Source organism: Podarcis filfolensis (assembly GCF_964270895.1).
Source record: "Podarcis filfolensis genome assembly, chromosome: 18".
NCBI classification, from domain to species: Eukaryota; Metazoa; Chordata; class Lepidosauria; order Squamata; family Lacertidae; genus Podarcis; species Podarcis filfolensis.
The window spans coordinates 12591238-12653408 of NC_139622.1; the positions used below are offsets into that span (position 1 = coordinate 12591238).

The following is a 62171-nucleotide window of genomic DNA, read 5'->3' on the forward strand; positions in this document are numbered from 1 at the left end:
ACCAGTGCTGGATTTACATATAAGCTTAACAGGCTCTAGCTTAGGGCCCCACTCTCTTGGGGCCCCCAAAAAAATTAAAGGGAAAAAACAACTGAATGTACATTTCCAAAATATTATCTATCATCTATCTGTCTGTCTGTCTGTCTATATCTATCATCTATCTATCTATCTATCTATCTATCTATCTATTTATGCCAGTGCCAGATTTACGTATAAGCTCAACAAGCTCTAGCTTAGGGGCCCACTCTCTTGGGGCCCCCAAAAAAATTAAAGGGAAAAAACAACCTGGATGTGCATTTCCAAAATCTAAGATAAAAAGCAAATAAAATAAAACCTACATGCAGCAACCATGTTTTATGTTGTGTCGGCTCCTCGGATGTAAGTCATGGGCCCCGCCTGCTCCCTAAAATATCTCTGCTTTGCTCCTTTCTATATATAGGGTGCCGACATTCTGCTATTTATAATTATTAGTAGTTTGCATCATATTGTTTTTAATATTCAGTTGGAAGCTGCCCAGAGGGGCTGGGGAAACTCAGCCAGATGGGCGGGGTATAAATAAGAAATTATTATTATTATTATTACTATTATTATTATATATTCACAACTCTTATTATTTCATGTTATAGCAAGTTTCCTGGAAAAGGGTGGCTCCGCGATGGATAGACTAGGGTTCCCAGAATTTTTTGGGGGGGAACGGCAATCCTGAGAACTGTAGTATCGTTCAGGGCGCTGGGAGCTGCACAGCCGTACAAGCGCCCCCATAGTGTTCAATTTGTCGCAACTAGAACCCACAGCCTTTAGCTTTCAAACAGAAAGACACTGGCAGACTAGAATGGGAAGGCCCTGCAATGCAGGGATTTCAAGAAACGGAGAGGCCATTTAAAACTTGCAAGTGCGGAGCGGGATCCGCACCAAAGAAAAGGGAAGCCGAGTCCAGCCTCTGCTCCATTTTATCTCTGCTTCGTCGAGGCCGAACTTGAAAGCCTCATTATCATGAAGGTGACGTATAGATGGTACATCACACCAGTTAAGTTAGCAAAAATGTATAAAGTCAGTAATCAATGTTGGAAATGTAAAGAAAAAGAAGGATTATTTTATCATATGTGGTGGGAATGTAAAAAGGTGAAATGCTTCTGGGAGATGATATATAATGAGCTGAAATACACTTTTATTAAAAAAAACCAGAAGCATTTCTTTTAGGTATTGTTGGAAATGATATAAACAGGAAAGATAAGGTAAGTTGTTTTTATATGCAGTAACAGCAGCAAGAACATGATTGGCCCAAAAATGGAAGCAAGAAGAACTACCAACATTAGAAGAATGGAGGATGAAATTGATGGACTACGCAGAATTAGACAAATTAACAGGAAGGATCCGAGACCGGCGGGACCAGAGGTTTACCGAAGACTGGACTAAATTTACTGAGTATCTGGAAAGTATTTGTGATGATCAGATTACATTTGTAGGACTACAAGAAGTTCTGTGAGGAGTAATTTAAGAAATATTGTAAAAATGGAAAGGAAGAAACGATTTGTTAGAAAAGGTAAAGGCAATATGAAGTTAAGAATTGCCGGAGAAATAATCAAGGCTATCAGAGATGCTGAAGGAAGTCGGAACAAGGACATATGTAGAATAATTTGTTTGCTTTCTCTCTTTCCCTCCACGCGTGGGAAGGGGTTCCTGCCAACTTTTCCCGCTCCATGCCCTCCTGGCGCCTGCCAAGTGAGGACGATGCCGGAAGGAACGGACTCTGATCCCCGGAAGATTGCGCCATTCGTCTCGCTGCGACATTTGCCCAAAGAGCAAAAGGACTGGACCTGGAACCACAGAGGGCGCTCCAGTGGTCATCCAGCCCAACCCCTTGGAAAGCTGTCAGCAAAACCAGTCCATTTACTGTCTTTATTTTCCCGGATTTGAACTGCAAAATGGTGATTTGTCTCGAGTCAAAATGAGAGTATACCCCTTAACATTTTAAAAGGAAAAAAGCACTGGATAAATGAAATTCATTTAATAGATCGTTATTATGCCGGGCAGATATTTGCACAAAAGGCGATAAATGGCTTCACAAAGTTTCACAAGACGAGGGGAGTTCTCTTGTTTTCGTTTCTGGCCAGCAGTTGCAGCAAAGAACCCCAGAATGGCCGAGTTGGAAGGGGCACCCAAAGGTCATCCATCCCAACCCGCCGCAAGGCAGCAATCTCGGCTCCAGCACCCGCTCTTCACCCCCCTTGTATCTATTCTTTCTCCTCCCGATCAACCTTTCTTTCCCCTTTTCCTCCCTCTTTCACGCCCTAGAGCTTTCCCTCCGCTCACGACCTCTTTTGGCCCCTCCGGCTGCCCGTCCACCGCCGCGCAAGGCCTGCTGGGGCTTGTAGTTCCCCGCCTCCGCCCGGCGGCGCGTGATTGGACGGCTTCAGGGGGCGGGGCTGGCGAACCCGGAAGCGTTGCCATGGCGGCGGGAGCGGAGGGCCTGCTGGGCGCGCTGGTGGCGCTGCTGGAGACGCACCGGGGCAGAGACCGCGCGGTGAGGGGGCGAGGGAAGGGGGAGCCTGTCCGTCAAGAGGGGCGGGGCGGGGCTAAACGGAGGCGGGAGGAGCCTGGTGTGGGCGTGGCCTGGAAAGCAGGCAGCCTGTCTGTCAAAAGCAGCGGGGCGGGGTTAAATGGAAGTGGGAGGAGCCTGACTTAATTAATAGTGGGCGTGGCCTGGACAGCAGGCTGGACTGCCTGTTAAGAGCAATGGGGTGGGGCTTAACCGAGGTGGGAGGAGTCTTGTATGGGCGTGGCTTAATCAATAGTGGGCGTGGCCTGGAAAGCAGGTTGCGTGTCTGTCAAGAGCAGTGGGGCTGGGCTAAATGGAGGTGGGAGGAGTCTGATTTGGGCGTGGCTTAATGGGAGGTGGGCGTGGCCTGGAAAGCAGGCTGGACTGCCTCTTAAGAGCAGTGGGAGGGGCTTAATGGGTAGTGGGCAGGGCTTGATAAAGGATGAGACTGTTAAGAGAGGCAGGGCGGGGCTTAACAGAGGCAGGGGCGGGGCTTAGTGGGTAGTGGGCGTGGCCTAGAAAGCAGGCTAGATTTTCAGAATCACCTAATAAGAAAAGCGACGCTCCTTCTCTTAGAAATAAATGAAGATCCCAGTCCTCATGGTTCAGATTTAATTTGTGTCAAGTCGGACCACCGATCTGGCTGCCTCAGTGTTGCATGCTCTGACTGGCAGCCGATCCCCCCCTGCTTCTTAACGGAGCATAGAGAAAACCTGAAATTGTCGTAATGTCAAAAAGCGGGCAGAGGCATTAAAAAAAACTACACCATTTCCTCGTCCGACTTTACATTTTGACCTTGTCCCTCACCTGCTAAAAATAAATGAATGCGATCGTTGTTAATAAATAAATGCAATTGTTCCTTTCTTATCTCGCAGCGGCCTTAAAAAAAGAAACACAAGCGACACATTTTGTTCTATTTAAAACCGAAGCAAACTGGATGGAGGAAGGGGAAACCCAAATATCTGGCGCTCCCGTGCCTCCCTCCTCCAGATTTGCAAAAGATGTTGGCTAAACATAAGTGAACCTTCCAGGAAAGTGTGGGGCCACGAAGGGATCTCTGCAAGCTGCCTGGATCGGTAGATTTATTCGGACCAGGGTTTCCCCGCAAATTTGGGTTTATTTTGTTTGGAATTGAGCGGCGGAAATGAGCAGCAAGAGATGAACCTATGCAAAGTTTGTGCCTTCCAGGGGTTGGGCTGGATGACCCCCGGTCCCTTTTGGCCCCGTAGTTCAGGGATGCCAGCATTTGAAAGGTCTGGACAGGCTCATCCAGACGGAAAGGTTTGTTGGCAGGTGGCAGAAGCGCCTTGCCTGGCACCATCCATTGGCAGGGAGTTCCAATGGGCCACAGAGAAAAAGGTTGATTCCTTACAAAGTGCAGAACGGGGGTCCAGATCGAAGCCGGTTTCTGGAAGGAAAACGATAAAATAATTGCGTCGGAGGCGATTTTGTGATAGATGGGAGGTTGATATACGAGGAAGAAGGAAAAATGGGTTTGGAGAAGTCAGTTTAGGAAACAAAGAGGTTCTGTGAATACTTGATTTGAGTTTAAATCCGTGGTGCTTTGGAAATCTAATAAAAAATGATTTTTATTCTATTTTTAAAAGAAGAAGCTGGGTTTGTCCATTCGTCGTGGGGGGGGGGGGACCTAAAAGTCACCCACTCCAAAAAACCCCACCCCAGTGCAGCAAGCAAAATGACATTGTCTCACTTACTTTTCCATAAGCGTAGCGTCCATTAACAGACAGCTGAATCCCAGATGAGTTTCGACCTTTTCCTTGGAGGTTTCGAACCAGAGCTTGTCCTGGATGCTCTAGCCGAGATTCCTGCATTGCAGGGGGTCAGACTGGATGACCCCGGGGGACCCCTTCTGACTCGAGGATCGTTTAAACACGTCTTTTATTCCCAATTGTGATGCTTTTTGAATAAGAAGCCCCCGGCGACAATCAAAGCAGCGTATCGTGTTCCAAAGCGCAGAGGTAACCGCGATCTCGTCTCCCTCCCTTCTGCCAGGTCCGCACCCTCGGTTATGGCTGCCAGCTCACAGGGGGGGCCTTGGCCGCCAGGAGCCACCCTGCGGAGTCCCCCCTCGGCCAGAGCCTCCTGGCGATATCGGCTCAGCTCAGCCACTGCCGGACGGTCCTCCGTCTCTTCGACGACCTCTCCATGCTCGCTTACAGCCGCCAGTACGGCCTGGGGCCGAAGGTGAGTCGCCCTGGGGCAGTGGGGAGGTGTTGGAGGGCCTGAATTTGAGGAAGGAGGCCCAGTCTGAAACCCAGGAGAGCTGCCAGCCAGTGCGGGCGACACTGAGCTAGCTGTGGTTTTCCTCCCCGGCAGCGGGTTGACCTCTGGGGGTCCCGACTCGGCACAAGCGCTGCGCTCGGAAGCAGAGGCACCACGAAATATCACTTTGTTTTTGTGAGAAAGGAGCACAACTCAGGGGTCAAAAAACAGATTCCCGCGTTGCCAGGGGTTGGGCTGGATGAGCCTTGGGGTCCCTCCCAGCTGTACGATTCTCCAGCTGGCCCGATTCTGCTGCTGCTGCTGCTGCTGCAGGGCTCTCCGTGTTAACAGGGGGTCGGAGGAATGGTTGGGGAAGGCTGTCGACCTACGAGGGCGATGCTGTCCCTCCCCTGTCGGCGGCAGTGTACTGGGGAGAGTCGCAGCTGTGGCACAGCTGGCCTGTTTATATATATATTATTAATAATTTTCAATTACAACCCAGTGGTAGCCTCGTTATGACGACGCCAAATTGCAGTGCAGCTGTCAATACCAATCTCACAAATGCAGTCAACGTTTTGGCTCCCGAAGGCCGGAAACCCAGAAACAACCGCTCTGGTTTCCGAACCATTTTCGAAAGCCGAACGTGCCATGCAGCTTCCGTTTTTGAGTTTCCCTATTGTATTGAAGCTTTCGGTTTTTTGTTGTCAAACGGTCTCCCGGAACAGGTTTGACAATTTAGAATGATTTTCTTTATACCTGCGTTCCAAAAATCTCATTAGTTTCCATTACGTTCCAATCAAGATGATAATCCCATATTCTACAACAGCTGCAATAACTTCTATCCGTGTCAATAACTTCTATTCGAACAGCTGGCCTGTTAATAATAATAATAATAATAATAATAATAATAATAATAATAATAATAGATTTTTATTATTTGTACCCCTGCCCATCTGACCGGGTTTCCCAAGCCGCTCCGCTCCACCCATCGCTTATTAGAGGGATATTTTCGGACAGCAAAAACACACCCGCCCTCTGGCCCCGCAGAGATCCTGCTCACGCCGGTTCCCCCTGCTTCCTAGAAGGAGCAAAGTGACTTTCCCCATGTGATTTCAGAGCAAACACTCCTCTCTATTTTTTGCTTGCGCAAACACAGGAGGAGCACGGGACCAAAGTATGCGTCACACAAACAAGGTGTTTGCAGCTGCAGAAGGCGTGGGGTGCCTGGCGCCCTTTGACCGCCCGTGGCACGAGGGGGGTGGCTGGAGGGCGAACCTTCGCCCCCACCCAGGAAGAGCGGCAAGAGGTGGCCGGCACCCAAGGGGGAGGAACCCCAGCAGCTGCCCCATCTAGGCGATGCCACCAAAGGGAACCGCAGCAATTCCTGGAAGTGGCGAAGACTCACAGGGGCGGCTGGGCGCTCTGCCCGCGCTCAGAGGCACCCAATGCCTCTGAACTGCTGGGAGTCGCAAGAGGGGAGAGGCTGAATCCTGACAAGACAGAAGCAGGGGGCAGGCAGGTGTGGGGGACTCCCTGGTCCTGAATGGGGCAACTGTGCCCCTGAAGGACCAGGTGCGCAGCCTGGGGGTCATTTTGGACTCACCGCTGTCCATGGAGGCGCAGCTCAGTTCTGTGTCCAGGGCAGCTCCATCTGGTACGCAGGATGAGACCCTCCCTGTCCACGGACTGTCCAGCCAGAGTGGTGCATGCTCTGGTTATCTCCTGCTTGGACTCGAAGCTGCCAGCCTGTGACAGAGGCCCCAATCCTGGGAATAGCTTTGGCTGAACTGGGCGAGGGGAGCCAAGGGGTCTCGAACCCAAAGGGAGCTAGGGGCTTCCCCTGCGGGCGAAGACAGGGTCTGATGCGGACCAAGAGGGGGGCCAATGGTCAAGAAGGCTGGTTTTGACCAGGCCAGAGAGGGAAGTGGGGGGCAGGTGGGGCTCGTCCACCTGGGAAGGGATCCCACTGGGGAGAAGGGAAACCTGGCGGAATACTTCGGGAAAAGAATAGGCTCAGGGGGGGACCCCACACAAATCCAGAGCGGAGTCCCTAAGGCAATTGGGTGGCACCTTCTGGCAACCCTTGCAGCCAAGAAAAGAAAACTAGAGTTGGTATCCCTGGGGTCATCTAGCCCAACCCCCTACGAGGCAGGAATCTCTGGGCCCCCATCAGCAAGGGGGTCTTGTCGTCTGGGCAGCCCAGGACCCCCAGACCAGGCTTGGGCCCCACGGAGGTCCATTCGCTTTGGCTTCACCCCCAGAGGCGCACTCGATTGTTTCCCCGAGACAGGCAGGTGCCCACAATGGGGACTAGAACCTTGCGTTGTGGTATCTCCAGGGAAGATGTCCAAAGTCTGCTGCCGGCCCGTGCGGGCAGCGCTGACCGAGGCGGCCCCTGGTCTTCCTCGCGAGGGACCCAACCTCTCCCCCTTTCCCAGGAGGAGGACCCCGCCGTCCGCTGGCTCTCGGTGGCCAGCAACGTGGCTGACCAGCTCTACTACCCCTGCGAACACTTGGCCTGGGCAGCGGACGCCAAGGTCATCCGGGGCGACTCGGGGAAGTGGTGGGTGCTCAGCACCATGCTGTGGGCGACCTCCCTGCTGCTGGGAATCGCACGGTAAGGAATGCCGGGACACCGAGCGCAACAGCTCCTTGCCTCCATCTGGCTGGTGGAGCCTTGCAAGTTGTGGGTTCGAGGGGGTTGGGCTAGATGACCCTCGGGTCCCTTCTGCAAAAGGCTCATTTTCGACCCTCCCAATTCCAGATCCCTGAGGATTTTGTGCCAGCTGAGAAGGCAGAGGCCGAAGCAGGCCAGGTAGGAGCTGTTTCTCATGGCAAATATTTCGGAACCGGCCCCCTATTCCTGCGGCAGGCGAGAGGCCCCCCTCCCTCCGTCCTGGTTATGGGATAGGTAAAGGTAAAGGGACCCCTGACCATTAGGTCCAGTCGTGGCCGACTCTGGGGTTGCGGCGCTCATCTCTCTTTACTGGCTGAGGGAGCCGGCATACAGCTTCCGGTTCATGTGGCCAGCAGGACTGAGCCGCTTCTGAACCAGAGCAGCACACGGAAACACCGTTTACCTTCCCGCCGGAGTGGTACCTATTTATCTACTTGCACTTTGAGGTGCTTTCGAACTGCTAGGTGGGCAGGAGCAGGGACCAAGCAACAGGAGCTCACCCCGTCGCAGGGATTCGAACTGCCGACCTTCTGATCGGCAAGCCCTAGGCTCTATGGTTTAACCCACAATGCCACCTGCGTTCTGGTTATGGGATACCCCCCCCAAAAAAACCCCGCGCGCTGTCTTCTGCTCAGTCCAGGCTAACCTTAAGCCCCTTAAGTCTAGCTCTACACTTCCATGCTTTGGAGGGGCTGGTCTGGATGGGCTTTGGGGGTCCCTTTCCAACTGATCCTCCTTCCCTCCATCTCCCCGCAGCAAGGACTCCCTTCGGAGGGCGAGGGTGCGAGCCCGGGCCGAAGCCCTGACCGTCGCCGGCAACCTGGCGGACCTCTGCAACGCCGTCCACTGGCTCCCCCCGGGGGTGCTGTGGGCAGGGAGGTTCCCCCCGTGGCTGGTGGGGCTGCTGGGGACGACGTCGTCCCTCATTGGAGTCTACCAGACCTACGCGGGGGCAGCCGCGTGAGAGAAAGCTGTGTGAGACCAGGCAACCCTCTCGAAATTCCTGCCAGTGCCACAAAACGGGGAGCCAGATTCCTTCGCGGCACTTTCTGCCCTCGGAAACCCAGAGCCAGCCCCCCCATGGCCATGGGGCAAGAAGAGCCCCTCGCAGGCACGGATCGGAAGCCCGTCCGATGCACACCGTGTAAACCGGTCGCGGGCAAGCTAATAAAACGCAGAGAGGAAGTATCCTGCAAACCGGGGTCAGAGGGGAGCCTCCTTTATTGCTTGCGACCCCTGCAAACGCCTCCCCCCTTGACCCACGGCTCCTGCACGGGTTGGGGGGCTGGCTTTGCAAGCCAGGCACGGGCTCCGACTCCGGAGGCAGCAAAGATGTCCTTTGGTCATGATTCCGTCCTCCCCTGCACCCTTAAGATCTCTTGTTCCTGCACTCTAAATCCCTAGAACCGGGACAGGATTAAGGGTTTGGGGGTCCCCCCTTCAGCCAGTGGGGAGCCCCAGAGGGTCTGCAGCCTCTTCCCGGGGGGGGGGGAATTCCTTGGCTGCGATTCCTTCCTGCTCAAGTCGCAGCAACCAGGCAAAAGGCAATATATATCTATATTTATTCATTTATTTATGCACGGGCCACCTCTTGCACTCAAGGGGGTCTCAAGGAGGCGTACACATAGTAAACAAATAAATATTCAAAACACAGAGCAATTTTTCCCCCCGGGGGGGCAGCGGCGTCAGAGGGAAATGTTTGCCTTTTGGGGACCTTTCTCCCCCTGACCCCAGTTGGCGAGTCGCCTGTCCTTGGCCGCATGTCAACTGTGCCTGCCCCCCCCCGTGAAAGGCAGCGGGGGGGCCCTTTAAATTGCCACTGGTCCCGTCCCCGAAGGGAGCTCCCCCGAGGGAGAAATCTAATAGGCAAGCAGAGCATGGACAGGGTGCAGAAAGAGGGCTTCCCTTTCAAGAAACGCAGAGGAAATGCGCAGTTATTACGAGAAATGGCCCCACCTCAATGGAAAGCGGTCAGGAGCCTCTTGCGACGGGGGGGGGGGGGCTCGCCCTTCCGATGCCCCCCAAGGACCGAGCGCGGAAGCCGCAACTTTTGGAAGAGAGCAGGTATTTGGGGAGAAGCAAAGAGCCCATCTCGCATTGCTGCGCGGCTGCAGTCCCCCCCCCTAAAAAATGTTAAGATAAGCGACCTTTCAGGAGGTGAGCGTTTGCGGGAAGCAGGGGTAGAGAGTGGCAGGGTCCGTTCCGAAAAGATCCCTCGGTGGCGGAGAGGTTCGAAGCCGGAGCAAATAAAAAAATCAATTGGGGAGGGGGAATTCCTGCAACGGAAGCGGATAAGCGTTTGGCGGCGAGGGGACCGTTGGGTCGGACGCAGAACACGCCAGTCTGCGAGAAGCCAGATTTGGGGGGAAACACAAGAGTCGTTTGCCACAAAGCCGGACGCCCCTGCGTGGCTCCCGGCAGATTAAGGAAGGCACTCCTTTGCCCAAGACAAAGGGGCATCGCTGCAAAGTTTCTCTGTGCCCGCCGAGGCCTGTCTTCGGAGGAAGTGGGGTCCACCCTTTGAGCTGGCACCTCTGTTGGCAAACTCTGGTTTCTCTCGCCCCGCTGGGAAGATGCTTAAAAAACGACAGCGGTGCCACGGCCCCGGAGAGCGAGGCGGGTGAAATGGGGGCATCCGTGTGCAGCCGAACGACTGTCCAGAGAAAGACGCCTTCTCCCCCCAAAAACGCAGCGTCCTTGCTGTTTTCTGGCCTCTGTCCTGGCAAGCGAAAGGGGCCCGGTCCCTCGGAGGCTGGGCAGCTGGCGAGCGTCAGAAGAAAATGACGTCCTCCTTGGCCAGATCGTCCGGGGTTGGCGGAAGGGCGTGGACGCTGTTGGGCTTGAAGAGGTTGGCGGCAGGGGGCAGCGGGTCCGGGTGGGCGCCCTCAGCAGGCGGCTCTGCGGGGAGAAGAGGGAGAGTGGGCCACGGGCGCATGGCGGGCTGGACGGGGCCCCCTCTCTCGCCCGCCACCCGACTTACCTGGCAGGAAGGCCACGTTCTGGCTGTGGGGAAAAACGGGGCTCATGGAGTTGCGGCTGCGGGAGGGGGGCTCGTCTTTGCCCGCCGACCGGGGAAGGAGCTGCCTCAGGTCGACCGACGCTGGAAGGAGAAATAATAATAATAATAATTTATTATTTATACCCCGCCCATCTGGCTGAGTTTCCCCAGCCACTCTGGGCGGCTCCCAATCAAGTATTAAAAACAATACAGCGTTAAATGTTAAAAACTTCCCTAAACAGAGCTGCCTTCAGATGTCTTTTGAAGATAGGATAGCTACTTATTTCCTTCACATCTGAAGGGAGGGTGTTCCACAGGGCAGGCGCCACCACCGAGAAGGCCCTCTGCCTGGTTCCCTGTAACCTCACTTCTCACAATGAGGGAACCGCCAGAAGGCCCTCAGAGCTGGACCTCAGCGTCCGGGCAGTATGATGGGGGTGGAGACGCTCCTTCAGGTATACAGGACAGAGGCCGTTTAGGGCTTTCAAGGTCAGCACCAACACTTTGAATTGTGCTCAGAAAAGCGCTGGAAGCCAATGCAGATCCCTCAGAACCGGTGTTATGTGGTCCCGGCGGCCGCTCCCAGTCCCCAGTCTGGCTGCCGCATTCTGGATTAATTGCAGTTTCCGGGTCACCTTCAAAGGTAGCCCCACGTAGAGCGCATTGCAGTAGTCCAAGCGGGAGATAACCAGAGCATGCCCCACTCTGGTGAGACAGTCTGCGGGCAGGGAGGGTCTCAGCCTGTGTACCAGGTGGAGCTGGTAGACAGCCGCCCTGGACACAGAATTAACCTGCGCCTCCATGGACAGCTGTGAGTCCAAAATGACCTACAGAAAGGAGACCCTCAGAGAAAATTACGGGGGGTCCTTGGAGCTTTCTTGGGTTCCTGCATTGCAGGGGGCTGGGGCAAGAGAGGACCCCCTGGGTCCCTGCCAATGGTGACTCCGTTAATAGAAGCCAGGTGAAACGCCTGCATTCTGGGACTGCAGGTTTTGTGGGGTGCCAGTTAGGTGCTATAACAAGGGTGTCTCTATGAGATCCATACAGCAGAAACCATACAGTGGGACCTTGGTTCTCAAATGCCTTGGTTCTCAAATGCAGAATACCCGGGAGTAAGTGTTCCAGTTTGCGAACTTTTTTTGGAAGCCGAATGTGCTCCGTTTTGCATGTTACGCTGAGGCCTGTCTGTTTTTGCTGTTTAATTTGTTTTTGCGGCTCTTTTTGTTTTGTTTTTGTGATTGTGTGAACTTAGTTCAGCTACTGATTGATTGTGTGACTGCAGTACAGTGGTACCTCTGGTTAAGAACTTAATTCGTTCCGGAGGTCTGTTCCTAACCTGAAACTGTTCTTAACCTGAAGCACCACTTTAGCTAATGGGGCCTCCCGCTGCCGCCACTGTGCGATTTCTGTTCTCATCCTGAAGCAAAGTTCTTAACCCGAGGTACTATTTCTGGGTTAGCGGAGTTTCTGTAACCTGAAGCGTCTGTAACCCGAGGTACCACCTTACATTGTTTATTGCTTTCATTTTATGGATCAGTAGTCTCATTAGATAGTAAAATTGATGTTAAATTCTTGTTTTAGGGGTTGATTTTAAAAGTCTGGAACGGATTAATCCGTTTTGCATGACTTCCTACGGGAAAGCAGCGCGCCTTGGTTTTGGAACGCTTTGCTTTTGGAACGGATGAAGTTTAAGAACCAAGGCACCACTGTATTATAACCCTCGTTTTGCATCTTCATTCACCCTGTGTGCTTACCATGATGCCTGTTCATCCTGGGGCGGCAACCTCCGCCCCCAGCGGCCCCTGTGCCCCCTTCTGCGGCCCCCGCGCCACTCACCCGAGCTCTCGGTCCGGTGGGAGGCCTTGGCGGAGCCCTTGCCCGCCTTCTCCTTGCTGCCCTTGGTGAAGGCGGCCAGCTTGGTGGGGATCTGCTGCTGGACGGCTGCCGGCTTCTGGATCTGGTTGGTGGCGCTGAGGAGGTGCAGGGGCACCTCGGTCTTGAGGGGCAGCACCGGGCGGACGCCCTCCAGGGCGGGCGAGGCGGCGCTGTCTCGGCGGGCCAGCTCCCCCCGCTCCAGGTAGTCCGTTGCGGAGACGACGCTCCCTCGCCCGCCCGGCTTGCCCTCCAGGCCTTCTCCGTTGAAGCTGGCCGAGTGGCTCAAGGGGCCCTGCAGAAACAACGAAAAGGATTAGGCTGGATCCTCCCATACGGCGGTACCTCGGCTTAAGTACTTAATTCGTTCCGGAGGTCCGTTCTTAACCTGAAACTGTTAACCTGAAGCACCACTTTAGCTAATGGGGCCTCCTGCTGCTGCCGCACTGCCGAAGCACGATTTCTGTTCTCATCCTGAAGCAAAGTTCTTAACCTGAAGCGCTATTTCTGGGTTAGCGGAGTCTGTAACCTGAAGCGTATGTAACCCAAGGTACCACTGTATTTCGCTTCTTGCCCCCTTGCCGATTAAATTAAAGGTCCCCGCCTCCCTCTCCTCTCCAGGGCTTTCTCCCCAAGCGATCAGAGACGACACGCAGCCAACCTCTCCCCTGCCCTTTTCATGCCTCTCCTGATTCTGGGAAGTTCAGTCCCCCTGGGGGTCGGCCGGCAATACATCCCACCGTTCAACTCCTTAGGAGCAAGAACATCTGCACAGACCTGGCGCTCTACGTGGGGCTCCCTTTGAAGGTGACCTGGAAACTGCAACTAATCCAGAAGGCTTGATTAGGGACAGGGAGGAGCCACCGAGACTACATAACCCCGGTCCTGAAAAACCTACATTGGCTCCCAGGATGTTTTTGAGCACAATTCAAAGGGTTGGTGCTGACCTTGAAAGCCCTAAATGGCCCAGTAGACCTGAAGGAGCGTCTCCACCCTGGACACCGGGGTCATCTCCCGAGGGCCTTCTGGGGGTTCCCTCCCTGCGAGGTTCCAGGGAACCAGGCAGAGGGCCTTCTTGGTGGTGGCGCCCGGCTTGTGTAACGCCCTCCCACCTGATGTTAAGGAGATAAACAACTATCTGACTTTTAGAAGACATATTGAAGGCAGCCCTGTTCAGGGAAGCTTTTAATGTGTGGTGTTTTTATCGTGTTCTTAATATTTTGTTGGGAGCTGCCCAGAGTGGCTGGGGAAACCCATCCAGATGGGTGGGGTATAAATAACAAATAATACAATTATTACAGTGGTACCCTGGGTTAAGAACTTAATTCGTTCCGCAGGTCCGTTCTTAACCTGAAACTGTTCTTAACCTGAAGCACCACTTTAGCTAATGGGGCCTCCTGCTACTGCCGGAGCATGATTTCTGTTCTCATCCTGAAGCAAAGTTCTTAACCCGAGGTACTATTTCTGGGTTAACCTGAAGTGTCTGTAACCCAAGGTAAGGGTAAAGGTAAAGGGACCCCTGACCATTAGGTCCAGTGGTGGCCGACTCTGGGGTTGCGGCGCTCATCTTGCTTTACTGGCCGAGGGAGCCGGCGTACAGCTTCCGGGTCCAGCATGACCAACCCGCTTCTGGCGAACCAGAGCAGCGCACGGAAATGCCGTTTCCCTTCCCGCCGGAGCGGTACCTATTGATCTACATGCACTTTGACGTGCTTTCGAACTGCTAGGTTGGCAGGAGCAGGGACCGAGCAACGGGAGCTCACCCCGTCATTGCGGGGATTCGAACCGCCGACCTTCCGATCGGCAAGCCCTAGGCTCTGTGGTTTAACCCACAGCGCCACCTGCGTCCCGTAACCCAAGGTACCACTGCATTATTATTCCTGCCCAATTCCTCTGCATCCATCCGGTCTGCTGTGCTTTGTGCCCCTGCCATGGTCGGCAGCAGTCTCATCCGCCCACCCGCCCAGGAGCTCACCTGCCCTGCCTCCGGAGGCGAGAAGGCGCTGGCGCTCTGCTTCTTCAGCCTGCGCTGCTGCTCCAGCCGCTCCCTCTCCCTCTCGACGGCCCGCTGGGCCTCGCGCAGGCGCTCCAGATCGTGCTGGTAGGCCTCTCGCTGGCGCTCCAGCTCCTGGCGCTCCTGGCCCAGCCGCTCCTTCAGCTGGCGGGCCTCCTCCTCCCGCAGGCGCAGCCGGGCCTCCGCCGCCTCCGCCTCCCTGCGCTGGCGCTCCCGCTCTCGCTCCCAGCGCCGCTGCTCCGCCTTCAGCTGGCCCTGCAGCTTCTGGACGTGGGCCAGCTCCTCCCGCTGCTTCTCAAAGTTGCGCTGGCGCTCCTGCTCCAGCAGAAGGTTGCCCCGCGTCGACTGCAGGCGGAACTGGCGCTCCCGGTCCACCAGGGCGCTCCGCTGGACCTCCAGGTAGCTGTCTTGCTGGGCCAGGACGGCCTGCCGGGGGGAGAAAGGGGGGAGTGAGAAGAAAGAAAGAAAGAAAGAAAGAAAGAAAGAAAGAAAGAAAGAAAGAAAGAAAGAGGGACTCGCCAAAGCAGAGTGCAAGGCTGGATGATGATGATAAGCTGGGGAAACCCAGCCTGATATAAAGGGATATAAATAATAATATTATAATTATTATTTCAGCTGTCTTGCTGGGCCATGACGGCTTGCCAGGGGGAGAAAGGGGTGAGTGAGGAAGGAAGGAAGGAAGGAAGGAAGGAAGGAAGGAAGGAAGGAAGCCTTGTTTCTCTCTGCTAAGTGTGCTCCCTGCCCTAAATCTGGGGGGTGCAGAGGGAGAAGTGGGGGGTCCCTTACCTGGAGGCTGAGAAGCAACTGGGAGAGGGTCTGTATCCTTTGGACGAGCTGAGAGAAGGAACAAAAGGCTGTCAAGAAGTGCTGGGCAAGCCCTGAATTTTAACATCGCAATAGATCACCAGCTAAAGATTGCAATATACAGTGGAACGGCTTGGCTCTCAAACGGCGCAAACCCGGATGTGGGTGTTCCAGTTTGTGAACGTTTTTTGGAAGCCAAATGTCCGACGCGGCTGTCAGCTATCGTTTCCGGGGCGCCTGCACCAATCAGAAACTGCGCCTTGGTTTCCGAACCGTTTCAGGAGTCGAATGGACTCCCGGGACGGATTAAGTTTGAGAAGCAAGGCACCACAGTACCGATAGATCACGATGTCTGAATCAAGGATGGAGCCACGGTTTTCCCTGTATTGATATTTTTGCTGGTGACTGCTCTTGCGATTGGCTGCCCCCTGCAAGGCTGAGCCAGCAGAGTTAACGGGCTGCAGGAATCGAGAGAAAACAAGGCTGGCTTCCTGGTTTTTCCGCCATTGTGATTTTTGCACAGCACACAAACACCGCGATATATTGCCAGGTCAAAAATTACGAAACCGGTATCACAATATGGACTTCCAACTGGTTTGGGGAGATCTATCTTTCAAGGAGAAAATCTCCTTGCTGGTTCAGGCCCACCAGAGCTTCCCTCTCCCGTTTGAACACCTGCCTGCCCTTCGCCCAGACCCCAAACCGCTCTGCACATGCCCTTGCGCTAGGAAGCGGCTAGGAAGCCCCAAGGGCAGGAGAGCAGCGCCCAGGATCCTGCCCGCATGCCTACCTCTGACTCTGTTTCCAGGGAGCTGCCAGGACGTTCTTGCTTTACACTGTCACCCTGCAGAAAGGCAGAAGGCGAGGGGGCATTTAATTTTTTTTAAAAAAACCCAGCTTGTTTTAGACTTCGTTCCCAAACTCCGACCTCTTCCGGCCTCTGGTCCTCCCTACTTGTGACTTGCCAAGGGTGCTGCCCCCCCACCCCCTTACCAATCGCGGCCCTTCCTCTCCTCCGGCCGTGGGGGGGTCCTCCGGGTTGGCAGGGGGGGCTCGGCGGTCCCGCAGGCGCTGCTCCCCGCCGTAGACCTTCCTCTTGAAACTGCCCACTGGGGAAGAGAAGGCAGGGAGTGGGGTGAGAGGGGGCGCCCCGCTTTGAATGGTGAGGCAAGGGTGCTGTGAAAGGAGCATGTCAGTCGGTAGGCGCACTGTTGGCAAAAACACAATCTGCCCAGGAGCGCCAGGCCTGATGAGCACAGCAACTCATCTCTGGCAGCTCTCGAAATCAGTGGCTGAGTCTGGAAATCCTTGCCAGCCCCCAGCTGCCTAAGTCCCCTTCCCTCTCTCCAGGGTTTTCCCCAAGCAACCGGAGACTATGCCTGCGGGCAGCCAACCTCTCCGCCGCCCTTTTCATACCTCTCTTGGTTCTGGGAGACCAGCAGAGAGGGAGCTTGTCGCAGGAGGGGGAGACCCCTGTGACTTCATCTCTGCCTCTTGGCTTTCCTCCTCTCCTACTTCCACTTCTGCCGCCGATTCTGGACTGCTCTCTGCCATAGAATCTCCCCGCTCACCAAACCCTGTTCCCTCTTCAGCTTCCCCCAACTCCTCTGCCCAGTCTTCTCCCTCTGACCACTCATCGTCGCCCCGTTCCCCAGGCTCTGAGCCTTCTTCCCTTGGGGGTTCCCCAGCTGGTGCCCCCCCACCATTCCTCTGCCTGTCCATGACAGCCGCCTAAGTCCCCTCCTCTTTTGCTTTTTCCAAGCAATCCACGACTGTGCCTATGTGCAGACAATCTCTTCTCCACCCTTTAAATGCCTCTCCTAGTTCTGGGAGCCAGTAGTGATGTGTGGAAGTGAGAGCTGGACCGTAAAGAAGGCTGATCGCTGAAGAACGGATGCTTTTGAATTCTGGTGCTGGAGGAGACTCTGGAGAGTCCCTTGGACTGCAAGAAGATCCAACCTCTCCATTCTGAAGGAAATCAGCCCTGAATGCTCCCTGGAAGGACAGATCCTGAAGCTGAGGCTCCAAGACTTTGGCCACCTCAGGAGAAGAGAAGACTCCCTGGAAAAGACCCTGATGTTGGGAAAGATGGAGGGCACAAGGAGAAGGGGACGACGGAGGACGAGATGGTGGGACAGTGTTCTCGAAGCTACAAACATGAGTTTGACCAAACAGGGGGAGGCAGTGGAAGACAGGAGGGCCTGGCGTGCTCTGGGGGTCACGAAGAGGCGGGCACCACTAAACGACTAAACAACAAAGTTCGGGGAGACGAGGGGAGAAGGGAGCTTGTCTCCAGGAGTGGGGAGACCTCTGTGACTTCATCTCTGCCTCTTGGCCCTCATCCACTCCTGCTTCCGTTTCTATTCTCGACTTCTCTCTGCCATGGAATCTCCCCGCTCATGAAGCCCTGTTGCCTCTTTTGCTTCCAACACCTCCTCCTTCCAGGTTTCTCCCTCCCACCCCCACTTCCTGGGCTCTGGGCCTCCCTCCCCTGGGGGTTCCCTAGCTAGTTCCTCCCACCATCCCTCTGCCTCCAACCAGCCCATGACAATTAAGCCTTTCTGTCTCCCCCTCGCCCCCCATTTTAGGGGGCCACTTACTTTTGGCCAGGCCGGCCGTGGCGCTGTCGTACCCCCCAAAGGTCTCGGCGCGCCTCAGCAGGCTCGATCCGCCGGTGGTGTCCTCGGAGCGGGCGGGGGCCGCGGACCCCCCTAGCTGGGTGAAGATCAGGCTCTGCAGGCCTTCCACTGCAAACGCAAAAACTGGTTTCGGCGGGGAGGCGGAGGAGAGGAGGCCAGCGCCCAGCCGAGCCTCTGCCCGCCGGGCGCTCCCCAGGCGCTTGGGAGTCGCAGTCCCGAGCACCTGGGGCATCTCACGAGTGCGGCACCCACCTTCCGCCACCGCCTTCTTGAGGATCACCTCCCCCTGAAGGCTCTCCGGGGAGTCCGCCCTGCCGATGAGCCGGGGCCGGGAGCCGGGCGCCGGGTCCTCGAAGCCGTTCATCTCCGCCATCTCTAGGTAGATCTGTTGCTTGTCGCTCAGGCTCTGCAAGATCTGCTCGTCCTTTTGGCTCAGGCGGTCTAGAGGCGGGAGGCAGAGTTCAGGGCAGCACAGCACCCGGGGGGGGGGGGGGCAGCCAAGCCAAGGACAACAGGAAAACAGAGAGCACAGGGCCACCTCCCCTTCCTGGGGAGACAGGAATTTCTCCCTTCTGGGCGACCTTCCTTGCAGCCCCTGAAGAGCTCGGACGTAGGAATCAGGCCAGGCCTCCCCCCGGCCGAAGGGTCATGCAGTTCAAGCCTTCCTACCTTGGAATTCCTTCAGCTTCACTGCCCTCGCCTCGGCCTGCCTCCGCTCCTCTTCAGGGTCAGCAAGAAGCTCCTCCTCCTCGTCGGGACAGCTGAGCGGACAAGACAGAAGCGCCCAAAAAAACCTCTTTAGGACGGCTTTGTTTCCTAAGGCCTGCATTGGCTCCCAGGACGTTTCCAAGCACAATTCAAAGGGTTGTGGCTGGCCTTGAAAGCCCTAAATGGCCTCCAAGGCCCGGTAGACCTGGAGGAGCGTCTCCACCCCGGACACCGGGGTCCCTCTCCCAAAGGTCTTCTGGCGGTATCCTCACTGCAAAAAGTGAGGCTACAGGGAACCAGGCAGAGGGCCTTCTCGGTGGTGGCACCCTCCCACCAGATGTCAAGGAAACAAACGACTATCTGACTTTTAGAAGACATCTGAGGGCAGCCGTGTTCAGGGAAGTTTTTAATGTTTTATTCTTTTTTTGTTCTTTGTTGGGAGTCGTCCAGAGTGGCTGGGGGAACCCAGTCAGATGTGCGGGGTACAAATAATAAGCTATTAATATTGCATTCCCAGCAGAAGTCAGGGCAAGGGAGCTCCCGCCCGCTCACCTCTCCACCGCCCGGCGGATCTGTGCCATCCAGAAATTCCTCTCCTCCTTGGAGGCGGTGTGAATCTCGTACATCTCCGGCCCCTTAAGGGAAGCGCTGATCAGAAACATGGCCTTCTCTTCGTTGGCCACTTCCCGGACAATCAGCTTCTGCAGAGAGATCACCGGCGGCTTTGCGTCCTGCGGAGCAGTAACAACAACAACGACAATTTTATTATTTATATCCTGCCCATCTGGCGAGGGCTACGACCACCGTCATGACACCACAGGGCAGCAAAGGCCTCTGGGAAAAACCCCGTAAGAATATTTCGCAGGCAACCTCTGCAAGCCTCAAAACGCCCTTTTACACAACTGCTGAAAATCCCTCTTTACAAATTTTCAATGCCTAATGTTTTGCAATTTTGTGTGTGTTGTAAGCCGCCCAGAGTGGCTGGGGAAACCCAGCCAGATGGGCGGTGTAGCAATAATAAAATTACTATTATTCTCATTATTATTATTTCTGAAGCGTTCTTAGAAGAGGGAGCTCAGGGAGCCTTGTATGGCACTTCGATTATTTCATGTCACTCTTCTAAGGAATACGCCAGACAGAAGAACACAAGAGAAGATGAAGAAATTAGAAACCAACGTTTCTACAGCACTGACAAAATAGGATTTGTATTTTGTACATACTGGACTTGGTGGTCAACCAAATGAGCTACACTTTAATATATTATGTCACCTTGTCGATTTTGACACTATGAGAAGCTGCATCTAAATCTTGAGAAGTCATTTCTGGTAAATAACTTTGTGATTGTTATCATACAGCCTATTACGTTCACGTGCTTTAGCAATTGGGATTTGCGTGATATAATAATGAATTTTATTTATACCCTGCCCTCCCCAGCCAAGGCTCAGGGCGGCTACCACCAAATATAAAAACAATTGATTGAAATACAGCTTAAAAAATAAGATTAAAATAAAACCTTAAAACATTAAAATGCAGCCTCATTTCAGGGGAAACTCAATCAAAAACCTCTTTGGGGATAAAACCGTCAAGTCTTCACCAAGGCCAACTATCCAGACTGGTCCTACACGGGCCAGAAAAAAGCGAGGGGAATCCCCAAATAGGAGTTCCAACACAGAAGGAGAAAGGAAAAAAGAAAGAGGGTGAGGGAATCAAATTGGCTCCAAGCCTAAGGCCAGGCGGAACAACTCTGTCTTACAGGCCCTGCGGAAAGAAATCAGATCCTGCAGGGCCCTGGTCTCATGAGACAGAGCGTTCCACCAGGTTGGAGCCAGTGTTGAAAAGGCCCTGGCTCTGGTTGAGGCTAATCTGACTTCCTTAGGGCCCGGGACCTCTAGGGTGTTGCAATTTATGGACCTTGAGGCTCTCCGTGGGGCAGACCGGGAGAGGCGGTCCTGTAGGTACGAGGGTCCTAGGCCGTGAAGGGCTTTAAAGGTCAGAAGCAGCACCTTGAACCTGACCCTGTACTCCACCGGGAGCCAGTGCGGCTTGAAAAGCACTGGGTGAATATGCTCCCATGGCAGAGACCCCGTGAGGAGCCTCGCTGCAGCATTCTGCACCCGCTGGAGTTTCTGGGACAGCTTCAAGGGCAGCCCCGCGTAGAGCGAATTACAGTAGTCAAGCCTGGAGATGACCGTCGCATGGATCACTGTGGCATTCTGGTGGGTTTGATTTTGTATGGCACCTGGCTATTGCTGGGGTGAGCCAGCGATCGGCGACCCCGTTTGCTGTGCCATGTGTGCCACCCACCCAGCCTTGCCAGGAAACGGCAGATAATAATAATAAATTTTATTTATACCCCGCCCTCCCCAGGCTCAGGGCGGCTAACACCAATAAAATCATATACTGCAAATAGCAGCGCTGCTCATCTGCCTCAACTGCCTCCTCCCTCCCTCCCAACATCGTAAGATAATGGGGTTATTGTGAGGTTTAGCTGGCAATATATATGGGGAAGCAGGTATCGCCCGGCCCTGATGCCCGGCGGTGGGCTAGGCCACCTACCACAGAGGCGAATGTGTACTTCTGGTCTTTCTCCTGCAGCAGCAACAGCACGTCGGTCAGCAGCACGGCCAGGATCTCTGCCAAAAGTCGACAGAAACGGGAGTGAGACCAAGACGCTTTAGCAGAGATGGGGGGAAATCTGTGGGTGGTTTGAAAAATCGCCGCTCCCGTACAAGTTCATTCAGCAGGGTCGGCTTAAAACCAAACCGTCAAAATGTGCTTTATGGGGAAACTAATTAATTATGGGGATGCAGGTGGCGCTGTGGGTTAAGCCACAGAGCCTAGGACTTGCCGATGAGAAGGTTGGCGGTTCAAACCCCGCCACAGGGTGAGCTCCCGTTGCTTGGTCCCTCCTCCTGCCAACCTACTAGTTCGAAAGCACGTCAAAGTGCAAGAAACGCCGTTTACCTTTCCGCCGGAGTGGTACCTATTTATCTGCTTGCACTTTGACGTGCTTTCAAACTGCTAGGTTGGCAGGAGCAGGGACCGAGCAACGGGAGCTCACCCCGTGGCGGGGATTTGAACTGCTGACCTTCTGATTGGCAAGTCCTAGGCTCTGTGGTTTAACCCACAGCGCCAGCCGCGTCCTGCTTGCCTGCAAATCCTGTCCTCTGTCCCAGCAAACTTTGGGGGGAAGCCGAAAGGACCCACCTTTGAGGCGCCCAGAGGCGGCCTTCCAGCACAGAACGCCGTCCACCAGGAGCCGCCTCTGGAGCATGTCCTCCTTGCGGAAGACCAAGCCGTTCTTGAACTTCCCCGACGACTTCACCTCCATCTTGGTCGCCATCTCGCGCAGGCGCTGCCCCTTCTCGTTCTCGTTGACCTTGGCGTCGACGGCCGTGATGACCTCCTTGATCAGCGCCAGCGCCCGCGTCAGGTCCTCGTACTCCTGGGTGCCGGCTGCGGGGAAGAAAGCGGGGGACGATGGAGGAAGGGATTCGCTCCTCGTTCTAAGGAAGGGGGGGCTCTGTCCATTCAGGGACTGCAAGAAGCTAAGGAGAGCTTAGCTGCAGGATCAGGCCATCGGGGGGGGCCCTTCTGGGCCGGCATCCTGTCCTCAAAGTGGGCAAACAGAGCCCCCCCCCACCGCAGGGAAGCCCCCAAGCTTCTAAGGATTTTCTATTTAAGTTACGTTATAGCCCAAAGGCTATTCATCAGGAATTAAGGATTTGTTTTAAGTTTTTCATGTGTGCTAAAACTCAGCCTAAGTTTTATTTTTTTATTGTTTAACCACATCAGTTAACAAACAAGGATGGATATGCTACAATGTCATTGTTTTAGTTAAATAAATTGTTTAAATTGTTATTAAGGAAACGACTGTTTTTCTCCTTCCAATAAAACACAGCAGAAAAAGTTGTCCAAGTATAAACAGTTAACTTATTAAACCTCACGATAATTTCATAATTATCTGCCTTATGTATTTCTACTAGCAGAACCAAATTGGTAATTCTTGATATAGCTATAAAAACTACTCTGGAAATTTATTATTCCAAAACCGAAACCTTCATCTGGTTGTAAATATTAAGAGTATACCCGCGATAATGAGTCTTTCTGTAAAAAAAAGTGATTTTAATCAAGCCTTACTGACTAGTGATTTAAATCAATTTAATTTAAATCAAATGCACCCTGGTGGAAACCTTGCAACTTTTTTTTTTTTTTTTAGCTTCCAGGACCCACGGGGAGGAATCAAAGCCATTGCTCCCCCCACTTTCCCCTTTAGCAACACCCACCACCTAAATGCAGGGGGGCCCCCAACAAGGCAGCCCCCCTGAGGCTGGAAAGGGTTCTCCCCACACCCGAATGGACCTCGAAGTTCAGTCAAGAGGGGGAAAGGGATAGAGCCATCAAGCCGGGAGGGACCTCTAGAGGTCCTCTATCCCACCCCGCAAGCCGCACCTTCCGTGTTCTGAATGATGCGCTCCACCAGGACAGGGTATTTCATGATGCGCTGCGTCACCAGCAGGTTGCACTCCTGGACCCCGAGCCGCCGCACGATGGAAGAGTTGCTGATTCTCTAGAGGGCAAGGGAGACGAGAGATCTGGGCGGGGAGGGCTTCACCTCACGGGAAAGGCTTTGCAGCCCCCAACCTGGCCAGTTCGGACCCCCAAATCTCGCTCTCCCGAGACAGACTGCCACTGAACGCAGAGGCTTGGTTATATACACACACAGAGTGGAACCTGGGTTCTCGCACTTAATCCATTCCAGGAGTCCATTCGACTCCCGGAACGGTTCGAAAACCAAGTCGCGGCTTCTGATTGGCAGCAGGCGCTTCCTGCAGCCAATCAGAAGCCGTGTTGGACGTTCGGCTTCCGAAAAATGTTCACAAACTGGAACCCTCACTTCCGGGTTTGCGGCGTTCAGGAGCCGATTTGTTCGGGAGCCAAGCCGTTTGGGAACCTAGGTACCCCTGTAATTTCCTTTTATTCTTTTATTTATACGCTCCTTTTTTTCTTCCAAGGTTCTCCTCCCCTCCCCTTTCCATCCTCACAACGACCCTGCAAGGAGCTTCAGGGGCAAGTGGGGATTCGAACCCAGGTCTCCCAAGGTCATAATCTGTTCTTCACCGTTATGCCCCGCTGGCTGAAGGTTCCCCCCCCCCCAGCTCTCCTTTCCTGGCCCCCTTACCTTTATCAGGTTCTGGAACTTTTTGCTCTGTTGCAGGAGCTCTTTGTAGTGGGTGACCGCCTCTCCGTGGCTGCTGCAGAAGACGCCGTACTTCTCCTTGACCAGCTCGCCCGTCTCCCCCGAGAACTGGAAACCGGGGAGGCAGGGGAAAAAGGGGGGGGCGATTGCATCTCAGGACCGCAATACCTCGACATATGAACCCACCCGGACCCTGAGATCATCTTCTGAGGCCCTCCTTCGTGTGCCTCCTCCTCAAGAGGGGCGGAGGGTGGCAACATGAGAGCGGGGCCTTCTCTGCAGTGGCTCCCCGTCTGTGGAATGCTCTCCCCAGGGAAGTTCACTATACATTTTTAGGCGCCAGGCAAAAACGTTCCTTTTTAACAAGGCCTTTGAAAGTGGACGTTGAAAGGGGACGCGGGTGGCGCTGTGGGTTAAACCACAGAGCCTAGGACTTGCCGATCGGAAGGTCGGCCGTTCGAATCCCCGTGACGGGGTGAGCTCCCGTTGCTCGGTCCCAGCTCCTGCCAACCTAGCAGTTTGAAAGCACGTCAAAGTGCAAGTAGATAAATAGGTATCACTCCAGCAGGAAGGTAAATGGCGTTTCCGTGCGCTGCTCTGGTCCGCCAGAAGTGGCTTAGTCCTGCTGGCCACATGACCCGGAAGCTGTACGCCGGCTCCCTCGGCCAGTAAAGCAAGATGAGCGCCGCAACCCCAGAGTCGGTCATGACTGGACCTAATGCTCAGGGGTCCCTTTACCTTTACCTTTGGTTGACATCCTACGCCCTTTTAAAATGTGTTTTTTAATTTGGGATGGGCTATTGGGTTCTTGCTCTGCGGGTGGGGGTGAGGGGAGAGAGGGCCCCCCCGGACCCACCTGCTGCACCAGGAGGGCCCCGATCCGCTGGACGACGTAGTTCCTCTCGCTGCCTTCCTCCAGCGCCTCCTGCCGCAGCTCCTTCAGCTGCGAGAGGAAGGCTCCGTGGAGCTCCAGCAGCTCGTCGGCGCAGGGGAAGAGGCGGAGGATGGTGGCCTGGCCAAACTGCAGCTCCTCCCGCATGGCTCGCGAGTAGACCTTCAGCATGATCTTCAGCGTCCGGACGTGGTGCATCTCGGTCTGCATCAGCTCTGGAGGGGGAAGCACATCACCCTCGTTTGATTCCCGACTCCCCCAAAATTGCACATTTATTTACACCCCCACCACGTGTGAATGTAATTCCCGGTTTCCTGGCACACCCTCCAACATAACTCCGAATATCCTTTGTTTATTTGATTTAATCTGACTGGTGTTAAGTACCATCTCCAAGCTAAGTTATAGTAATTTTCTTTTATTCTTATAGATGACAGTTTCAACGCACGATTCTCCCGTTTCCCCCTAGCTTTGACTATCTCCCCCGTTGTCTCCTTTTCCCACGCCTCTTTTAACTGATCTTTTTGATCCTCTTTTTTTTCTTCAAAATTTTTTATTCATTTTATAACACACACAAAAATACACACAGAAATACAAACAAATTCTTGTCTTATCCTTATTTTTTCTAAACATTGTCAGGTGCGCTTCCCCAAGATCAAATCTTCTGGATCCTCTTATTTCTACTAATATTCTATCAATTTCACCGGTTTCCCCCTTTTGTAACTGTATTAGGCGGCTCCATTTGAGTGAATGGGGACCTGCCCTCCCAGCTAGCTTAGGGGTCTGGAGTCGGGGGTCCTGCCTGCCAGCCAGCTGCCTCCTCGTGTCTCTGTTGTTCCCCTTGCAGAACTCCACACAGGCAGGCAGAAGGCAGAGACAAAGCTGGGACTCCTCCCTGCCTCTGGCGCCCCCTGCTGTCGGGCTCCCTGCTTTCCCCCCATCCGAGCACAAGGGGCCCCGGCCAGAGACGCCGCAGAGAAGGCCCCGCGGAGGCGATTCCGGGCTCCTCACCGTAGATGACGTCTTGCCTCTTGGCAACCTCCCTCTCTTGCTGCTTGGCGTAGGCCGGCTCCACCGCGAGGCTCCAGGATGGGGCCTCAAACTCCCGGGCGTCCGTCTCCAGCTCGTTCCGCAAGGAGGCGTACTGAGCATCTGCGGGGAGGAAGAGGATGCTGCAGACAAAGTGCTCGACGGGCGGTTTCTCCCTGCAGTCTGACGCAGAGCTTTGGCTACGAAAAAGGCCTTTTTACGGCCGAAAAGCGAAAGCCTGCTAATTCTGCCGCTCGCTTGTCTCTAACTGTGGCTCCTGCATTGCAGGATGGTATTTGGGGGCCTTTTTCTGACTACACAATTCTGATTCTCCACGCGCAAACACACACACGCTCTCTCTCTCGCACGCAACATCCCCTGTCCCAGTGCACTGTGAGTGTCACCGCAACCCCCACCCCTACGGCACAGGATTCGGCCCCCACTTACCTTCCACAAAGACCGATTCCGCCGTGGAGGGGGCCATGGAGACGACGTCCTCAGAGGCCGCTTTGGGCTTCAGGAAACCCGAATCCCCCTCGTCCATCTCTGCCCCCGTGAGCCTGAACAGGGGGAAACGCAGAGCTGGTGTCAGAGGAGCTCCCACCCCCCTTGTCGGACCGCCTAGCCGGGTGTCACACAGTATGGGGGGGGCCTCACACCTTTGGGAACGGGATGGCGGAGGTCACGAAAGAGGAAGAAGAAGCATTGTAGAGTCGGAGGGTCATCGAGTCCAACCCCCTAAATTTTTGAGCCTGGGGGCTCGGATGAAGAGTCACATGCTCCACTAACTTAAGAACGGGGGGAGAGCGGGGGGGGGGGGGCAAAGCAGCATCGAGGATCTAAAAACACTGAGTCTATGGAGAACATTCAGCGCTGCAAAAAGCAAACGACAACTCTGAAAGCAGGTAAAACCACACGTCTCCCTCTGTCGCTGGAGGCCTGAAGCAGGTCCAGAGCTCAATGACTTAAGGCGCGTTTGCTGGATCAGGCCAAGGTCTGCTCCAGCCTCCTGTTCTCACAGCAGCCAGCCAGAAGCCTCAGTGGGAAACTAGCAATCAGGATTCGAACCCAAGAGCCCTCATGTGGTTTCCAGCAAGCAGAGCTCCAAAGCATGGCTGCCTCAGACAGTGGAGGCAGAGGGAGAGCTGTCCTGGGCTAGGAGCCCTCGAAAGCCCCCTCCTCTTGCAAAGCCATCCAAGTTGGTGCCCCCCTCCTTGCCTCTTGTGGAAGGGAGTTCCGCAGATTAACTCCACGCCGAGCGAAGGAGGGCCGCCTTTATCTGTTGGAGGGGACAGGGGAAAAACTTTCCCTCTGCCCGGCTTGCCTTTTCTCTAAACTAAAAATTAAAAAAAGCTCTCTGGGGCTGCAAGGGGGTGGGACCCTGCAAGCCCGTCCTGGCCCAGCGGAAAGATTTACAAAAACAGGACGGAGAAAACCATCCGTTCGAAACCTGCGTGCTGAGATTTGCTAGCATGGCGAGAACAGATTTTGCTGTGTGCCAATGAGTTTTGAAGAGCTGGCATTTCGGTTATGTAATAAACCTCCTTTCTCTGTCTCCTCGCTCCCTCCAGTGGCAATACCTCTGCCCACCCTCCTTGCTGTCCCCGACGGCAAACTCGGGCTGATCCCTGCCCTCACCCACCCCTCTCCCTCATAAATTCTGGCAAATTCCAGCCCCCCGGAAATCTCACTCCCCACACTTGAGGGCTGGCCCTCAGCCTGCCGGCATCAGGAGACGTTTGCGAGCCGAAAGGGAGAGCCGTTCCTTCGCTAGGAAAGCGGAGCAGAGGGGGACCAAGACCCACACCAGCTCAATGGGAAGCAGCCCTGAACCGGACGAGGGGCGCTTGATTCCCCCTCTCTCTGGAACAGAGGAAAGGGTGCACAACTTGAGGTTCTTGCAAGGACTAGGACCTCCAAGCGCTTTCTATACGACTTGGAGTTCCTCTATCGCGCATGCATTTTCAAGGCGACTCTCATCTTGAGCCGGGGAAAAATCTTGAACTAGACTCGACAACCAGATACGGCTGATATCCTTCAACCGGGGCTCTGCGGTTTTAACCCCCCGTGCAACTGGACTCAGCCAACATGCCTGACGGATAGTTTTGCTTCCCACCTGATTTCTACCTGTTGTTCTAAATGTTCTCTATTTTACCCCGAGGATGCTCTACTCCAACCCCCTGCAATGCAGGAATCAGAGCGAAAGAATCATACAGTTGTTCGGTCGGAAGGGACCCCTGAGGGTCATCCAGCCCAACCCCGGCAGTGCAAGGATCTTTTTGCCCTACGTGGGACTCGAACCCACAGACCTGAGATTAAGAGCCGCGTGCTGAGCGAAGAAATAAAACCAAGGAAGGAAGGATTTCATATGGACAGCAGCCTCTTGCTATAAATACCAGACTGCAATCTCCTGATGCTGTACCCCCCCCACCCAAATGAGCCAGAAATATTGCAATTTAAAATCATGCTCGCATCTGCTACAAGTCTGGGGTTTGGGGGGGAGAGTCTCCCTGCTTTTGGGGGTCCTTTAGACCCATGTTTTTCTGCAAAAGGGAAGCTAACCAGGTTGGGATAGCAGGCTTGTTGGGTTTTGAATGCCTTATGTAGATTTCAATTTCGTTGGTCCGCGTGGGACAACGACAATAAAGATGATCGTATCGCAGGAGAGAAAGACAGGAGGGCTGTTCCAAAGGAGGGGACGCTCTTTCCCGCTGCCTCCCCCCCCCCCCCGGAGCCCCCAGGGCAGACTCACCCGGGCTTAGAGGCAGCCCTGACGGAAGCTGCGTCGGCCAGCGGCGTGGGCGAGCTCCCCCTCTGTGCGATCGTCATGCCGAGGGCGCCGCCATCCGGGCCCAGGAGGGATCCGTGCGGGTGGTCCCGGAAGGCGGAGGCTACGGAGGCAAAGGCAGAGTTGGGGCTCAGGAAGCGGGCGGCGAAGGGCGGCCCGGCTGCCCGCAGGAGCCCCCGCCCGTCCGAGTGGGGCCGGAGGACGGAGAGGATCCGGGATGTCAGCAGCTCGTTCTCCAGGAAGACGCTCTCGTTCCAGCGGTTGGAGAAGGAGCCGCAGAAGAGCAGCTCGGAGGGCGCCGCCGTGGCGCCGTTGCCACCCTTGGACGTGGCATTGCCCATGCCTGCGAAGTGGCACTGTGGCCCGGGGGGCAAGACACGCTTTTATGCTGCCCGGCCGGCCCTTCTAGAAGTGTCCAGAGAGGCAAGCGCGGCCGCTCAGCAGCAGGGGGCGTATTGGCGGAACCAGCAGGCAAGTCTGGAGGGGAGGAAATTGGGCCCCCACTGCGTGCTCTGGAAATTGCTAAGTCCCTCGTTTAGCGGCCGGAGCCCGCAATTATTTACACCTCTGCTCCCAAAGGCAGAACATGCTCCCATGTGTCAAAGAATAGAATTATCTTACAACCGCGAGGGAGGGGGGAATTGTGAGAGGCTCACGGCCGCCGCACCAAACTGAGGAGCTGGAAGACGAGCCGAGTCGGCAAACGGACAAGGCGCATTCACCCTCTCAGGCGTTTGATGCACAAAACGGCCCGGTGTAAAATAAATATAATTAGGGGGAGGCCGAGTTTCGTCGGCTGGAGACATTGGCAATTAAGGGGGGGGGGAGGAATCGAATTAAGAATTGCACGCTGCTGTGGCCAAGGAAAGGAGGAGAGAAGACACACAAACACACACACACACACCCCTACACGCAGCCAGGAGGGGAAGGGCCAGAGGTAGGCAGCGTTAGAAACTCACAATGTATAAGCTGGCTGCCAAACGGCCCCTTAAACCAAGGTGACAGTTGTCAAAACGGAACACCCAGGTGTCATTTTTGGGCAAGACCGCTCTAAAGTCTTATTTTCCAAAGGATGGACTGACTGGGATGGATTCTCAGTTAAACACCTGGTTAGTTCAGAGGACTACCATGAGCTGGGTTAAGAGCTCTGAGATCCAGGGACAGTCCACCAATATACTGGTCTATTCCAGGCTTCCTCAAACTCAGCCCTCCAGATGTTTTGAGACTACAATTCCCATCATCCCTGACCACTGGTCCTGCTAGCTAGGGATCATGGGAGTTGTGGGCCAAAAACATATGGAGGGCCGAGATTGAGGAAGCCTGGTCTATTCCGACCTCTTTTCAAGAGGATATCCTTCCCAACGGCGAGCGGCAAAAATCTGCTATAACATCATTTGCTGCTCCTGCTTGGGCTACCCAGAAAAAGCATTTGGGTCCCCAAATTTCATTCCCGTTGTGCAGATGAAACACCACGGATAGAATTCAACAGGACGGGGTCTGAGCGTGTGGAAACAGGAGTGACCCAAGGATTCCCAGACGGAGACGTCAGCGGGTCGCGAGAGGTTGAAAGCCAGGTGCAAAATGTGCTGGGCAAATTTTGCACAGCGGAGGTACAGCTGGCTCCAAAACCTTGGGGAGCTGCTGCCGAGTCCATGCAGGGAATTCCAAGCTCAAGAGACCAAGGGCCTAACTTGGAATTGCAAGGACTTTGGGGGGTGGGTTTGCTTCATTCGTACGGCAAGCACCGCAGCTGAGCAGAGAAGCGCCGCCCTTGCCTGCAGACTCCCAGCTGAAGCCCCGAGAACAGCTGCTGCCAGACAGTGCTGGCGGCACTGAGGATATTGGGCTTCTGGGAATATTGGGCTGGAAGAAGACAGCAAGGCTGGCCGGCCTCTCCCCATGGGGGTCTGTTCACTCCTGACAAGCCTGTTTTGCTGGAACGGAGCTCTAGGAAAACCGCAAGGAGCAGCAGGAGGAGAAAAGCCTCTCCCTGGATCCAACCTTGCTTAGGTTGCCCAGCGCGGAAGAACAGGCCGTTCTCGTCCGCACAGCAGCCTGGAGGTGCTATGGAGTAAGCGGCAGGCAGAATGCGGTGCGGATCAGGCCAGGGAAGAAGCTCTGCCAACCTTTTCTCCTAAACCAGATGCTGGGAAGATCCACGCAGGTTTTATCCGCACGTGGGGAGCTTACGTTTTTGGGCGAAAAAACCGGAAGGAGGAAAGCAGCTTTAAGTAACCAAAGGGAAGGGCCTGCAAGATCGGAACTGCGGAACGCACTGCTGCAGGAGGCCACGGCGGACACTGACCTTAGACGGCTTTCAAAGAGACACATCCATGGAGGAGAGGGCTGCCAAAGGCGGCCGGCCACAGCGGCTCGGCTTCTGAATCCCGGTTGCTACGAACCACAGGAGGACAGAGGGTTCTTGCACTCGAATCTGGCTTGCGGGTTTCCCATTGAGTCGTCCAGTTGGCCACTGTGAGGAGGCTGGGCTGGTCCGATGCTGCGGCAGCCGGACTCGGCTTGAGTTTTTATAGAGCCTCCATCTCGGGGGCAGTCTACCTCGGTTCCTGGGTTCTCGGGGGTATTTCTCCGCCGTGAGACGAGGAAGCTGGCCTGGAGGGGCCTGATAAGGCAGGCTCTTCCCACGTCCGTCACGGAAACGATTCTCGTCGCGCAGGCCCACGGACACGCAGAGGGGGCTGGCGAAAAGTCGTGCCCCCAGGCGCTTCCATCCCCCATTCCAAGCTGAAAGCCATGGAAGCTCCACTTGTCCAACGGATGCCCCCCTCCATCTCATTTTCTGCCCTCCGCTGGCTTGCGGGGGGGCCACGAGGCGTGTGGGAGAACCGCCGGCCCCCGAAACGGTTTCTCGGCCGGCCGGCTCTCCCCCTCCCCGCCCCCCACAAGCCAGGCTACCTGAAAAGCAAGCAAGCCGTTTTCTGAGTTCAATTAGCACAGCCTGCAGGCCGCCAAGGAGAGGCATTGATTCCCCGGCTGCTTCTCCCGACAGACCAGACTGCGCACCCCAGAGATGCTTCAACCGCTAGGCAGAGAGGAAAAAACGCTCGCCCCCCCCCCAAACCCGCCTCCAATCCCTTACCCAGCTCCTTCTTTTTCTTTTTTAGCCCCACTCAGTGCCGGGAGCCAAGAAAACCGGCACAATTTAACACGCATGCACAAAGAGCCAACTAGGCAATATAGATAGATATCTATTTTCCCCCGTTTCACAGCTGCCAAGCAAGCGATCGATGGGGGGAAAACAGCTTATCGATTTTCTCAGGGCTCTGTGATATTTTTCGTTCCCTTTTTTTGTCGAGGTTTCACAATGAGGTGAGATGAAGGGGGGGGGAGAAGCATGAAAAGGCGCACATGGGGCGATTTTAGGCCACTCAGGAGCGTTCTAGAGCTTTCCCGAGCGGGGAAAAGGGGGAGCCACTTTTGTAGTGTTCGATCATGCCAATGGCCCATCCAGTAGCATTCCTGACCTCACAGCGGCCGACCAGTTGCCCATTATGGGAAACCCGCGAGCGGGACGTGAAGCACAAGAGCCTTCTCTCTACTGGTTCCAGTGGTTTCCAGAAACTGGGATTCAGCAGCATTCCTGGATAGATGCACAGCCATCATAGCCCGATTCTCCTCCACCAAGTTGTCCAGTTCCTTTTTAAAAAGTTGGTGGCCGTCACTGTGGCAGGGAGTTCCACAGTCCAACCATGTGCTGCAGGCAATATTTCCTCCTGTCGGTTCCGGGTCTTCCAACATTCGGGTGCCCGCGAGCTCCTGTGCCCACTTGCTATGCGCCAGGCGTGATTTTACTTCAAGCAGGTGGCCTCTTCCCTGCCTCTCCTCTGAACAGAAAAGGCCCAAACGCCGCCGCCTTTCCTGGTAGGGGGAAAAGCCACAGCCCCGTCTGCAAGGAAAGCCAGAGCCGCAGAAACAGATTACTTTGGGGGTACGAACCTGGGCTGTAGCTCCGGAGCGAACTGGGTGGAGAGCTCGGAGGGCGGAGGAACAAATCTCTTTGCTGCAAGATAGAAAAGGGGAGGGGAGGCAGAAGAGACAAAACACAATGAGAACAGGAGACTGGACTTGAAGGGCTTCAACGTGGCAAGATATCATGAATCGTGACATTTGCGCGCTATGCAAAAATCACAACACAGTTGTACCTTAGATTCCGAACACCTTGCGGGTCGAATGTTTCGGCTCCCGAGCGCCGCAAACCTTGAAGTGAGTGTTCAGGTTTGCGAACGTTCTTTGGAAGACGAACGTCCGATGCGGCTTCTGATTGGCTGCGGGGGCTTCCTGCAGCCAATCGGAAGCCGTGCCTCGGTTTCTGAATGTTTTGGAAGTCGAATGGACTTATGGAACGGGTTCCATTCGACTTCCGAGCTTCTCTCGATTCCTGCAGCTCTTGTTAACTCAGCCGGCTCAGCGAATTGCAGTAACAACAACAACCACAACAACAATAATAATTTATAATAATAATTTATTTATACCACACCCATCTGGCTGGGTTTCCCCAGCCACTCTGGGCAGCTCCCAACAGAATATTAATAAGAATGATGATAAAAAAGCGATAAAACATCACACGTTAAAAACTTCCCTAAGCAAGAACAGAGGGATGCGGGTGGCGCTGTGGGTTAAACCACAGAGCCTAGGGCTTGCCGATCAGAAGGTCGGCGGTTCAAATCCCCCCGTTGCTCGGTCCCTGCTCCTGCCAACCTACAAGTTCGAAAGCACATCAAAGTGCAAGTAGATAAATAGGTACTGCTCCGGCGGGAAGGTAAATGGCGTTTCCGTGCGCTGCTCTGGTTTGCCAGAAGCGGCTTAGTCCTGCTGGCCACATGACCCGGAAGCTGTACGCCGGCTCCCTTGGCCAGTAAGACGAGATGAGCGCCGCAACCCCAGAGTCATCCACGACTGGACCTAACGGTCAGGGGTCCCTTTACCTTTACAAGCAAGAACAGGCAAGGCAAAAATCAGGGTGCGGGGAAAACCACAAAGCCAGCCGGCGCCTTTGCATAGCCCGGTCCTTATTTCAGATGTCATGATCTATCATTGCTGTATCACAATGTTTAGCTGGCGATGAAGGGAGGCCAAAGCTCCTTCTGTGTCTCCCCGCCTTCCCCCGGCCCGAGATTTAAAAGGAGGAAGGTGGCTTACCTTGGGCTTGGCCCCGCTGCATTCAGGCAAGAGGGTCTTGCAGTTTTTGTGGACGTTTACTGCACAATCTAAGGAGGGGAAGAAGAAAAAGAAGCGTGGGTCTTCCTTCTCGCCAGGCCGATCCCACAAGTCCCAAGCCGACGCCAAGTGCCACAGAGATGGCATGCAGCGCTCAGCCCAACCTGCAGAAAGCCCTGTGGTTCACCTGTGGAACTCCCTGTCGCAGGAGGGAACAGCAACTGCCAAACTGTCCCAGGAGAAAGGGACATTTCTTTTAAGTTCTCAAAACTCTGAACACAGCTCAAGGTCCTCTGAACTAGCCAGATCTTTCAATGAGAATCAATCACGGCAAGTCCATCCTTTGAAAAATAAAGACTTTTTAACAAATAAATGGCAACTGGACATTCCATTGTGGGAACTGCAACCTTGGTTTATGGAGCCATTTGACGCCTGGCTTATATATCTGAGTTTCTGATTGCTGGGATAGCTCAGTGGAGCACGCAACTCTTCATCTCAGGGTTGTGGGTTTGAGCACACGGTGAGCAAAATATTTCTGCGTTGCCGTGGGTTGGGCTAGATGACCCTCAGGATCCCTTCCCACTCCAGAAAGCTATGATTCTATGATCCCATGCAAATAATAATAATATTTATTGTTCGTAAAAAGGGAGAGGGGTGGCGCTGTGGTCTAAGCCACTGAGCCTCTTGGGCTTGCCGATCGGAAGGTCGGCGGTTTGAATCCCCACGACGGAGTGAGCTCCCGTTGCTCTGTCCCAGCTGCTGCCAACCTAGCAGTTCGAAAGCACACCAGCGGAAGTAGATAAATAGGTACAGCTGCGGCGGGAAGGTAAACGGCATTTCCGGTGGGCTCTGGCTTCCGTCACGGTGTCCCATTGCTCCAGAAGCGGTTTAGTCCTGCCGGCCACATGACCCGGAAAAGCTGTATGTGGACAAACCCCGGCTCCCTCGGCCTGAAAGCGAGATGAGCGCCGCAACCCCAGAGTCGCCTTGGACAGGACTTAACCGCCCACGGGGCCTTGACCTTTTTATTATTATTTATACCCCGCTGGGTTTCCCTGGTCACCCTGGGCAGCCCCAACAGAATATTAAAAACATGATAAAACATCAAACGAAAACTTTAAAAGCTAAGCCACGGGTCCATCACCAAGGCCTGTGCTCAGTCTGGCTCTCAGGCAGAGATGCCAAATCCTTAGGTCTGCAGGTAGCAGAGGATGACCCTGGGAACCTCCAGAGACAGTTTGGCTGCTCCGACAAGGTTCCGCAGATAAAGAGGCTCTTTGCTTAAAACACACCCACCCTCTGAAAGCGGGGGGGGGGGGGGGGAGGCTGTGTAAGCTCTCACTGAACCGGCAACCGCCAGTTTCGTTGCTGCCTTCGTCCTGCCGCTGCCGGAAGCACAGAAGACGTCAGGAATCGGAGGCTACCGTCTCCAAGACAAGCTGAACCGGCTGAAGCAATTCACGCAAGAGAGAGGCCGGTGGGAAGGGGGTGGGAAGCCCACAGCAGTGTGTTCCCAGTCTGACCCTTCTGCAGACTGGGTGGGGCAACCGCCCCACATGAGAATGAGGGCAACGAACGTTCAGAGCTGCTTAGAAAGCAGTGTGTGGGGTTGTCTGCTTCAAAGGCCCCTAAAAACAACCCCAAATGCCAGAGGTGCGTAGTCAGGGGGTAACTGGCTTTGCAACCCCACGGGCACCTGGGAATTAAGCCCCCTTGGGAGATAAAAACAGAACTTCCATGTGTGCCTGGGCACTCGGGGCCCAGGAAACAGGAGCCTTCTGTTCATCCCCAAGCCTGTTCGCCTGGAGAAGATCTCCGCTCGCCACAGGGGAGCGGCTGTTTATGAGCCTGGCGGCAGCGTTCCTGACCCTAAAGGCCACGTAGTCCGACCCCCTGCAATGCCGAAAACCTTTGCCCAACGGGGAGCTCGAACTCGCAACCCAGAGAATTAAACGGTCTCGTGCGCTACCGACCGAGCGGGCCAGATGTTTCCCACCTTTTAATTTTCATCCGTTATAACTGCTCTGTTTTATATGCATTGCTAAAAGGGGATGGGGTCTGGAAAGTGCGAGGGGGAGACAGGTGAGAGCCAATGAGCTAATCTCTAAATGGCCCCCGCTCCACAAAAAGGCATCTCTTTCTACCTGCAAAGGCTCCTTCGCCTCCTTTCAAGGCCGACAGTCCCAAGGTGAAACACGTTTCAGCCCCAAAACCAGCTGTATTGGAACGGGTTTTTTTTTTTTAAATCAGCAAGGAAAGGGTGAAGGAAACCAGGAACTCCCGTGCCTAGGATGACCTCACCCCGAAAGGTATTCCGAGCATCTAGGAAGTGGGAAAGGGCAAAAATAAACAGAAACCGAACAGGCCGGGCTCCAGAGATCCCCTCCTGCCTGCCTTGTTTAAAAACACAAACTCCTGCAGGGGCTCTTGGGGGCAAAATCTGGGGAGGATTCATGGAGTGCAGTTAGTGGCTTGGGGTGGGGAGGGGACCGGCCCCAGGACACGTGTCCGGACAGGTGGGGCAAAGAAGCGAGACCCGGCTGAGGCCTGCAGGTGCAGAAGGGACCCTCTGCAAGGCAGAAGTCACAGCGGAGGAATCCTTGGCCCCCAATATCTGTTTGAAAACCTCCAACAGAGGAGAGGTCACCTTCTGGGGGAGTCCAGCCCCCTGTCGAAACCTCTCTTAACACTCAGAAACAGCTTCCTGCTACAATGGGACCTCGGTTTTCCAACGTAATCCGTTCTGGAAGACCGTTCAGCTTCCAAAACATTCGAAAACTGAAAGCGGAAGCCTCAATACAACAGGGAAACTCAAAACGGAAGCCACATTTGCTGATGATCTGAGAATTAATTTTATCATGTACTATTATATTCTTGGGACGCGGGTGGCACTGTGGGTTAAACCACAGAGCCTAGGACTTGCCGATCAGAAGGTCGGCGGTTTGAATCTGCGATGGGGTGAGCTCCCGTTGCTCGGTCCCTGCTCCTGCCAACCTAGCAGTTCGAAAGCACGTCAAAGTGCAAGTAGATAAATAGGTACCACTCCGACGGGAAGGTAAATGGTGTTTCTGTGCGCTGCTCTGGTTCGCCAGAAGCGGCTTAGTCCTGCTGGCCACATGACCCGGAAGCTGTACACCGGCTCCCTTGGCCAGTAAAGCGAGATGAGCGCCGCAACCCCAGAGTCGGCCACGACTGGACCTAATGGTCAGGGGTCCCCTTACCTTTACCTATTATATTCTAACAGATTACTGAATATTGCTTTATTTGATTCAAGCCGTTCTGTTTTGAAGTTCTGCTTCCTTATGACTTTTAGTAGTGGAACAGATTATTTATTATAAGGTGTTCATCGTATATTTTGTTGCCCTGAACCGCCTTGTGTGTAGTAATACAGTCGTACCTTGGTTGTCGAGTGCCTTGGAACTCATCCGTTTTGGCTCTCGAACACTGCAAGCCCACAAAATAAGAGGATTCCAGTCCTCCTGGCAATTATTAGCATTATTATCATCCCCCTTTAAGGTCCACTGGCAGGTTAGAGCCATTTTAAAACGCAGTTTTAAAAAGTGTTCTTATAGGGTGGCTCCTAATGTGTCAAAAGTCTGAGTTAAAAGAGGTGTGTCTTAAACACACAAAGGAAACTATATAATTAAGGCGTTGGGTGAACCTGCAGGGAACAGTAAAGTCATGACAACTGCAACTAGTTACGGGCCAAACTCTAAAACTGATAAATTGTTGCTTTCCTTTAACCTATTACAATTGTTATATTATAGCACTGTCATGCCGATAATGTACCACATTGTGTCCAAAATTAAAACTGTAGGAATAATCTAAATCTGATGCCTAGAGAGCTCAGTTGGTTTTTGTAACTATACAGCTTTTAGAAGACATTTCTAACGTCTGATTTTTCATTATGCTTTTATATTTCTTGGAAACCACCCAGAGTGGCTGGGGCGAACCAGCCAGATAGGCGAGGTGCAAACAATAAAATTATTATTATTATGGCAGGTGGTTTGGGCTGGTATTTGCAGAAGCCTCTGGGCGACACGGCCCCTGGCCACAAACTCGGATGCGCCAGCGAGGACTTTAGACTTCGGAGCAGAACCGCAAATCGTCCGCTGCGTTTGTCCTTCGCAAGGTCGGCGTTCGCTCCCTTCTTCCCCTTCGCCCAAAACGCTCTTGGCCTAAACATCCGTTGAAAGGTAACCGGAAGCGGCCGGAGGGAATTGATCAGAGGCAAGATGCCAAACCACGCCTAGGGAGAGGCAGGGCTTTGCTCGCCCCAGTCAAAAGAGGCGGCCGTCTCAGGCAACCCAGCCAGCGGTCAGAGACAGTGGGAGGGTCCTTCATGCAGCACGGTGTTAAACGGTGGAACTGGTTGCTGCAAACTACAGAAGGGGCGCTGATCTTGCATTCGAATCCTGGACAGTCACTGTGAGAACAGGATGCTGGACGAGATGGGCCCTCGTGGGACGGATCCGGCAGGCTCCTCGGACGTTCTCCTGTCCCCACAGTGACCCGATGCCCCAAAGCCCCCAAACAGGATCTGAGCGACATGGTAGCGGCTCTCCCCACCTGTGACTCCCAGGCAACTGGCCTTATTCAGACAGGTTTGCTGCGACTCCCTGCACACATCTTGCAGGATCTCCTCCATCCCGGGTGCTCTGAGGGCCCCCCATGTGGGAGGGGTTGCCAGGGATCCCCTTTCTCTGTCCCAGGGGGAAGAGGGAGAGGGGGCTGGACGCCACTAGGACCCAGGGCCCTCTTGCCATGCTCTGCGGGCGCAAGTCCTGAGGACAGCGTGGGGGGGCAGGCCTCTCCGAGCACCACAGGAGCCCCTTCCTCCCTTCCCGGGGGTGGGGGGGGGCTTGCACTCTGGATTTGAACCAGGGACCAACGTCCTTCCACCTGGCCAGAGATCTTCCTCCAGCATCCCCACCCTGACATACATACTCTGCGGTCTGGAGGCCCCATGGTGATGGAGTGGGCAGTTTCTTCTTGCTACAATGGCTCCCCAATCCTCGTTTTAGACGCATGAGGACTAGAAACTTGATTTTCTGCAAGAGGACTAGGAACTTGACTTTCTGCATCTGGGAGGGCCATAGGCTCCCCCTCCTTGTTTTAGACGCAGGAGGACTAGGAGCTTGTTTCCTCAAGAGGACTAGAATCTTGACTTCCCACCTCTGCAAGAGCCACAGGCTCCCCCTCCTCGTTTTAGGTACAAAAGGACTGGGAACTTGACTTTCCACACTTGGGAGGGCCACAGGCTCCCCCTCCTCATTTCAGATGTAAGAGGACTAGGAACTTGTTTCCTCAAGAGGACTACGAACTTGACTTCCTACCTCTGCAAGAGCAACAGGCTCCCCCTCCTCGTTTTAGATGCAGGAGGACTAGGAGCTTGTTTCCTCAAGAGGACTAGGAACTTGACTTTCCCCATCTGGGAGAGCCATAGGCTTTCCAATCCTCGTTTCAGATGCATGAGGACTAGCAACTTGATTTTCTGCAAGAGGACTAGCAACTTGACTTTCTGTATTTGGGAGGGCCATAGGCTCCCCCATCCTCATTTTAGATACAAGAGGACTAGGATCGTGACTTCCCACCTCTGCAAGAGCCAGAGTCTCCCCCCATCCTTGTTTTAGGTACAAAAGGACTAGGAACTTGACTTTTCCCATCTGGGAGGGCCCATAGGCTCCCCCTCCTTGTTTTAGATGCAGGAGGACTAGGAGCTTGTTTCCTCAAGAGGACTAGGATCTTGACTTCCCACCTCTGTGAGAGCCACAGGCTCCCCCTCCTCGTTTTAGACGCATGAGGACTAGGATTTTCTGCAAGAGGACTAGGAACTTGACTTTCTGCATTTGGGAGGGCCACAGGCTCCTCATCCTGATTTTAGATACAAGAGGACCAGGAACTTGACTTTCCCCATCTGGGAGAGCCATAGGCTTTCCAATCCTCGTTTCAGATGCATGAGGACTAGCAACTTGACGTTCCAGACACCCAGCTCCATGCAGCTCTACGCACACAGAATAACACCCCCCCTCGCTTTGGGGGCGCGCCTCGCTTGGCATAACAGGTTGGCAACCACTGACCTCTGACGTCATCAGAAGGGGCCAGACGTCATCGGGAGGGGCCAGGCCGTTCAGGCCCGCGTCGCCTACGCGGCTCTTTCTCAGCGGGCGCTCCTTCTGGCGCCCCGAGGAAGCCCGACCGGCGCAGCCTCCTCTTCTCCTTCTTCTTCCTCCTCCTCCTCCTCCTCGCTAAGCCACTTCCCCCTCGGCCCTCCATCTCGCGAGACTTCCCCGCCCATTCCCGCAGGCTCTCGCGAGGCGCGCCTCCCCTCAGGCCACGGAGAGCAGGTCTAGGTCGGCCACGCCCCCCCCCACCCGAGATCTCGCGAGATCCCAGGGCTGGCCTTTCGAAAGCTCCCGCGGCTCGGTAGAGAGAGGAGCAGAGGCGGCGGCTCAAGGTATCGCGAGACTTCGCCTCCGCTCCTCCTCTCGCGACGGTTGGTCGCTATGGCAACCGCGTCGGCCTACTCGTATTATTTTGGCGGGGAAAATAATACCGGCAAATCACATAATAATAATAATAATAATATCGTGGTAAAACAACACACGCTCCTTTTTCTCACTACTTTATAGGGTTTTTTTTACATTTCCCCCTTCATTTTATTTTATTTTATTTTAATTAATTTGCATTTTTTTCGTCAGTGCAAAATAAAGGGGGGGAGGATACGTTTCATTTATTTATTTGTGTTTCAGTTTATTTCAATTTCATTTATTTGTATTTTAATTCGATTTTCTCGTTTCAGCCGACTATTTATTTATTTATTGAATTTTTATATATCCTTCAGCTTTTATTAATTATTTCTGCACACCGCCCCTTTGTAAAGCTGATTTAGAGACACCGGTGAATTAAGCGGTACATAAAACAGCTTGAATTAAGTGTAAATCCACGTGGGAATTCGTGGGCTGTGATAATTTAATTCACTATTTAATACTAAAGTTAAAGGCAGTTTGACAGGCTGCCTTTGAGAAAAAAAGAAAAGCTGAGGTAAATTTAAAGCAGGGTTGCTAATTTTCCTCAGTGTCATCGTTTTATCTCCTCACAAAATGCTTTGAGGGATTTTTTATTATTATCATTTTTAACAATCAGGCCGAGTCTAAATTTTAGGAGGAGAGTGCAGACGTGTTTTATATCAATTGAATATAGGCGAAATAATTTTTAACCACATGGAATTCAAATTTTATTACATTGATTAAGTTTAAAGGCGGTTTGACAGGCCTTAAGCTGAAGTGATTTTAATGTTTTAGTGTTTTAACATTAAAATCACCTCAGCTTTAAAGTCAAAGCGCCTTTAAACTTAATGTAATAAAATTTGAATTGAATGTCCGCCTTCGGCTGGCGTCTTTGTCCATCAAAGTCCTAAGGAAATAAATTAGCATTTTAGCAGATCCATCTCAATTCTACTCTGAAATTAATAGTCATGATCTTTCATTGCTCTGAGTATAAAACCTATTTCCCCTCGGATTTAAATTAAATTCTACGATGTTTGGTGTTTTCTGCTTGAACTGTTCGGTTCGCAAAGTCTGATCAAACATTTAAAAAACCCGCTCAATTAAAAAAAAAAGTCTGGCTTGGCTAACAAATATTTGATTTTTCAATTAATATTTTAATCAGTATTAATAATTGTATTATAAATTGGTATTGTTATAATGAGGATATTATTGGAAGGTAATGGAAAACTAATAATGTTTTTTAAATTTTATTATTATTAATTTTATTTTTAAACTAGATTTTGCAATTTAATATTCAACACATTTAACATATAAAAGAGAAAAATAAAGCACAACTCCCCCACCCCATAACTTCCCTCGGCTTCCCCTTCTGGTTCTTTAACTATTTGCTACTTCTGCTAAATTTTTGTCTTATTTTCCATCTTTAAACTTAATGCTCTTATCTTCTTACCATTTTTATACCCAATTTTCTTTCAATTACATCTTGCATTTAATTAATTCCCAGATTGTTATTTATTAACCTTTACTCTTGTTTTCTTAGTTGTAAATGTTTACAAAAATAATAATATTCTTTTAATTTTTATTTAAATCACTGTTAATTTGCATTCAAAATATATGTTTACAGCCATTGGTTTCATTGAGCTGTTTCATTTTTTTTAAAAAATGGCTTTTTATTAAATTTTTCACAAAAAACAACAACAATCTTTTAGTCATCATTTTATGTCATCTTATTTACACTGCGTAAATAAGCTCATTGAGCTGTTTCAAATTGTTTCCAATGCTGCAACCTTCGGGCAAACAAACAAATAATATTTTTTATGTGTCGCAATGTTGGCGGGTTGGACTAGATGACCCACAGGGGTCCCTTTCTCCCAACTCTATTCCAATTCCACGATAGAATTCTGCGCTCAGTCATTCAATTTATTTGCTCTTATTTGTCTCCCTAGCTGCCGCTCCCACACCTAGAAGTTGCCCGGATGAAGGACAGATACCAGCAGAAAAGCTTTAAGATGTGGATTCATGGTGGATGGTAAGTAGGGTGAATAAAAATCAACGATTTTTTAAAATAATAATTTTTAAATCAGTTTTTTTCTGGGTTAAATCGGGGGTTTTTTCATTTAAATTAGATTTTAAAAATAAAATAAAAAAATCTTTCTGAAGATTTTCTATTTAAATTACATTATAGACCAAAGGCTATTCATCAGGAAATGAGGATTTGTTTTAAGTTTTTCATGTGCGCTAAAACTCAGCCTAAGCTTTTTTTTAAAAAAAAATCCATTTAACCACAACAGTTAACAAACAAGGATACATATGTTATAATATCACTGTTTTAGTTAAATGAACTGTTTGAATTGTTACTAAGGAAATAAAGTACAGCAGGAAAGTTGTCCAAATATAAACAGTTAACTTATTAAACCTCACCACAATTTGATGATTATCTGTCAGTGTATTTTTAAAAGTATAACCAAATCTGTAATTTTTGATATAACTGTAAAAACTACTCTGAAAACTTATTATTCCAAAAATGAAACCTGCATCTGGTTGTAAATATTAAGATTATACCAGCAGGGCTGAGTCTTTCTGTAAAAAAAGTGATTTAAATCAACTTTTACTGACTAGTGATTTAAATCAACTCTTGCTGACTAGTGCTTTAAATCATGAATCAAATCAAATCCACCCTGATGGTAAGGCAATATTTCAGCAGCTGCCAGATCCGTTAACCCCAAAATTTCGGGCAGAATTCTGCGCCCATTTTGTGGTAAAGACCTTGCATTTTGTGTGCCTCCCCTCCAAGTGGAGAAATTGGCGCAGCAAATCGGGGTCACAAGTTAATTAATGCCGGTCGTCTGATGGACTCCAAACAGGCACCAAATTTTTGTGCCGGTTTTGTACTGCCAACCCTATGTTTTGTGCCGCCTCCCCACCAAAAACTGTGCGATCGACACTCAAATTGGGTCCACAAGCAAATGGCCCCCGAACCCAACCTGACCCCAAACCAGTGCCAGGGTTGTGTGTGCTGGGTTTGGCACTGTTTTGTGCCGCTTTCCGTGCCGCCCCGCAAAACGGAGCAATCGATACCCAAACCGAACCTATTTCTGATTGGCCACAAAACTTGCAGCTTTGTCCGAAAGCAGTTCTGCCCGTGGCTGGGAATCGCATGCGAAGAGGGAGAGGAGTTTGCAGGAAGCAGGTGCCAAGCCAGGGTGCAACGGTGCCCGGGTCCCACCCGCCCTGCCAAGCAGGCGTGCGTGGGCCAGGGGAGCCCCCGGTGACCTCGGGGGGCCGCTACTCACTCAAGCACTGCAGCCCCGCTTTGTTCAGCAGGCTCTTGCCGCAGAGGGAGCAGCAGGCGGCGGCCGAGAAGGCGCCCGGCGTCAGCTCATGCCCATGCAGTGCCCGCGGCCGCTCCTTCACCTCCACCGCCTCCTTCTCGCGGCCTTTGATCTTACCCTGAAAAGAAGAGCAGAAAATTCAGACCGTGGGAACCACCGGGGCCAAATGCAGGCAAGCTCAGGTCCAGGGGCCGGAGGTGGCCCTCCGCACCTCTCAGCCTGCCCCCCACCTGCCCGCCTCCTTGCTTACAACCGGTCAAGGGGGTGACCCTTCTCCTCCAGCTCATTGCTGCCCCTTGCAGAACTCAAGAAGGGGGGGGGCAAAGCTAGAACTAGTTGGCTCCACCTTTCATTGCCTCTGGCTCTGCCTCCTTCCCGGGCTCCAGTGGGCACCTGCCACCACTGCCTTTCAGGGAAGCCTTAGCTCCGCCTCTCCTTGCCTCTGGCTCCGCCTCCTTCATGGGCTCCAATGGGCACCAACCACCACTGCCCTTTGGGAAAGTCTTAGCTCCGCCTCTCCTTGCCTCTGGCTCCGCCTGCTTCATGAGCTCCAATGGGCACCAACCACCACTGCCCTTTGGGAAAGTCTTAGCTCCGCCTCTCCTTGCCTCTGGCTCTGCCTGCTTCATGGGCTCCAATGGGCACCAATCACCACTGCCCTTTGGGGAAGCCTTGGCTCTGCCTCTCCGTGTCTCTGGCTCCGCCTCCTTTCTGGGACCAGCAGCCACTGCCATTTGGGGAAGCCTTAGCTCCGCCTCTCCCTGCCTCTAGCTCCGCCTCCTTTCTGGGCACCAGCCACCACTGGCCTTGGGAGAAGTTTCAGCCCTGCCTCTCGTTGCTTCTGGTTCCGCCTCCTTTCCAGGCTCCCTGCTTCCCACCCTGCAAATCTCCTGTGGGCACCCACCTCCACTGGTCGGGGGTGGAGCAGGAGAGAGCTCTCCCTCCCGAGCCAACCAGCAAAGACCACCCAAACCTCCGCCCGGCTCTGCCCCTCACCTTCTCCTTCTGCCACGATCCGGTGACCCGGTTGCGGAGGTTGCTCAAGCGGCGCCTCACCTTGGTCCCTCTCTCGGCCTTGTCGCTCTTCCCGCTGTCTTCAGTCCTGGGTCGGGAAAGAAAGGGCGGAGGGTGGTTCAGGGGGCTCGTGTGAGCTTTATTAAATTCATTTCTTACACCTTTGGAGCACGCTGCCCCCCCCCCCAAGAGTGGATCACTCACTCGTTAGACAGGAACTCAAACCAGGTCAGGTTCTGCGGGGCTTCGCCGTTGCCTTCGGGGGCGCACAGCCCGTGCTTTGCCCTGGAACGGGAACCAGGCGCGGAGATATGTCAGGAGGAGGGGGGATGCTTCAGGGAACAGGCTCAGCCCTGGGGCTCAGAAGCTGGGGCCTTCTGCATTCAAAGCACATGCTCTGCCGCCACCATTTTCCAGCCACCCCCCTGTCCCACTCTGAGATGATGATTCATTCCCACAACCACCAAGACTCACCCGTGGTACTGAGTCAGCTCCTTCAGCACCTGTTGCACCATCAGCCTGTTGTTGAGAGAAGGGATAACGTCAGAGACGGGGCTGAGGCGAGAATTGATGTCCGTGTCATGTCCATCTGCCCCCCTCCCCGCCTTCGTCAGGGGTGCAGCTATGTCCACAGCCCTGGATCTTTTCCTGGGACCCATGGGCAGCTCAGTTGGTAGAGCACAAGACCCTTCATCTCAGGGTCGTGGGTTCAAGTGCAAAAGAAGATCCCTGCACTGCAGGGGGTTGTATTAAATGACCCCCATAGTCCCTTTTCAACTCTGCAATTCTATCGTGTAAAGAAAATACCCGGCTGACCCTTAGGTCCAGTCGTGGCCGACTCTAGGGTTGCGGCGCTCATCTCGCTTTACTGGCCAAGGGAGCCGGCGTACAGCTTCCGGGTCATGTGGCCAGCAGGACTAAGCCGCTTCTGGCGAACCAGAGCAGCGCACGGAAACACCGTTTACCTTCCCGCCGGAGCGGGACCTATTTATCTACTTGCACTTTGTGCTTTCGAACTGCTAGGTTGGCAGGAGCAGGGACCGAGCAACGGGAGCTCACCACGTTGCGGGGATTTGAACTGCCGACCTTCTGATCAGCAACTCCTAGGCTCTGTGGTTTAACCCACAGCGCCACCCGCGTCCCTAAAGAAAATACATCAGGCCAATTTTCCCGGTGGGAGATTCCTCACAGCTCCGTTTCAAACGGGCCTGGGTCCTTGCGGGAGGGGGCTCTCCAGTTCTGCACTACGCAGCGCTTCAGAGCAGACGGTGGTGGAAGTGTTTGGGGGGCATCCTCAGAGTCTGTGGGGTGTGTGAACTGGGGGCAAAGGGCAGAGGTCACTTACACTTGCTCCGGGGCTACCTGGTCCTTTTCAATCAGCTCCAGCACCGGGGGCGCTATCCCTGAAATGCAACACCAGAAGCAGCAACATTTGTTCACTGTACTTTTCCATGTATATTTGGGGGGGGGGGTTGCTGAAAACCACTCACCCGCACGTGTTAAAAAATCTGCCTCTCGTCTGTCCCCTTGCCAGCAGAAGCTGCCAATAGCACGCCCAATAGCCTCTTACAGCCGCGGCAGCAGCCAATTAATTAGCCACCCTATGCACTATTCACGTATAAGATGACCCCCACTTTTTAGCTTAGTTTTTAAAGAAAAAAACCTAGTCTTGTACATGGAAAAGTACGGTACTTATTATTTGAAAGGATGGATAAATTGATCAGATTGTAAAACGATCAGCCTTTGTGTTTTAAAAAAACAAAACCACAACAGCCCCACATCCTGATTTGTCTGCATGAAAGTTTGCGGCGGGGCGGGGGAGGCATATGGATTAGACAACGTCTCGCGCTTCTTGAGCATCCGTTCCGACTTACTTGCACAGGGAAGTTAAAACGACACGGCATCAGAGCAAAGTGCCATCACCCCCACGTTTTCCTGTGCATCTTCTTGGCAAAAGAGAAAGGGAGGCTGATATATTTTTGGGGTGGGATAGGTGTGGGAATGGGGTCATTGCGCCAGATGGCCAAAGCAGCTTTGCTCAAGCAAGCCAAATTTGCCGCTGTGTGATTTGCATCCCCATCCACAAACACGGTTTGGTGTTTTCATACTGCAAACCGCCCTGTGGTCCTTGGATAGAGGTGCGTTATATAAATGAAATGAATGGAATGAAATAGCAGCCGTCTCCAGAAGGGCCCAAGAATTCCAGCTCAAGGCTATAGACTCCCTTGGATGCTTTTGCCGTAGGGAGAAGCCTGGGAGAACCTCTCTTCCAAAAACAACTTCTAAGGAGAAACGGAGAGTTCCCTTTTCTTTGGGTCTGGACCCATCAGCCTGCATAAACGAGTCCCACTCCTGTCACTGTGCCTGCATGCAATAAAGACCATGTCCCACGAGGACCACTGACCCATGCTGACCGGAAGCGAGACCTCCAGGCTGCGGGACATGCGCAAGGAGGCGCCGCCATCGCAGGGGGCTGGGACAGACTTGGACCTCAGCCGCTTCCCTCCAGCACTGCTGAAACCCTGGGGAAAGCAAGGGGAGAAGAGGAGGAAGGAGATTCTGTTAGCATGAAGGGCCCTGTAGGGCTTTGAATCCTATTCCAAAACCATCCCCAAACCACAAATCTGGTAGAATCCCTTTCCATAGAAAACTTCACGCTGCAAAATAGTATTATTATTCTTATTTAATACCCGGAATCTCGTCTCGTACGCCAGATAAGTCTCTGCGTTATCGCTACCACCTAAGGCGACTCACGTCTTTGCCAGGCTTCTGGATGAGGCCCAGGTCCAGGCGCAAGGGCTCGATCTCCACTTTGATCACTGTGCTGCTGCTGCTGCCGACGCCGCTCCAAGCTGCTAGTCCTGCTAGAGGCGCGTGTGGTGGATCGGGAGGCGGCTTCTCCTTTTCGTCCTCCTCCTGCTCCGCGTCGCTTCCCATTTCGGAGGCGTCCAGGCTGAACCTGGTTGTTTTGGGGAAGGAAGGAGAGGTTTGGCGGCAACGAGAGAAACTCTGCAGTTAGGAGTCACCAATGTCCTCCTTGGGTTCGTCTCATCATCTGTTTCTGAAGCCATCCTAGTCAGAGGTTCCCTGGGGGAAGTGACGAGTCCTAAGACAAAACAGGCCCTGACTCTCCCCACCCCTTACAGCTCCTTGCTCAAGTTTCCCCCTCGAAATTTCAGACTCGACAGCCAGGGAGGCAAAGCCCTCTTTGAAATCAATGGGCATGGTCAATTTCAGTCGTTCTCTAATGCTGGAGAGGAAGTGGTGGTGAGGGATGGGGGAGGAATTCGACCCGGTTCACATTTAAAGCCGGGATGATCAAATCCACTCTTTCCAGGACACCGTGAGGACCGAAATGCAGGACTCCCTCCACAGCCCACACTCCTCTGAAACCTGCGAGGCCGTTTTCCAAGCAGAGAACCTTTTGTGGAAAACGGGCATTTTAGAGAGGGAAGCGGGCATGGAAATGAATATGTTGTTCGTGGAAAATAATACACAACAATTCATTAGAGGAAGAGGGATTGCTTGTACAGTCACCAAAGAAAGTGCGTATTGGCAGAATTTGCCCTAAAATGAGGATTTATAAAGAATTTATAAAGAAATGCAGGGAGCTTGACTGAAACTGACAGAAGGAAATGTACAGATACTTCTACCCCTTTGTGCTCGCTGGTGAGGGCTGGTCAGATGTGGGGCAGGGAGGGGTTCCAGCCCCTTTGCAAAAAAATAATCAAAAAATCATCTATGTGCAAGTTTGGCTCAGGTTGCCACCAGTGTTGCCCCGTCTGCCAGGCCTCCGACACAAGCAGCGCAGCTCCTGCCCCTTTTCGACAAGAGAGCCCTGCCAAGATCGCCAACGGAGATTGTTTCCCCCACCCCCACCCTGCCCTGGCACCTTATAAGGAGGGGAGAGTTAAAAATAGCCCCTCTCTCTCCTGGCCGATCAATAGTGCCCCTTCGGAGCCGCAGGGGAGGGACATCTCCCCGCGAGAGATCTGCTCAGCTGCAGCCTTAAAAAGGGTGGCCGCCTGGCATCAGTTCCGTAGCCCCGCGGAACAAAATGTATTTTTAATTCTCCTTTGCAGGCCCTGCCAACGTTTCCACTCAGCCCAAAAGCTGTCTCTGTCGCTGGTGCTTGGCACCCTAAATGTAATGGCTTTCGAGCGACGTCAATTTGGGAACAAGAAACAGGAGCCAAGCAGGCTTTGCGAGGCCTGGGGTCACCGGAGCAAACTGGGGGCGCTTGGCAGAATATTCAGGCATTCACCCAAGGCAGCTGAATCAAGGGCACATTCCGTGGCAAGGCAAGAGCTGAGTAACGGCATAGGCAGGGGTGGCCAACTGGAGCATCAGGGAAGATGCTGGATCAGGCCAGGGGCCCCTCTAGCCCACAATGGCTGACCAGATGCCCCCATTCCCAGCTAAAGCGCAAGAGCAGCTCTCCCCTCCAGCTGATATTCAGAGCCGTCCTGGCTAGCAGCCATCGCTGGCCCTCTCCTCCTCCAGGAATTTGTCCCATCCTTTTTAAAAAGCCAAGTTGCTGGCCTTCCTTGCATTCCTGTGGCAGGGAGTTCCGTGGTTTGGCTCCGCGCTGCATGAAGAAGAACCTTCCAAAATTCACCTTCACAAGTGTTATGAGAGAGGGAACAAGGGCTGTACTGGAGGTTGAACAGGTTGCCCCCCCCCCCCAGCACGCAGGCCCAGGGGTGCGGCACAAAAACCTCTCCTCTCCACACCAAGGAAGGATACAAGGAAGTCAGGCAGATGGACCAACAGTGGAGGAGGAGGAGGAGGAGGAGAGCAGGCCTGACTCCAATGGCTGTGGAGGAAGTCACTGGCGGAGTGCAAAAGGCTCCCAAAGCAAACTTTTTGAGTTTCCAGTCTCTCTCAGCTTCGGAGGCGCCATTACAACTCCTTGCTTAAGGAGCCCAGGTACGCCTCTGAGAGGGAGGAGACGTACCTGCCTCTACTTTCTGCACGCCTCACATAATTTTATAAACTCCTGCCATGTCGCCTTTTCTCAGGTGGCTTTAAGAGGAAGGAATGCGTTTGTGGCCATCGCTCAGCCTTCCGCAGTTAATGCTTCTGGATAACAAACTCTGGAAACCACAGGAGGGGAGGTTTCACAAAGACTCTCCTGTCCTCCTTGCGGGCTTCATGTCAAGGCATCGGGTTGACCGCTGTGATGATGCACGGGGTGGGTCAATGCCCTTCTTATGCTCACAGATGGGGAGATCAAGAGGGGGTCGGCCGCCATCAGGGATCCCCATTTCCCAGCTGCAAGCTCAGCACCCCACCAGGATGCAGCAGCTGTCCAGCCTCCCCTCCTCCTTCAAGTCAACTGCCTTAGGTTAAGAGAGTCGAGCCCAGAAAGGGCCAAACTGCCTCCCAGGGTCGTGGGTTTGATCCCCACGTCGGGCAAAAGATCCCTGCATTGCCCAGGACTGGACGGCCATCGCGGTCCCTTTCCAACTCTGCAATACTGTGACTCCCCACGTTCTTCTGCTTTGCCGTTTTCCACCAGAAGGAAGCCTGCATGAGGGCTTGCTTGCACCAGCCTGACTGCGAGGCCAGGGAGACGGGGCTGTAGATCCGCTGACACAGAGCAGACCCATTGACTTCCATGGAGAGATGACTAACTTAGGCCCATTAACTTCAGCAGGCCTGTTTCCAAGCAGATGCGAAGCCATGGGAGGAGGAGGCTTCTTCCCGCCCCCCTTCCACTGTTTATTTTTTGTCTGAGTGGAGCTATTTTCCCACAACCGCACAGCGTCCGCGAGGCTCTTGAGGGTGAGGAGAAGCAGCAACTTGACAGCAGGTCAGAGAGAGTTGGGGAGAGAGAGAGAAAGAACAGAGACCGTCTCCTTTGTCAAGGCTGCCCCAGAAAATCTCATGGAAGAAAGAAACACCCGACAGAGCCAAAGGCTCGGCCCAGGCAAGCCTGTTCATCTGAGCACACGCAGAGTGTGTCCCTGAGCAGAAGGCTCCAGTAGGGGTGGCTTTCCCCCAACTCTTCCGACCTGCTCAATGGCTCCTTCAGGGCAATTTCACACTTGCGGAGCCACTACCAAAAAGGCCCTGTTGCAAGTCAACTGGGCTGCCCCTGGCGGTGCCACCCCCAGCAAGGCCTCACCAGCCGGTATGGAGAAGGGGCTCTTTGGCATGAATGACCCTAGCCAGACTCACCTGCGCTGGCCGTCCGTCGGAGACAAGGGGGCCTCCCAGCTGTGCCTCCGTGAGGTGGACATGGACCGGGCCAAAATGGGGAATGCTTCCGTGCCCTCCAGGGCGGCTCCCGACTCCTCCCCGGAGAAGGCCCCCCGGCCCCCGGCTCCGCACGAGCAGGCACAGTCGGCATCCAGGTAGTGAGGTGTCGTGTCCAAGCTGGCCTGCCCCTCGGGGCCACAGGGGCAAGGGGCCTGGGGAAGCACCCCACCATGGCCCCTGGGCCTCTCAGCCAATGTGCAACAGCCGGCGGCTCCCCGGGATGTCCGTTCGAGGGAGAAGGCCGCTGCGGAAGCCACACCACCAGCCAGAGCAGCCTCCATGGGCGGCCAGGAGAGTCCCAAGTCCTTGTAATACTCTGAGCCCTGCAGAGCCGAGTCTATCGAGAGGAGGTCCTCCGCACTGCTGTGGATCGTGCCCGGGGAGGCGTCCTGTTCTGGAGAGGAGGCGTCCTCCTGCCGAGAGAGAGGGAGGGAGGGGTCAGAGTGGCCTACCTCGCAGGGGTGCTGTGAGGGTGCTGCCACCCTCAAGCTCCCTGGAGGGATAGAAAGGCAACAGAGACTGGGGCACAGTAAATATTATATTTATTACATTTATTTGCCACCTTCTTCACTTGGGAGTCCCCCAGCTAGTGCCTCTCACTATTCCTCTGCCTGCAACCAGTCCATGATGTTGACGGCGGGCTGCTTTCTGCCCCTTCGCTCTGCCCTCCGTCCGGACAAATGAGAGACATCCCTGGAGCCCAGAGGCACATCTCAGACAGGCAGAAACTCTCAAGGAGGGCTGGCAAGAGGCATGGCCTGGAGGGGAGGCCGACGGGTCCAGCAGAGGGGGTTTCAAGGACCACATCCTGCTCCCAGGCCCAAGGCTCCTCATCCAGGCAACGCAGCCCACTGCTGGGACGGATCCCATGGTGCTTCCTTACCCTCTCTTCCGCCATGCTGCCGAAGAAGACCTCATCCTCTGCGGTCAAGGATGGGGACAAGGTGTCTGGGCTGCTGCAACCCGAGGCCGGGATGGTCCGGCTGCCGGGGAAATCCTGCGCTGCCGGCTTGCACTCAGACGCTGAAGAGGAAGGAGGGAGTTAACTGCGGCCCCCATGAAAAAGCATCTCCCACGTCCGACCAAGCAAGGAGTTTGTGTCCTCCATCCGGGCAAGAAAGAGACATTCTCGATGTTCAAGGGCACTTTCCAACCAGACAGAAACACTCCAGGAAGATGGGGAAAGGGTGTGTGGGCCAGAAAGAGGAACCCGGGGGCCGCATTCAGCCCCTGCAACCCTGGACTAAGAAAAGCACGGCAGTTCATACATCCCACGAAGTGTGCTTGCAAACTCCGCGTCACAAAGATTAAGACTCCAGAACCTTTGTTCCAGACTATCTCTCTCTCTACATATTTTCTTTCTTTCTGAGCTTCAACTGTACTCCATTGCCGTGCCAAGCAGGCATGACAGGAGGCAGGGCCGAGGGCCACCTTTTCTGCTGCAGAGGGGCTGCTTCCCAGTGCCAGCCTCTTCCCTACACCCCCTCCTCTCTGTCCGGCTTCCTCCCCACCTAGCGAGCCTCCAAGGGGCTCTATTGCTTTCCCACTTGCAGGGAACCTTCCGGCCGTCCTCTTCCCCTCTGCCCACCCGAGAGGAGGGGCAAACAGCTCTTGTCTGAACTGAGACCTTTGGAGAAACACAGTGCAGCACTAACTGTAGGCAGAACCTGAGCCCTTCTCCCCTACTATCCGTTGCCAGTAGCCATTGACAGCCCTTTCCCCCCCGTGACTCGCAGTAGAGAGGAAACAGAAGTGGGGGCAAGAAGAACCACCCCGGAACTCTTGCAGCGTGGGAAGTTTTTGGATTTCAGCAGGAAGGTACGGGGCATGAGATCCACCATGAATTTGCCCTCTCCTCTTTAGAGTTTCCTGTGGTAGGGAGTTCCACAGCTCAGCTCTGTTCACAGAAGAGCAGCTGTGCTTGCAACTGCTGCTGTTTCAAGTGAGAGGTGGGGAGAAGAGAAACACCCGGATGTTTTGCAGCCCCAGATGTGCTGTCCTAGGCTCACCCAGGCCCTCTCTAGCATTGATCCATAAACCTGAACCTCCCCCCACCCCGCCACCCGAGAGATGGGAGATGCTCCAGCCTCAACACTCGATAAATCAGGCCCTGTGGGCTCCGGAACATGCCGTGCGCAGGAGGGGCGGCTGCTTCAAGGGGAGAGGAAGCGCCCGAGGCTCCAGGGAGACCATTTTAGGCAATGTGCGGGCTGCCATGGATGAGAACACCAGGCGCTCTCGTTGGCTCGCTCTCACACGCAGCACCAACAACAGACACAAGCCCCTCTGCGCGTCTGGTCTGCTTGGCAATCCCCAGTTAGTACCATGGAGAGAGGCAGTGAAGGAGCACCAGAGGCAGGAGGGGATGGGGAGACCCCCCCCCTCCATCAAGGAAGGCCAGACAGTTCACCTCTGGCCTCACCCGTCCCTCCAGACCAGGTGGAGGAAGGAGCTGTCAAACTCCAGCTTTTTTCTTTTCCACATTTCTGCAGCAAAATCCTTGTGAAGATGCATTAGCATTTTAGTGCTAAATTCTCACAGGACTGTAGAGTTGAAAGGGAGCCGCCAAGGGTCATCGGGTCCAACCCAAGGCAGGATTCACAGCTAAAGCATCCTTTGACAGGTGGCCACCCCAACTCTGTTTATAAACCTCCAAGAAGCAGACCCCACCCCCTTCCGAGGGAGCGTGTTCCACTTTTGAATGGCTCTAGGAGACACCATCACCGAGAAGACCCTCTGCCTGGTTCCCTGTAGCTTCACTTTTTGCAGGAGAGAACTGCCAGAAGGCCCTTAGAGCTGGACGCTGGTGTCCAGGGTGGAGACGCTCCTTCAGGGATACAGGGCTGAGGCCGTTTAGGGCTCTCAAGATCAGCACCAACACTTTGAACTGTGCTCGGAAAAGCACTGGGAGCCAGTGAAGATCCTTCAGGACCGGTGTTGTGTGGTCCCAGCAGCCGCTCCCAGTCACCAGTTTGGCAGCCACATTCTGGATTAGCTGTCGTTTCCGAGTCACCTTCAAGGATAGCCCCATGTAGAGCACATGGCAGTAGTCCAAGCGGGAGATAATCAGAATACGTACCACTCTGGCCAGACAGAGAGCAGGCAGGTAGGGTCTCAAATGGAGCTGGCAGACAGCTGCCCTGGACGCAGAATTGATCTGCGCCTCCATGGACAGCTGTGAGTCCATAATGATCCCCAGGCTGCAAACCTCGTCCTTTAGAGGCACAGTTACCCCATTCAGGACCAGGGAGTCCCCCACCCCCGTTCCCCATAAGCAGTACTTCTGTCTTGTCAGGATTCAACCTCAATCCATTAAGTTGCCATCCATCCTTCAATCGCCTCCAGATACTCACACCGGACCTTCACCGCCTTCACTGGTTCCGATTTACAAGAGATGTAGAGCTGTGTATCATCCGCATACTGATGAACACTCAACCCAAACCCCCTGATGATCTCTCCTAGCAGCTTCATAGAAATGTTAAAAAACATGGGGGAGAGAACGGAGCCCTGAAGCACCCCACAAGTGAGAGCCCAGGGGTCTGAACACTCATCTTCCAACACCACTTTCTAAACACGGCCCAGGAGGAAGGAGCGGAGCCACTGCATAAGAGTGCCCACCGCAGTTCCTGCTCCAGATTGCTGTTGTTTCTCAGGAGGGAGTCAGGAGGAAACCAGAACCTCGGGGCTGCACATTTCCAGCAGATTGTGGCAGCAGATCTGCTCTGTTTGAAAACAGGCGTGCACAAAGAGAAGCAAAGCCTTTGCAGCTGAGAAAGCGACAGGGAAGTAAATGCATCGAAAAGCGTCCGGCGGATCGACAGGAAGAGCTTTGGGCAGCCTGCAAGGCAATCAGGATGAAATGCTCCTGTCTGGTGACACCTCCCACAAGCCAGCCACAGCCTGCAGGGCGTTAGGGTGGAGGGCAGGTAATAAATGGAAACGTTGGTAAAAAATAAGGACAGCAACAAATGCTGGATCAAGACCAGGAGGCCCTTATTGGATCTTTCGCTTCACAGGCCAGCAGCAAGCTCAGGTTGTGCAATCAGGGGTGACGTGGGGACGCCTTGCGCGGCGAAAAGCCACTTCCTCCAAGGATCAGAGGTCCTTCGGAGGGTGGGGGTTGTGGTGAGGAGGGCGGTGGGGAAGTTGCTCTGGGGCATCGCTTGCCTTGCAGCAGCCACCGCCCCGTCATCTCACCTCTCCGTTGCGTCCTCTAAGTTCCCCATAAAAAAATGGGAGGCAGGGGGACGCTCCTTAAACGAGTGGACATCGCCCTGAAAACAAATCCTGCTCAGCAGCCTATTCAACAGAAGTGCGCACCGCCCCCCCCATAAGGCAACCCTTCCCACCCAACTTTCAGTACCATGTTGACCAGGGCCGGATTTAGGTTGGATGAGGCCCTCCGCTCCTGAAGGTAACGGGGCCCTTTCTATGTCCAGCTGCCCTTTGTCAACAACAAATTGTCACTGTTTTTTGTGTTGAACATATGCTATATGGAAATTTATGGACCTAATAGGTATCTCAAGCCATTTGCACATGTTTCCATGCAACCAGTCCATGCAGAATGTTGGCACCCTATATATAGAAAGGAGCAAAGCAGTGGTATTTAGGGAGCAGGCTAGCAGGCGGGGCCCATGACTCACATCCTTGGAGCCTACACAACACAAAACACTGTTGCTGTAGGTAGGTTTTTTTTTTTTTTTAATCTTAACATTTTGGAAATGTACATCCAGTCTTTCTTTTCCCTTTAAAATTTTTTGGGGGCCCCCTAAGAGAGTGGGGCCCTATGCTAGAGCTTGTTGAGCTTATATGTAAATCCGGCACTGGTGTTGTCTCCTGCAAATGTTTTGGGGCTCCTGCACTTGGCTCTGTCCTTCCTCCGTGTTTTGAGGTGTCTGAACGCCACTTGCTGGGAACTTCAGAAGGGGGAGAGATGCTCTCGCGCTCCGGGTTCTGCTTCTGGGCTTCATCCCTTTGGGGCTTCTGGGCGGCCACTGGGAGGATGGATGGGGGGCGGCATTTGGCCTGATCCCACGGACTCTTCTGACTTTCATTCCCTGTCGCTGCTGACTTCCTGAAACTTACCACGCCACAAGAGTTCCAGTTAACCTGAATTTAATTTTGTGCCCCGCTTCCTTTGCTGTGTAGCACAAGAGTTGACCCCTCCCCGGATAGCAATAGGGTGGCAACCTTGGGGAAGCAAACTCACAAAGCGGAACAGCTGTGTGGACGGCCCACAGTTATTGCATCAGTGAGACAATGCAGAATGCGGAGGATCTGGAGGGGAGAGAAGAAGAAGGGAGGCGCAAGGGGCATCTGCCCACCTCCCCTCTCAATGGAGAGTTCTCCCTCTTTCCCAGATTCCTGCCACCTTGTCCCCGGGCTGCCAAGAGGGTCGCCCTCCTGGCTGAGATACGAGCACCGGGCAAAGCTCTCCCAGTGCAGAGCCCTTTGCCTCCCGAGATGCGGCCTGCATACCCAGGAAAACAACACCCTCCCAGGGCCGCTCGTTGGTTTACTTCGGTTTATGAGTCACTTCCCATAAAAGACATCCCAAAGCAATTAGCAATAAAAAACCTTAACAACAGATGCATCTATATCAACAGTATAAAACCGGGCATAAAAACAACCTGAACCAGACAGAAACCAGGACGAGAGCCTCAGCTTTTGAAGCCTTCTTGGAAAAAGGACAGTCTCAAAAGTGCAGGAGGGGATCCTCAGCACACACACCCCGAGGCAGAATGTGGCCCTCCAAGGCTCTCTGTGCGGCCCCCGGAAAGGGAAGGGAATGCAGCCCACAGACTGGAAAAGGACCCATTCTCCTCCCGTCCACAACCCGATCCAGCAATGGCTGGGGATGGGTGTGCGTGCTCAGGCTAGTGTTCGAATTCAGCCAGGAGCCCCAGTGAACAACGTTCAGCCCCTCTCCTCAGCTTGGCCTTCCTTCACAGGTCTGTAGTGAGAATAAAACTAACGGGGGGATGAAAGTGTGGGGTGTGAATCTATCGGGGCACCTTGAGCCTCTCTAGAGAAGCAGGGCACGTGAATCGAGAAGGTGAAAGGGACAGGCTGGATGGCTTCTCCTGAAGGAGCTGTGGTCCTCCGACCACCAGCCCCACCCAGCTGTGTACTGTCCACACTGGCTGGCAGCAGCTCTCCAGTCTAGCCCTTCCCAGAGAGGACTGAACCCAGGAGAAGCCTGCGGCTGAGACATGGTCCTCCCCTTTACAATGAAGCAAGTTCTCACGACTCCAAGCAAAAGTCTGCTTTAAACGCAGGAACTTAGCAAACACCTCTGAACAATACCAGTTGCAGGGAACCTCAAAAGGAGAGAGCTCCTGCTGTTGTATTCAGGCCCTGCTCGTGGGCTGCTTCCCATTGGGACACCTGGTCGGCCACTGTGAGAACCCCCTCTGGCCTGACCCAGCTGCTGAAGGACTCTTCCTAGTTTCTTCTAGGAAGACCATTTCTGGGCGCCACAATTTAAGGAGGACGTTGACAAGCTGGAAGGTGTGCAGAGGGCGGCGACCAGGAGGATCAAGGGTCTGGACACCTGATGAGGAACGGTTGAAGGAGCTGGGTATGTTTAGCATGGAAAAGAGGAGACTGAGAAGAGATATGAGAGCCATCTTCCAATTTCTGAAGGGCTGTGTCACATGGAAGAGGGAGCCAGCTTGTTTTCTCCTGCTCCAGAGGGTAGGACTCGAACCCGTGGCTTCAAGTGACAAGGAAGGAGATTCCAACTAAACCTCAGGAAGGACTTTCTGACAGTCAGAGCTGTTGGACGGGGGAACGGTCTCCCTCAAGAGGTTGTGGGTTGGACAGTCATCTGTCATGGAAGCATTAACTGAGATTCCTGTATTGCAGAGGGTCTCTACAATTCTGTGATTCTGATTCCTCCACGGAGCCTCCATGGGCAGAGCCAGCCTACCTTAGGACAGTGGAGAACCAGAGTGGGAAGAGGCTGTTGCTCTCAGGCCCTGGCTTATGGGGGCTTCCCTTTGGGGGCATGTGAGGACAGGCTGCTGGACTAGGCGGGGGCCCCCGTGGCCTGATCCAGCCGCAGGGCTTTTTTGGAAAGGTATTAGAGAAATTCGCAGAGGATAAGACCGGCTACAGGGGTTGGAATCGCAAGCAGTGAGAGTTGCTGCTGCTGCGCTCGGTCCTCCTTGGGGACCTTCTTCCCCTGGGGACTCCTGTCTGGCCATCACGAGGACAGCAGGCTGGACCCCATGGGCCCCCTTTGGCATGACAAACATCCTGCTTCAGGACGCATCCGATGTTCTTAATAAGCTCCTGGGGACATGAAGCAGATCCTGCAAATTGCCCATCTCCAACGGTGAACCATAAAAGGCTATGGCTGCAGCACGGAAGCAGAACGGCCTCTGCCCCAGGGCCCAGGCGCCGGGTAGCAGCTCTCCAGGATTTTGGGCAGGGGACACTCGTGAAGAAGGTGCTGGTTTAAATAGGGCCATGGGGAGCTGCCTCCTGTGGAGCCAGAGCCTTGGTCTGCACTGACTGGCAGCAGAGGGTCAGGCAGGGGGTGGAGATGCCGCCATCAGAGCCTGAGCCTGGGACCTTCTTCCTGAAAAACAGCGCCTCTTGCCAGCGAGCGATGGGCCTGTCCTTGGAGGTTTCAGCCCCCGCGGCTGCGACAAAAGGATCGGTTCTCTCAGGAACAGAGGAAGCTGCCCTGAACCAGTGCCAGAGCGCAGGGCCGCCAACACTGACTGGCAGCACCAGCTCTCCAGGGAGAGAGTCTTGAGCTACAACACCTCCCTTTGCAAAAGACAGAGTCAAGATTTGGGGGCGACGGAGTAAAACGGGGTCCAGGAAAAGGAGTTGAGGCACAGGAGAGGTTCCTGGCTGCCTGGAGAGGTTGGCCCCTGCCTCAGAAGCAGCTGGTCCTTTGAACAGGGCAGGTGGAGGTTCAACAGGCACAGCCCAATCCTGCCAGCTACATCCAACCCACATTTTATGCACCGGCTATTTATTATTGCAATTTCCAGCCTGAAATACCAAACCCGCTACCCCCGGGGTTACGGCATACTGTAGAACTCCGGGCACAATGTAAAAACCACGCAGCATGCATGTCGAACCAACCTCGCCCCTAATTAAAACCGTGCAGGCAGAAATAGCAGAGCAGGTCAACAGTTGATTAATGGGGTTGCATCGATTCATTCAACGGAACGCACTTCAAAGAGAAGTCTCCTGAGGCCGGAGGACCCTCGCTGTGCCGCCCCTTTCTCCTCCCTGGAAGCAGGAAGCCCCGGGTGCTGGCGGGGGTCAAAGCAAATCCTAGCGTGCCCCCCCCACTCTGCCACCCTTTGCAAAGGCAGCCTCCACCCCCCACCCCACCCCGCTTGGCGCTGCCCTTTGGCCAGGTTACCTCGCTTGAAGGACCACCTTTTCATCCATCGCCTGGAGAAAGACGGCCAGGAGTGGTTGAGGAGGGAGTCGGCCATGGGGGGGCTTTGCAGGGAAGCTGTGAAAGAAAGAAAGGAAGGAAGGAAGAAAGAAAAAGAAAGAGGGAGGCAGCTTCTTCCCGGGGAAGCCAGCGAGGAGGACTGGGAGAGAGGAGACAGGCAAGGACTTTGTCAAAGGCATCAGCTGATGATGGAGGAGGAGGAGCACAGGAGTAGAGGCAAGCCGGCCGCCTTGGCACCTGCTCGGGCGCGCCCACCAGAGCGCACAGGCAGCTCTGGAGAGGCAAATCGGGACGCCCGCTGCCTTGGCATTTTTGCTTAACGCCCTCCAGTGAAATCCTGCGTCTTTCGCCCTTCGTGCACGGCCATCGCATTGTGAGGATGGGATTTCCAGACTTAACTCGGAACCCCCGTTTTCCTCCTGGCATAAAAGTGGCTCAGAGCGACTTGGCGAAGCCTCGGGGATCAGCGCACAGCCAAGAAATACCTGAACACACACGCGCCGCGACGCACACACCTCGAGCCTGAATAAAAGGCAGGCTTGTAGCGACTGCCCCACTTAAATGGGGCCAGAGGGTGTCGCTGTCACTTTGGAAGCGGGGCCGGAGGGGTCAGGAGACGACTCTGGGGCACAGAAGGGGCAGGTCTCTCATCACCCATTTCATCCATTTGTTAAATTCGTGCCCCGCCGTTTTCCTTCCCCGGAGCTCGAGGCTGCCTACGCAATTCCCCTCCTTCCCATTTTATCCCCCCAACAACCCTGTGAGGTAGGTCAGGCAGAGACTGAGCGACTGACCCCCCCCCGGCGCCAGGCTACCACCCAGTGGGGATGTTGTTCTGTCTTGTGGAATAGAGCGTCCCTCCCTCTTCCAAAACTTGGGTTTGGGGGTTTTATGGACTTTCTTTGAGACCGAGGCACTTGGTGAAGCTGGAGAAGGGCGCTGGGAGGTCTGCTGGGGCAAAAGGTGACCCTGCCCCACCCGACCTCCTTCTGCCCCCAGCCTGTTCCCCGCATCGCCTTCTTCCTCCTGCTGACCTTCCTCCCGGCAAAACTTGCAGGAGGACCAAAAGCATCTTTGCTCTCTCCTCCTCGCTCTCTCAACTCCACTTCCCTCTGCATTTTAACATCCAGGCTGAAGAAGCGTTCTGCTGAGCTGGGAAGCTTGCTCTCTCTGCTGGGGCGGACTTACCCAGATTCTATTTCTCTTGCTTCCTGCCGCCTCTTCTCTCGCTGGGCACTCGGAGCAGCCAAAAATAAAATGAAATAAAGGCAGTTGGCTCGCTAGGGTAACCAGTTCGAAACCAACTACTTCCTTTTTCTCTTAAGAAACCTCTCCCATCTCCGGAAGGTGAGACTGACTCACCCCTTCTTCATGCCTCTCGCTTTCTGCTAATGGCCCTCCTTTTGTGGGGGCCACAAAATATACAGACAGCACCTTGTATGGAGTCCTTGGCACCCACCTGGCTCAGTATTGCCTGCACGGACTGGCAGCAGCTCTGCAGGCTTTCCGAGCGACTTTGTTACCAGGTTTGTTAACCAGGAGAGATGCTGCCAGCCTGTGCTGACACTCCTGAGCTCGATGGAGGGGGTGGTGTCCTGCCATGGTTTAAGGCGGATTCTGATATGGAATGCTGTTTGGTTTCAGTTAACAAAGTCTACATACCGCTCAATTGCAATGGAACTGCTAGGTGGTTTTTCAGGGAATATTAAAACCATCAATAAAAACCAGCCAGCAGCATTTAAAGATACTCAGTTAACATTAACAGGCACTTATGGGGTACTAATAGTAACACCTTGAGTAGCTCAGTCCAGGGGAGCTTGAGGCTATTGATCTCAGGGTTGTGGGTTTGAGTTTTACCATTCTACGATTCTATGAACTTGGCCCGGCAGCAGATATCTGAGCCACAGGCGTTACAGGCCGGCAAGGCCTCACTCTTGCCAGCAGCAGCGCTGCATCTAGCTACCGTTTGTGGGAAACATAGCGCAGGGCCACTTCAGGACTCGTCAAGGCGCCTGGCAGCCGCCACAAACATATCTGGGCACACAGAGCAACTGCTAATGTACCTCCTCTCCCCCCTTGTGCTAAAACTCACAGAAACAGCCTTTCTTCAATGGGACACCCTCCTGAGCTTTGGAGCTCCAATATTACACAGGCTGTGGGGGCCAATGGGAGTTGTAGTCCCAAGGCGCTTGGTTGGGGGAAGAGTCGCCGAGGAGGCCAAAAAGCAGGGGGGTTGTATGTACCACATTTCCGAAGGGTGTCCAGAGACACACTCCTGAAAGAAAACACCGGCAGGGCTGGGAGTTCCTCTGGCTCATCTCAGGCACCCGGTACTTGCGAAGGAAGTTGGGCAACCTGACTCTGCTCTCAGCGAGATAAGCAGCCGTTTCTCAGCCTCAAAGCCACAGGCCGGTTCAGCCCGAGGGACGCATGCAGGGCAGGTTTCTGAGAACCAGTGCGGACAGTCCTTAGCGAGACGGACCGACAAGCTGATAAGGCAGCTTCTTCTATCACATCAGCCCTTGAAGAACCACAGAGTTGGAAGGGACCCCAAGGGCCATCTAGTCCACCCCGCTGCAGTGCAGGAATCCAGAATGCTGCTTCGGGGAGAAGGGTCCCTGGCAGAGCACCTGCTTGGTGTGCAGAAAGAACCCCACTTCCAAATGCAGGTGGGGCTGGCAGAGACCCCGAGGTCTTCGCCTCTGCCACGGTGGACCTGCGTTGACAATACTGGTCTAGGCGGCGCAAGGGTCGGACTCTGGACAAAGGCAGCAGGTCCTGCACCCCAAACTCTTGTCAGCACGGGCAACAGGAGCTGGGAGTCCCAAATCGATCGCTAGCTGCCCATTGCCAGGCTTTGAAAGAAGAGGCTTTTAAACTAAGGTGCGGCCCAGCTGTTTATGGGAACATGAACTGGTCTGCTATTCAGAGTTTTCGGGAGCAGCTTTTCGAAATCTTGGGCTTCACAGAATCCTAGAAACGTAGAGTTGGAAGGGAACCCTGGGGTCATCTAGCCCAACCCCCAGGAACTAAAGCACCCACGACAGGTGGCCGTCCAACCTCTGC

The 62171-nt window shown here is 53.8% G+C and overlaps 2 protein-coding genes and 1 long non-coding RNA gene across 5 annotated transcripts; 2 read left to right on the plus strand and 1 right to left on the minus strand.

Annotated features, from left to right (window-relative positions):
- The first annotated feature begins 2409 nt into the window (after positions 1 to 2409).
- On the plus strand, positions 2410 to 8641 carry PEX11G (peroxisomal biogenesis factor 11 gamma). Its single transcript, XM_083594804.1, has 5 exons — positions 2410 to 2524; positions 4553 to 4744; positions 7201 to 7379; positions 7527 to 7577; positions 8196 to 8641. Exons 1-5 carry the CDS (start codon positions 2450 to 2452, stop codon positions 8401 to 8403), a joined length of 705 nt encoding a protein of 234 aa, XP_083450930.1. The 5' UTR covers positions 2410 to 2449; the 3' UTR covers positions 8404 to 8641.
- Positions 8642 to 8984: 343 nt separating this feature from the next.
- Positions 8985 to 60472, minus strand: ARHGEF18 (Rho/Rac guanine nucleotide exchange factor 18). Of its 2 annotated transcripts, none has more exons than XM_083594355.1 (31): positions 60294 to 60472; positions 51561 to 51700; positions 50597 to 51090; positions 47168 to 47372; positions 46818 to 46935; positions 45759 to 45816; positions 44888 to 44932; positions 44618 to 44698; positions 44396 to 44501; positions 43361 to 43517; positions 33541 to 33608; positions 32338 to 32401; positions 28345 to 28483; positions 26040 to 26152; positions 25575 to 25715; positions 24531 to 24781; positions 23657 to 23782; positions 22927 to 23044; positions 21682 to 21930; positions 21031 to 21107; positions 19027 to 19205; positions 18436 to 18527; positions 18019 to 18207; positions 17728 to 17874; positions 16121 to 16236; positions 15918 to 15971; positions 15110 to 15157; positions 14285 to 14749; positions 12274 to 12604; positions 10420 to 10539; positions 8985 to 10337 (listed from the first exon to the last, which is right to left on the minus strand). In XM_083594355.1, exons 2-31 carry the CDS (start codon positions 51573 to 51575, stop codon positions 10210 to 10212), a joined length of 4494 nt encoding a protein of 1497 aa, XP_083450481.1. In that variant the 5' UTR covers positions 51576 to 51700; positions 60294 to 60472; the 3' UTR covers positions 8985 to 10209. The 2 variants fall into 2 exon arrangements, with proteins under 2 accessions (XP_083450481.1, XP_083450480.1); XM_083594354.1 differs by lacking the exon at positions 60294 to 60472 and adding an exon at positions 59067 to 59606.
- Positions 34884 to 39625, plus strand: LOC310753631. 2 transcript variants are annotated; one of them, XR_014543403.1, is made up of 5 exons: positions 34884 to 36062; positions 36950 to 38763; positions 38950 to 39100; positions 39241 to 39320; positions 39491 to 39625. It is a non-coding gene; the product is annotated as an uncharacterized lncRNA (long non-coding RNA). The 2 variants fall into 2 exon arrangements; XR_014543404.1 differs by having other exon boundaries at positions 36950 to 38575.
- Positions 60473 to 62171: the final 1699 nt, after the last annotated feature.

Excerpts from the sequence above, each read along its gene's own strand:
- PEX11G (XM_083594804.1), top strand. The coding sequence starts at position 2,450 with ATGGCGGCGGGAGCGGAGGGCCTGCTGGGCGCGCTGGTGGCGCTGCTG. Across the intron at positions 2,525-4,552 it reads ACCGGGGCAGAGACCGCGCG|GTCCGCACCCTCGGTTATGG; the intron begins GTGAGGGGGCGA and ends CCCTTCTGCCAG. Across the intron at positions 4,745-7,200 it reads AGTACGGCCTGGGGCCGAAG|GAGGAGGACCCCGCCGTCCG; the intron begins GTGAGTCGCCCT and ends CCCCTTTCCCAG.
- ARHGEF18 (XM_083594354.1), bottom strand. The coding sequence starts at position 59,142 with ATGGCCGACTCCCTCCTCAACCACTCCTGGCCGTCTTTCTCCAGGCGA. Across the intron at positions 51,091-51,560 it reads GCAGCATGGCGGAAGAGAGG|GAGGACGCCTCCTCTCCAGA; the intron begins GTAAGGAAGCAC and ends CTCTCTCGGCAG. Across the intron at positions 44,502-44,617 it reads TTTGAGTTCCTGTCTAACGA|GACTGAAGACAGCGGGAAGA; the intron begins GTGAGTGATCCA and ends TTCCCGACCCAG.